The 72,089-nt window shown below is 30.7% G+C and overlaps 3 protein-coding genes and 1 pseudogene across 3 annotated transcripts; 1 reads left to right on the plus strand and 3 right to left on the minus strand.

Annotated features, from left to right (window-relative positions):
• Positions 1-13,517: 13,517 nt before the first annotated feature.
• Positions 13,518-15,424, minus strand: LOC139900526 (zinc finger protein WIP6). The gene is made up of 2 exons (XM_071883293.1): positions 15,011-15,424; positions 13,518-14,000 (listed from the first exon to the last, which is right to left on the minus strand). The coding sequence occupies exons 1-2, from the start codon at positions 15,422-15,424 to the stop codon at positions 13,518-13,520; spliced, it is 897 nt and encodes a 298-aa protein (XP_071739394.1).
• Positions 15,425-16,510: 1,086 nt separating this feature from the next.
• Positions 16,511-23,027, plus strand: LOC139900527 (uncharacterized; annotated as a pseudogene).
• A 7,928-nt stretch (positions 23,028-30,955) lies between these two features.
• Positions 30,956-35,964, minus strand: LOC139896932 (methionine aminopeptidase 1B, chloroplastic). Its single transcript, XM_071879564.1, has 10 exons — positions 35,796-35,964; positions 35,109-35,190; positions 34,747-34,984; positions 33,573-33,734; positions 33,428-33,469; positions 33,274-33,345; positions 32,329-32,408; positions 31,521-31,618; positions 31,384-31,431; positions 30,956-31,292 (listed from the first exon to the last, which is right to left on the minus strand). Exons 1-10 carry the CDS (start codon positions 35,911-35,913, stop codon positions 31,147-31,149), a joined length of 1,086 nt encoding a protein of 361 aa, XP_071735665.1. The 5' UTR covers positions 35,914-35,964; the 3' UTR covers positions 30,956-31,146.
• Positions 35,965-37,018: 1,054 nt separating this feature from the next.
• On the minus strand, positions 37,019-41,239 carry LOC139896933 (receptor-like protein 4). The gene is made up of 9 exons (XM_071879565.1): positions 40,944-41,239; positions 39,781-40,833; positions 39,183-39,333; positions 39,022-39,093; positions 38,863-38,931; positions 38,175-38,243; positions 37,858-37,935; positions 37,571-37,776; positions 37,019-37,476 (listed from the first exon to the last, which is right to left on the minus strand). Exons 1-9 carry the CDS (start codon positions 41,005-41,007, stop codon positions 37,370-37,372), a joined length of 1,869 nt encoding a protein of 622 aa, XP_071735666.1. The 5' UTR covers positions 41,008-41,239; the 3' UTR covers positions 37,019-37,369.
• Between the last annotated feature and the right edge of the window lie 30,850 nt (positions 41,240-72,089).

The following is a 72,089-nucleotide window of genomic DNA, read 5'->3' on the forward strand; positions in this document are numbered from 1 at the left end:
GTTTAGGGATAATAATTGGTCTATGATTATTATTTTTCCATGTGTTAATATAAGTTATGAAACTTGCCTAATACAACTTATTTGTCCATGTAACTGCTTTTATTTATAATTGTTTATTTATTTCTTGCTTTTTATTTTGTTACTTAATTCATTAATAACGTACCTTCAATTATCTCTTTCCTAAGAGATAATATTCAAAATCTAAAACAACAACCAAAAACCTAAATATATATTTCTAATTCTTTAATAAGAGTTAGACTAAATAATAAAACAACTTATAACGCATCTACACTCTCTTGGGACGATAACCTAAAATACTACATCTGACCGAGTTTTGTTGCTCGTTAGGGTGTTAAATTGAATTAAATAAAGGTTTTATAAATTTAAAAGTTGAAAGATAAGTTAAGCACTATTGCACACACTTTCCAACACATCAGGTTCGCTTAAGAGTTTAAGCATGATCAGCAGTAGTGCGAAGTTGTAGAAGGTTCTTTGAATCAATCTAACGTTCGGACTTGAGACGACCATTTTCACGTAAAAACATTTGTTTTCCAGCGATCTGTGAATGAAGATCCCGAATAATGTGAGCGAAAGTTTCAGCTATTTCATCATAAGACTTTGTTTGAATCTGTAAATCAGTTTGAAAAGTAGCCACTTTTCTTGTAAGATTTTCGTTCTCGTATTTGTTGTATGAAAGAAGTGAATCCAATTCTCTGATTTGAGCTTGCAACTTGTAAATGTCTGTCGAATATGTCTTTTGAAATCTCGGTTCATCTTCTTACAAATTTTCTCTTTTAATTCCAAATCATTTAATGCTATCTTTATATCGGAAGGTTGTTCTGGTATCAATTGAATTTGTGTTTAAAGCATACAATGATGGTTATTTTGTAGAAGAATACAATTTCAGCGTTTATCTTTGTTGTCTCACGAGCAACTATATTGATAATGATAAGATACATTTAAAGAAGACGGTTCTTATGGAATCATTAACAAAGCTATGGACTCGAGAGTTGTAGCTTGTGCTGCTTGCTCGTAACTAGTAAGTGCACACAATGTTGGAGTGTTGTACAACAAGACATCGCTTGTTTCGATGGTTGAATTGTTCAACAAAATATGGTTTCTGCGAAACAACGGAAGAAATACTCGACATTTGAAGTTGTTGTTGCGAGAATTGAACTTCTGAAAATTTCGTTAGAAATTTTAATGAAAATCGTTAATTTTTTTAACTTTGTTAGTCCTTTTCATTAAGAAGTTAACTGAAATAGTTAACACTGTTAACTTTTTGTTTAAGAGCTGTTAGCAATTGTTGGATTGATTTGTAAAGTGAGGGAAAGAACTAGTCTAGATACACAAAGAAGTGGTATTCATACTAAGCTAGACAAGACTAAACATGACAAATTATATCAATATATTTTGACCCTAACAATGTGAATCAAAACAACAAACAAACAACCACTAATATAACAAAAAACACTAGCAACAATCAAGAACATAAACAACAAAATTACTACTACATAAGAACGAGTTAATCGACTTTAGACTGACGATTCTTGTTTCTTTTGTCCAGTCTAGAAGTCATCCAAATGCATCATTATTTTAGTTGTTAACTTTGATAATTATGAAGATAAAGATAAATCATTACTTCCTAAACCAACTTTCGACAAGTGCTATTTTTTTGACTTGTTAATCTAAAAGGTAAATCGTTACTCATTTTTAAAATTAACATTAAAGTTTTATTTACACTCTTGTAATTTCATAGGGCTATAACGGAATATAGAATATTTGATAAGGGGCTTAGAGTACAAAGTTGTGGTTAAGTCTAATATTGTGATGTGTATTATATTGTTTCCAAGTGATGTAAAGGTGATGGTGTGAAAACATAGATACCATCACATCCCTTAGTTTATTAAGCCTTTACTCACAATTTACACGCAAAGTGTGTGTTCATCCTTTCCTCTCTTCCAAAACTCCCTCACACTTGTAAATCTAATATTGGAACCTAGTTAAATAACAATTGTATCTTCATAATCATCCTATCATCTACATCATAACATCAGCACCTAACAGATTCATATACACAATACACATACATACACATCATATACATTCATATACGAATACACAGTGGCAGATCTTGAACTCATATTCTGGTGGGGCCAATTATATAAACTTTAAAAATGTTTTCAATTGCTTTACTGAAAATTAAAAGTGTTTCGGATTGGTTTTTATTGAAAATTAAAAGTACTTCGAATTGCTTGACAAAATTGTTTTGAAGTTTATTATGGTGGGTAATGATCGGTGGTTGATTCATATAATTTGGAGGTGGTAAACAATTAAAATAATAAAAGATATTGATGTGATACTTAAACTCAGGTCTCTAATGAAACAAATTACCAACTTGACCACTTATCCAAATACACACATATGTTATACCTATTATATGGCTACTATATAAATAATTTTTTGAGAGGGCCATAACTCACCCATACCCTCTCAAAGATCCGCCCATGTGCACACATTGTATCATCACACATACAAGAAAATCAAACACTATTGAACCAATTATATGATTACCACTTGGTATTAAAGCGTAATTAAGTGAATCGTAAACGATCCAGATCGAATTCATGTTCATATTCAGTGAATAATCAAGTGTTCTTCATCAAGTTGACCTTTTATAAAAAAGTAAATTGAGCTAGCTTCAGAGAACGATCTGTAAAGTTTTTGATCGATTGTTTGCTGTTATCAATTCCTGGTTATCAACTTGTGCTTTGACTACCTTCAAACGGAATTTATAACCACCAGTGATTACTAGATCTCGAGTCAAAGTTTTGGTCAACATTTGATCGAATCAAATTGGAACAAATTAGGTGTTGCTGGAATCATTAAGTGATCTTAAAGTGTTAATCAAATCATTTGGAGCATTTTTCATTCACAATTCATCAAATGAAAAATTCTAGATTTCGAGTTTAGAATTTTGAGTTCAAAAATGGCGATTCCTGCTATCTCAAAAATTGATGAATTAAGTTATGTTTTAGAGTGTGTATCTGATTCGATTTTGATCTATAAGTATGAGAAATCAAATGGAATCATTTTTCTACATTTCGAATAGTATCTGTGAAGTTGCAGGTGCTCCCCGGAGCTTGGCAGAAATTTGGCGCCGGAAAATTCATACCGTAACCAAAAACGTTTGTTAAGAAGCATACACATGCATTTGACTTCTTTCAATTTAAAATCACTTGATTAATACTCACGCTCTTCAGCTTTTCAGTTTCAATTATCACGCACTCAATAAATCATTAAATCAAGTGTTACATACGTGTTTGGTTTTAATCAACTTATCAAAAGACGTATCTGGATTAATTACCTACGAGTTTTGAAAAATCGGACATTATATCATTAACCCTTACGGGCGAGGAGACTAATTTAATATCGATTTTAAGGTTTAAGAGATTGGGCATGAGTGTCTTTTTTGAGAAGAAGAAGTTGTGTGGATTATTAATGAAACACATATAGAAGTTGATTTTCACTCTAACCCAATTCTTTTTTAAAAGGAAGTAACTAACATCAGGGCCCAATACTCAACTAAGGTTATAGTAGGTATAAGAAGCCCACTTACCTGAGCCCAACTATCTGCTGACTTAAATCTAACGGAAGGGATTAACAAAATCAAGAAATTTAACGATTCTCGTTGAAATTTCTAACGGAATTTTCAAAAGTTCATAGGTTTGTAATATATTAATTCTTGAAGAAATTCTAGTTCGATTCCATTCGATGACATTGAAGCAAAGTTTATCTTTGTCTGTTTCGACAACACCGATCTCGAAACAAAAACATGAGCATGATTTCGAAAATTCCAAGTTACGAACTCAAATTGAAGAATTGAGTTCTCTTCTTGCTCAAAGCAAATTTAAAGAAAATCGGTTGGAATCTGAAGTGTGTACACTACAAGATAAATTTCAACGACAAATCAAGACGTGCAAAGAACAATATGCATGTGTCACACTTATCATCAAAGGACTCAAGAATGAGAAAGCTGAATTTGTGTCTGAAATTTCAATGTTGTCAATTTCTATATCAACCTATGTTACATGATGATCTTGTTACACGCAATAATAATGAGGGGGAGAAATGATTCAACGGTTGATATACACCTACTACTAAAGCTTTTGTGTTAAATCAATTGAAGTAGTGAACATAACCAGTGCTTGAAGATTGGGGAGTGAAACAAAGATTCAAATGTCTAGGGGGAGAATGTACAAGTTAATCTAAGACATTTCTACAAGAATAATTTCTTAGTGTCAAAAAACAAAATAATTTTCAATGAACGTTGCTTGGAGAATCATTTTTACAAAGCAAAGAACTTGCAGTAAGCGTTGCTTGAAGAATTATTCATGCATATAAAGAAGCTTCCACAAGTAGCAGTTTCTACATGTTAAAATTTTCTTTTATGGTTATTCCAAGGGGGAGAGTTCAAGATTTTAAAGAGATCCTCGAGAGCTTAAAGACCAAATCAAACAACGCACATTAAAGGGGAGAATGTTAAGTCTAATATTGCAATGTGCATTGTACTATTTCCAAGTGATGTAAAGGTGATGGTGTGGATATATAAATACCATCACCTCCTTTAGTTTATTAAGCCTTTCCTCACAATTAACACACAAAGTGTGTGTTCATCCTTTCCCCTCTTCGTAAACTCCCTCATACTTGTAAACCTAATCTTTACACCTAATTGAATAACAATAGTATCTTCATAATCATCCTATCATCTACATCATAACGTATTCATATACACAATACACATCATATGCATTCATATACTCATACATATATTGTATACATATATTGTATCATCACACGTACAAGCAAATCAAACACAAATCATCAATTATATGATTATCAATTGTCAAAAACACTTATTGATAAAAGGAGGTTTTCTAATGACAACATTTAGGGTTGTCATCGAGAGTAAATTTGTGCATAAAAATGGTACAATTTGATAGTTGGTGATAGTTTTTATTAGGAGGTAGGTTGTTAATTTTGATGTACAAATAAATTAAGCATGCCATAATTTCTTAAAGACAATTTTTAAGATTGTCATTGAAAATTTTCAATAACTATAAAACCCGCCCACAACTTACATAAAATAAAGAGATATTTCTTCACCTACATCTTCAAATGGTCTCACTAAAGTTCAGTTAGATACTAGTATTAATTCCCATATATATATATATATATATATATATATATATATATATATATATATATATATATATATATATATATATATATATATATATATATATATATATATATATATATATATATATATATATATATATATTAAATCTCATCCCTTAATGAAATGATAATTTTTTTTTTATATATCAAGCTTTTTTTGTGTTTTATTTTTCTTTTGTTCTCCTTCTTTTGAATACAGTTATAGTTGATTCACTTTATGACAATAAAGTTTTTAGATATATTAATATATAAGATAATTGATATTTTAAATATAATATGGTAATGTTTTATTAAAATATATATGACAAATCAAATAAACTATAATTATATATTGCTCGATAACAATTAATGTGTCACTTTAAAAAGAAAAAAAAGTAGATAAAATTTTTGATCTTGAACTATAACTATGATCTATGAGATAGTCCATAGAACATACAAAATATTGTAATAGTAATCTTAAAGATCATGTTTTTTTGTTACCTTATGTAACATGTTATAGCATTACAAATATATCGCGATAATTTATGATAGTAACGTGTGTGCTTAATCTCATTAGTTAATTACACAAGTGTATTTAAAGGGGTTGAGCACCTTTCCACCTCATGCTAGCTCTGCATCTGAGCTTAGAGAGTATGAGAATTTATTCTCTAGTTGATATACGTTTGTCTTATTAAACTACGTATATTACTAAATACTAACTATACTAAAATTTAAACAACATGAACAGTGCCCATTTGGATGATTTTTGTGCTGACGTCATTATTCATCAACTTTTTTATTAAAACTTTTATCCCAACTGCAACGCGAGGGTTTTTTTTACTCGTTTAAACTATTAGAAGTTTCAGAAATTATAAGGATTTTAATTACTCGCTTTTTAATTTTACGTTGTCAGGTTGACTAAAACAAGGAGGTGGTCCACTGCGCGTTGCAGCGGCCACCGCTCCTATGTGTAAAGAAAGTTTTTTTAGTACATAACTATATATTTAAAAAAAAAAATTGTAACACTAATGGGTTTAACATAACCCAACAGACATAATATGTTTAAACATACCAAATACTCTGTATATCTTACAATTGTAGACAAAATGTACAACATTTTTATTTTTTATATTTTGATTATATACATTATATATATATATATATATATATATATATATATATATATATATATATATATAATGTGAGGTAAAGAAATTGTTTAACAAGTCATTGTAAAAAAAGTTGAGGAAAGAATTAGAAAATAAAAAAGGTTGGATGGTTTTAAACATACAATAAAAATGAGGTGAGAAGTGGGATGACTTAAACTTATAAAATTAGTGGAAAGGAGGGAATTGAAAATTGACGGGGGTTAAAAGGAACAAAGATTCAAGACGGTTCAAAGTATAATAATTGAAAATGGAAAAAACTGTAAACTTGGTGGGGGCTACCAATCAGACAAAAAAATATACAAAGTGAAAAGAGTAAATATTTTAGTATAAAAAGAAAAAGAAAAAAAAGTTAGAAGTGAATAGTCAAACCAAGCCTAATGACTAATTCGGAGTTACCACCTCAGCCACAAGCCTAGTTCCAACCCACTCCTATTTAATTATATGTAATATTTAATATGCCGATTAACTAACTACATATATACGTGTTTATATTTTTTCTAGAGTGTTTATTTAAATTTAAATTAAATCACTAATTGATACTGGTCGATCATAGACATGCCACGGTCTAGCCCGACCCATTGGTATTTAGTTGATTTTATATATATATATATATATATATATATATATATATATATATATATATATGTGTGTGTGTGTATACATATATATATACATATATACATATATATATATACATATATATATATACATATATATATATATATATATATATATATATATATACACTTCAATTGGAGAAGGCAAAGATGGAGGTACGGGATCACATCTTGAGGCTGGATTGGTCAATTTGCCTCGATTTACTATTCACTCTGGATCAAGCTTTTTCCTTCCAAATTTAAATTTACATTATGACCCCTTTCTAGTTTTCTTTTACGATTCCGGTCCTTGCAAACTTTTAATTAGCTCCTTCACATTTTCTTTTCAAATTTCAATCCTTACATTCTCACAACCCATTTTATTTTTTAACCTTAAACGCTATAACCTTTTCATTTTAAACTTTTTTCCATCAACCTTTTATAATACTTTTTAAAACAATTTTTTCCTTTTGTTTTTTCATTTATGTTAAGATCATTAACGTTAATATATACATCAACTGGAGAAGGCATGGATGAAGGTGGGACCACATCTTAGGCTCGGATTGGTCTGTTTGGCTCGGTTTTACTATTCATTCCAGACCAAGCTTGTTTTTTTTATTTAAATGTCAATTTATATTTAGACCCCTCTATAATTTTCATTTTCGATTTTAGTCTTGTAAACTTTCAATTTTCTCTTTTTCATTTTCTTTTTTAAATTTCAGTCCTCACATTCTCAACTCATTTTATTTGTTTACCTTTAACACTCCAACCTTTTCATTTTATAATTTTTCCATCAACCTTTTTTACTGTTAGGTCTAATATTATTGATATGATTTGCTCATTCTTTTAAACTAAACTCCCTATATCCCTAAATGGGTAAATGTAACAAGGTGGGTATGAGAAGTATACACACATTCCCTCACAATTAAGAGATAGACATTCACAGAAGCCTCTCATTAGTAACCAACACATCCACCTTCACCAACACACACAACCCTAAATCCTCTCAACCTTCAACCTATTGTGATTGAAACTCTCCTAATTGTAATTCATAGTTATCTTTCAGATTCATATAGCAGCAGTCTCTGATTCATACATTCATCTTCATAGCATTTATATATGGAACATATACATACACTGTACATTTGCAACCGAATCACAAGAACACGAATTCATCATAATCTAGTTATTTCAGTTAGTATCAGAGCGAAATAAGTCTATCCTAACTGACCCAGATCGAATTCGTGTTCTAAATCAGTGATTTATCAATTGTTCTTAGTGATATTGACTTTTTCTGAAAAGTCAACTTTTTGGTGAATTTAAGACCCAGAGGGAATTAGAGAAATCTAAAAATACAGAAATATTCCTCATCATCTAGTGATACTACGTGCCAAATTTCATGAATTAATTCGTTTGACCCAGCTTTGAGCAAATTTTTGATACGAAAATATTAGAAACAAAAAAAATCAATCTATATCTCGGATTTGGTTGTGTATTTGTGAAATCCATCAATGGTTTCATGTTGGTGATGATAGAACGCAGCCTCTTGCAAAATTTCATGAAGTTTGGTTGAGTTTTGATGCGTTTTCCATGAACACCGCCATGAACCGCCTTGCTCCACGACTATAGCTGCCGGATTACTGAAAAAGCTCAAAAACAGGTGAAACGCGCAGTTGGTACCACAAACATGTAATTGAACATTCGAATATTTAGTTAAGCAAGCTTAAACGTACGGTTAACTAGAAAAAATTTCGAATTTTGGAATGGGAATGGTGAAGCGTGCGTGTGGTTTGGAGTGAAGAAGATAACAGATTCAGGAAAAATCGGGTGGCATTTTCTGTAATTTTTGTGAAGTTTTACTGTGGGTTCAAGTGCTTGTCCCACTTGTCCCTTCTCTCCCCAAAAATAGATAATAGATTGTACCTGGATACATTTGTTAACCAGATTCATTTTGAACCTTGATGTTTTAACCTTTAAACCCCCTGAACCCTTTTAACCCCTGACCTCTATAAACAGATTTGAACCCTCACACAATCCTTAACCCTCTGTCACTTTAATCATTTTGAACCCCACGCTTGAACCTTTTTCACCTTTGAATGCTTTTTAAAGATTTTAAACCCTTGAACCCCTCATTTAGCTCCCTTTTAAAAGTTACGAATCAGCCCTCAAACTTCCAGAATTTTACAAGGAACTAACGGAGTGAACTATTCATTAATTTTCTCAGTCAGACTCTCTAACGAAGGACTAACCAAGACAAGAATTTTTAACGATTCTCGTTAAAATTTCTAACGAAATTTTTAGAAGCTTGGTTTCTCGCATCAACAAATTCAAATAACAAGCATTTCTTCCATTATACACCCGAAATCAAAGTTTGATGACGAGAATGCAGATTTATATAATCACTGTAATGAAAAAGATATACCTTTCTTAAAGAATTAGAATTGTTCTCAAAACAAGTCAACTCTCAAAATACGAAACTTTAGATGCTTAAAGCACACAATAAGAAGCTTCAACAAGAGAATGATCAGATCAAATCAGAAAATAATTTTTCAACTCAGACAATTCAGACTCTTCAAGCTGGAAATAGTCATCTCAAGTCCGAACGTGAGCTTGATTCAAAGACCATTCTACAACTTCGCACTGTTGCTGACCATGTTCAAACTCTTAACTGAACATTAACTCATTACTTTGAAAAACGTGTTTCTAATTTACAACATGAGTTAGATGTTTAATCGGCGCCAACTTCAAAACCAACAACGAGCCAAAGATTTCAGAATCAAAATGCCCTTTTCTTACGGTTGAAAAAAGGCTCCTTAAACAGAGATTCCCAAGGTTACTCAACCACACAAAGTTGTTTACCACGGACAACGAGTGTATTCTAATCACCAAACCAAAACAAATAAACAATTTTTGGAACCTACTTATGGCCAAAATGGAGAACTCATCGGATTTCGTGATCAATACGGATGGTTTCCTCATAAACCGAATCAATCAAGTTCAAAAAAATCATCTATCAACTTAAACAAGACACTGTTTATTAAAACACCTTCAAAACCAATTAAGTACTCATTCAAAGAGTTACTTTCCCTTAAGCCACGACCTGTGCTTCAGGCTAAACCAAAACCTTTTCAAACCAAGATCCAACCTCGATGGAATGCAAGATCAATTAACCACATCGATCGAACCTACAAATTGTACACCATAAACAATGACAAAGCTAACTAAAAAACCCACTACCCAAACTTCCGCACCAAATCTCTGACACAAACTCTTCCTAACAACACTTCTAACTCCCTATGTCCGATTGAAGGGGAGTAAGATGGTTTATCATTCAAGGGGGAGCTAAAGAAAATCTTCAACCAAGCTCTTTCCTATACCCCTCTCAATTCAATCAAGACATATTTGAACAACGCACACCAAGGGGGAGAAACAATGTCAAGACCAAAAGATGTTGTGCACTGTAATCAAACATATCAGACAATGGAGATTCTTCCAAAAGAATAAGATTCTTCATTTCAAGATAACAACTAAGCCTATTCCAAGGGGGGAGTTCAAGATTTCAAAGATAATTAAAGACATAAGATGGTCAACCGCAAATCATATCAAAGGGGGAGATTGTTAGGTCTAATATTATTGATATGATTTCCTCATGCATTTGAACTAAACTCCCTATATCCGTAAATGGCTAAATGTAACAAAGTGTGTATGAGAAGTATAAATACACACCTTCCCTCACAATTAAGAGGTAGACATTCACAAAAGCCTCTCATTAGTAACCAACACATTCACCTTCACCAACACACACAACCCTAAATCCTCTCAACCTTCAACCTATTGCAATTACAACTCTCCTAATTGTAATTCATAGTTATCTTTCAGATTCATACCGCAACAGTCTCTGATTCATACATTCATCTTCATAGCATTCATATACATAACATATACATATACACTGTACATTTGCACCCTAATCACAAGAACACGAATTCATCATAATCAATATGATATTGGAATGAATTTAGTTTATACTTGTATATATATTTGTTCAAGACGTATACTATCAAAAGGCATATAATAGGCATTTGCTACAAAAATGTTTAACATTCCCTTTTAATATTTAACCTTTTTAAAGAATATGGGTATATATATGCTTGACATAGCGCAATTTTAAATGCACATGCTTCATAGTATATTGACAGAATTATACAAATCGTCTATGTGGTTTGTAAGAAATTTGCATTTCGAGCCACTGAACTTTTTATGGCATCAGAGTCCTCATGGTTTCATATTTTTTGTACAGCTCCTCCATGTGGTTTGTATGAAATTACATTTCGAGCCACTGTTGTTTCATTTTTTTGGCACTTGGGTCCCTAAACTTAATGAAGAGAAGGATGAGCCGTGAAAATAAAAGCACGAAGACCGTAAGTGCCACTAAAAAAAGTTTGGAGACTCGGAGTTCATATTTATACAAACCAAAGGGATGAACTTTGTAATTTTGTCTAATATATTCTTCAAAAGTTTTAACTTCTTGAAGTACTATCAGTGTTGTAAAAAACGGAAAAAACGGGGGTGTAGACGGGGGTGTAGACGGATTTTGGAGTGCCCCGTCCCGTTTATACATAAAACGTTTGAAAAAACGGAAATCGGCCAAAAAACGGTCAAAAGACGGTCAAACACGGTCCGAGACGGGAAAAAACGGGTTTTTCTGATTTTTTTCAAGTTTTTTTTTTTTTTTTATAAAAAAAAAAAATTTAAACGTTGTGCTATTACTTAGGGTTTCTTTTTTTATGTTTGAAATGTTGAAGTATTTAAACATGTGTGAAATGCTTATGTTTGGAATAATGTAATGTACAATATATATATAATATATAACATTTTTATTTAAAAGTCAACGTTAGTCAACATCCGTCTAGACCTCCGTCTCGATCCCGTCTCGACCCTTTTAGGACCCGACCGTCTCGACCCCGTCTCGCGTCTTTTGCAACCTTGAGTACTATAGAAAGAGCTTGAACTTATATAAAATAATACTCCCTATATTTGTGTATTGTCTATTTATACAATATGTATTATCTAAGTATATGACATTCTTCCGTAAATACTTGTTAGTAATTAACTAAATGTACATTCTCACTAAAAATTTCCTAACACCTAAAAACTTAAGAAAACTCGAACGATCACATAGTAGCAGTGTTGTAAAAAACGAAAAAAACGGGGGTGTAGACGGGGGTGTAGACGGATTTTGGAGTGCCCCGTCCCGTTTATACATAAAACGTTTGAAAAAACGGAAATCGGCCAAAAAACGGTCAAAAGACGGTCAAACACGGTCCGAGACGGGAAAAAACGGGTTTTTCTGATTTTTTTCAAGTTTTTTTTTTTTTTTTATAAAAAAAAAAAATTTAAACGTTGTGCTATTACTTAGGGTTTCTTTTTTTATGTTTGAAATGTTGAAGTATTTAAACATGTGTGAAATGCTTATGTTTGGAATAATGTAATGTACAATATATATATATATATATATATATATATATATATATATATATATATATATATATATATATATATATATATATATATATATATATATATAATATATAACATTTTTATTTAAAAGTCAACGTTAGTCAACATCCGTCTAGACCTCCGTCTCGACCCCGTCTCGACCGTCTCGACCCTTTTAGGACCCGACCGTCTCGACCCCGTCTCGCGTCTTTTGCAACCTTGCATAGTAGTGTTATGAAATGAAGTCGTATTATAAGTTCATAGTCAATCTAAAGAAGAATCTTTTTAAAGGCAAATCCAGCTAAGATTTTAGTATTTCTGTTTCTACTATTTATCAAAAGAAAATAAAAAACTCGTTCTCACAACTTTAACTATTGTTTCAATTTTCATCTAGTTTGACAAACATAGTAACGGATATACTTGGGATTTTAAGTGACTCATAACACTAATATCCCGATATTTTTTAACCGTTATACTTAAATAAAAGTACATAATGAATAGGAAAATTCTCTTAACATATAGTGAATATATCGAAGAACAACACAAACAAAGGACATCGAATTCACACCCATTCATATATCGCCAACAAAACTTGAACCCTTAAGACCTCAATCACCTAGTTGATAAAAATGTTAAATGGTCCGATACAGTTAGTCCATGATTTATAAACTTGTTTAACGTGATATATACATTCTAAACTCTATACATGCATTACTCCGTATAATTTTTTTGGATTGTTTGGGTGTAATTATATATTTTGTGAAGCTAGAGAAGAAAAAGGGATCCAAACAAATGGCTACGGATTGAGGGCAAACATTGTGGGGACTAAGAAAAGGACAATGCGTCGTGGTAAGAATCTAGTCTTCTCCAGCTAACACCAAAACAAACGGATCCTTACAAAACCATTCCAAAATTGTCAAAACATGCATTTCTCAGTGCATATCCCATTTATTATACACCAATGCATGTGTGCATCTTAAGTACTTAAAAAAAAACAAATGGTCACTAAATCACTAATCAACAACACTTCATTTCAAATCATTAGAAAACTACCATCATGACCTCCATTACTACTAATCTTATCTTCTTCATCAAGATTTTCATCATCTTCATGATCATCAAGCTCGATTAATTCGTCCGACGTGTAATGAGGTGCATGCCCATTTCCAAATGCTTGAATATGATCTTTAAGAGACCTTTTATGCTTAAAATCTGACCCACAAATACAATACCATAACTTCCCACAATTTTTTTCATGAGTCCTCCAATCTCCTCTTACCGCAAATGGCTTCCCACATTTTCGACACCCGAATGGCTTCTCACCGTGCTTTCTTTTGTAGTGCGTTTGAAGCGTCCTGAAGTCTTTAAGTGGCTTCGATCTTGGGTGATCAATGTTGTTCTTGCAACCCTCAGCACAACAATAGCAAGGTAATCTTAGCATTGAAGAAGCTGGTTTTGTTCCTCTTAACGATTCTGGACCTTTTCGGTATTGTGATCCATGCCCCCACATATGCATCTATACAACAAATAAACAAAATAAAACATAAATTTATAAAAACGTTAAATTTTTCCTTGAAACTTAAATTTAAGTTGCATGTAACATAATGAGAAACATAGTAATTTTATATCATTAATGTCTCAATGAACTCAAGTTTTAATATTATTTATTTACTTTACTATAATAATAAAACCTTAAATTTTCTTCCATGGTTTATCGATCATGATAGTTGATGTGACCAAAATTAGTAAAAGTTAGTACATATATTCTCAAGAACTTGAAATAGGAAACAAACAAGAAAATTAATGTTGGTACTTGATAACACGTACAGTCGGGAAAAAAGTGCTTATATCAGCATAACCAGTTGATAACATAATCAAGCAAAATTATTTAGCAAAAAAACATAATTAAAATTAAAATAGATCAGCAGATCAAACAATATTTATATATATATTTTTTTTTTGCTAAAATAACAAATACTATTAAAAAAGAAAAAAATCTTAATTGAATGATGATGAAACTCTTAACCAATACAATGGATACAAAAAGAGAAAGGGTTCGAGAAAACTAAGCTTCACAGACCGAAACTAGCTCAAACCAAGCCTAATCGGAACCAAAAAACCAAACTAGCTCAAACCGAGTGTAATCGAAACCAAACAAGCAAACAAAACAGATAACATAAAACCCCTAACCAAATACAAACATTAAGAGCAAAGCACCTACGCAAACACGAACAACCAAACGAACTAACGATAAGAACTACAAGATCAAACATCTAGGTTAAAGAACTTAGGCACATTAATTTACGCCCTCTATATCTTTGAAAAAAAAAATAGCCAATATTTTTCCTCATTACCAATTACCAGTAATTTTGGTAATAGTGTTATGTAAGTAATTGTTCACTAACATCTTGTCCATGTGCAGCTACTATTAATGAATAAACAGTACATAGAAGGACAAATAAAATATACACTGCATAAATTTTTAATTAGTTAAAAAAATACAGGAGAAAAATAAATTCAATTCACCTGCATGTTATTGTAGCGGTTGAATGTTTTGTTGCATACAGTGCAAGAAAACTGTGTGGGGCCAACCATGATTTGTGCTGGTGATGGGATCCAATATTGCAAATTAGGGTTATAAGTAGAAGCTCCTTCTTCCACTATAGAATTAGGTGGCAGCTGACCTATATGAAGAGCCACTGTTACATCATCCTTGCAACTACTATCGATACTCGTATCGGGGCTAAGATTGAGATTAAGATTAAGATTAAGATTAAGATGAGTGTTAGGGTTTTGGTGAAAAGGGTAGTCTTTTTTAGATGATGAGATATGGAAATGGTGATGTGGTTGACCCGGTGGACTAAGAGATAGTAGAATAGAATCTTCATTATCTACTTCATCACCTTCTAAACACACTACATTACTCTCACTTGTTGACATGTTTGTAAAACTAGACATGTTTGATTTTTTGTTAAAAAAAGTTTTTAAGTGTTTGTGTTCATGTCAAATGAGATGTTTTTTCTTTGAGACCTAAAGGATATGAAAGAGATGTATGTGTGGAGAGAAAGAAGAATATATATAAGGTTATTGCAATGGTAGAAGGCTAATGAAGATGATAGTGGAGAATGGACAAAAATTGAAAAAAATCAAGAAATTAGGAGGAGATAGAAGAAGCAGTGTGCACGTGGAACAGGAATAGGGATGTAAAAATATAGAAGGCGATTGATTTGGCGTGTTTAGAAATGGGGGAGACAAAGACTTGGCACAACACAGATGAGTAAGAAAGAAACTCAAGTGCATAGAATAGTGCACCAATAATATTTACACCCAATTTTAATTTTTTTCATGATCACATGTATAATCTCATAACGCTTTTATATTGTTTCATGGCTTCTTATTATAAAGTGCATGTGTTTTGGTATGAGTTGTCTATAGGTCGAGGCATGATGTTTTAAGTTGCAGAGCTTAAGTCATACAGAAATAGGCTTAGACATTGATAATTCTATGTAGATCTCATAAACTTGCTTCAATGTTTGTTGGAGTGCGAAGTCATTTAAACAAGAAAATAGAATTTTGAAACAGTGGGAGCTCATGACCGTGAGGGTAGGGTAGCGATCACGAGAATCAAACTGACGAGTTCATTCACTATTAGGATTTCTAATTCGGTTTGGATTCTAACTAATTTAGCACTATAGAAATAATCCTATGTAACCTTGCCGTTAAAAAAAAAAAATAATAATAATAATAATCCTATGTAACTTGTAATTGCGTGCACAAAATTAATATAAGAAAATCTCTGGTTTGCGCCCGTGGACTAAACCATTCTCTGTGTTTGGAGTTGAGATACAGTCACGTTAAATCTTTGTGTCGTTTATCATTTATTAATCGTTTTATGCTTTAACTAAACCGTTTGTTGTTCGTTGGTATCACATGTATTGTTGAGGTCCCTACAATTTCTAGAAGCGGTATCAAAGCTTCAAAGTTTCAAGATCGGGCATGATGGCGGATTGAAAGCATGGTGAAAGAATGACGGGTTTAAGGTTTGTGCAACCTAAATGGAGATCAAAAGGCCTATTTAGGAGATCGCGAAGAACCCACAGGTATTTCTATGTACTCATGAGATAATCTATTGAAATTGATCTATGATTTATAATAGGTTATTGTGGTGGTTCGCGGTGGTAACGAAGCCCGTGGTCGGGATCGTTAGTTTTTGTTGTGAGAGAGATTTTCTAAATTCATAGGTTCTGGTTAAGTTGTGGTAGAAAATCATAGCAGGTTAGTTAATAGTTAGATCCTCTTGATATTATTACTCTATCTTCTAGACATGTACATCTAAATGCATACAAACTTTGATTGTGATTGGACCATTCAATTGGGATATAAGAGTTTTTGAAATTGATACACTCAGGAAAAATTTCGAGTTTGATTGCGTTGTTGTGAGAGAAAAAACATTGTCGATTGGTCTACCGTTGAATTGATTTGAAATTTGTACTGGAGGTGCTACACATATGTATCTACGTGAGGTAAAATTTGTTGATGATCAGACAGTTGGATTAACTTTTGAAAATATGGAAGAAAGTTAACGACACCCCTTTATTTTAATTAACTTTTGAAAACAGACTCCTTAATAGATTACCGAAAATAGGAAAACATACAAAATAGGTTACCTTTTTATGTAATTTGTCCATTTATGAGGAAAAGAGAAAATTGTGCGGTTAGTCCCTGTGGTTTACATAAAATGAAGTGGTTGGTCCCTGAATTTTATTTACAAGGTGGTTGGTCCCGATGATATTTAATATGTGTGGGTGGTCCCTCCATAAAGCGTACGTTAAATCGCGAAAACTTTATTTTATAAGAATGTAAAAGGACGAGATTACCCATCACATGTGTTGGGAGTTGACGGATGAATTAAACGTCGGTTTGATTGAGGGACCACCCACACGCGTATTGGATACCACATTGACCAACCACCTCGAAAATAAAGTTCAGGGACCAACCACTTCATTTCATGTAAACCACAGGGACCAACCGCACAATTTTCTCTAAAGAAAATTTGTATCAAAGTAATTAATGTTTGTATGAACAATTGGCGAGCGTAGTTATATTTCATTTATCGATATGTCTACTATAATTACAAATTATTCAAATTTATAATAGTTTTTTAATAATTTTGCTTTAAATGTTTTTTCACGGCAACGCACAAACTATCCCAATACCTAGCTTTTACTATTACTCAAGAAAATACATAGGGAAATACTTTGACAGGCACAAAGTATTTCCTTTATTACTTTTTAATAGTTCATTGTAATGCTGCTCGAATAATATCATATATATTCAAATACATTAGATCCTTGTTATGTTGGTTGGTTGTGATTAAAGGCATTTTGAAGGTTTTGCAGGTCGGATGACTCTAGCGTGACAATATTCTTTTTAGGAGTGTTATTGGTAATGTTAAGGAAAGTGTGGGAAAGTTTGAGGAGTGTGATAAATATGATTGAAAGTCACAAGGTAAAATGAAAAAAATAATATATGAATGTGACCTGCTTGCCCGCCAAGAGAACGATGAGGAGAAGCATTATTGTCGAAGACGATGCCCTATAAAGGAACATTGTTTATGGGTGTCGAGGGTTGTTTATGGGTGTCGTGGGCGTCGTTTATGTCAAATAAGATGATGGGCGTCGTTTCTTCACACGTTTTGTGCTCTCCTTTTTTGGGCAGAAAATAGTTATATAAAAACAAAAGTAAGTGAAAGATGAAATAACCCAAAATGAATCAAAGACAAGTTGAAAAAACGCAGGTAACCAAACAAGGGAGTAACAAAACAACACCGATAATACTAACCTATAAAACCAACTAAAGTAATTTGAACAGTAACACAACCTAACTGAAAGAAAAACAAATACAAACCACAGCTCAACCTACGAGTCAAAAACCCAAACTAGAAGCACAAAACTAAACCGAAACTAGAAGCACAAAAATAAACCAAAACAGCTAAAACTATGTACAACTAACACAACAAGTTTTTCCCTATAAGTGATAGTCATATAATAATAAGCAATTAATTGAAACATGTTAAATTATACGGAGTAATGTATATAGTCAAGATAAAGACAAGAATTTGTACACATTTGGACAGCAGAACTACATGAAGAACTACTGTTAAAATGAAAGGCGTGGGTTATTCTCTCTCACACACACACACTCACTTTTGTAGTTAACACGTAAAGGAGATGTTGAAAAGGCCTGCAAATACAATACAATGATGGAAGATGTTACACTACATAGTGCAAACCAAGGTTCCATCAAATATCACACAAACAAAAGTTAATTATTCATCTTCTTTTGCATATTGGTAGTCACATGAAAAGTCTAATTCACCAATATAATCATCATTTGACTTGACACCTTGTTAACAAAAGTATATATGGGTTGTTATCATAAAAATTGCAACTTTATCATAGTTTCTTGCTACTCATATATAATCAAGACATATATAAATATATTGTCGCTACAATAGCTTATACATGAAAAACTAACAGCAAGGATACAATAATTATCTTTTCAGGAAGCTTTAGCACATTATATGAAATATGATTGTTTTGCAAGTCGATTACTCACTACGACTCTCTACGAGGGCCTGTTCTCTCTACGAGGGCCTGTTCTGGTACCGGACTTTATGGACGATGACTAGGGATGACAATGGATCGGATATGGATTGGGTGATGTCGTATTCATATTCATATTCATTTAGTTTTTGTTCATTCATATCTATATCCATTTAAATTTAGTTCATCCATTTATATTAATATACACTAGATTAAGCAGGTTAATAGATATCCAATGGATGCTAAAAAAATGTTATAATATTTTCGAATATATGCGATGAAAAAAACGTAGTATAGTAAAAATAAATATAACATGACATAATTAAAATTTATCCACAAGAGTGTGTAATATCTGTCGAAGATATAACACAATTTGTTGACTTACTATTAAACGTAGATTATGAAAATTAAATATGTAATTTGATTGTTTATCTTGTTAGCTATACGTAATTTATTGTAATATATCATAGTTATTTCATTATAAATTTGAAAGCAAAACTTAAATCTAATGGTGATTGCATTTTTAATAGGAAATATGTAAGTATATATATGGCGACTTAACTGCCTCTTAGAGCCAAAATTAAAATTCTGGCAGCCCTTAAAGCCCATGGAAATTTGATTCTATCATTTCCATGGTGTCCATTCTTATTTTTATTTTTATTTATTTATCAAAAAAAAAATTGCCGGAGATCCTTTCGGAAGCAATCTCTCTACCATGTAGTAGAGAGGGGGATGACTTTCTTTTCATGTGAGTTGAGAATTTTTTTCTCGACTCGTGATTGGAGAAACGACTTCTCTTCTATTTTAGAGTAGACGAATGATAGTTTACATCTCATCTCTCCCTACCTCGCATATGCGAGATTGGGTATTGTTGTTGTTTTTGTATCTAAGCATATATATTTATATATATGTATTGTAGAAATGTGTTCATATGAGAACATTCTTATTTTATAATTTGGTGAGAACATATCTATGCCATCAATTTATTAGATCAACGGTTATGAACATTAAAAGTCTTTTTATTTTAAATATAATTAAAAAGGACATATAAGGAAAATTAGTCTCCTAAAATTTCTCGTTAATTTCTCATTTATGCCAATTGACTCCATTTGTAACAACCAGGCCCGGATATTGGGCTGTGCAGCCCGTTCCATCGCACAGGGCCCATATTCAGTTGGGGCCCAAATAAAAAAGTCCAATAAAGGGTATCTAGGTCGAGTTTCTATTTATTTTATTGAAGTTTTATAATCTAATATACAAAACCGCTCGTCTCCGTGTATATGCCGTAACTTATCAATTAAACCTAGGTCGATCAGTGACTAGTCGCCTGTCATCATCAATTCATTTGTTAAAGGTACTCCGTATTACACTTTTGACTTTTCTTGTCATATTTATATTTTATTTATATTTATCTTTATTTATATTTATTTATTGATATTGTGTATATTTAGTTTACTCCTTAATTCCGTATATAAATCTAATAATATTTGTTATATTACCATTAATTAACAATAATTAATTTGTGAATTATTGGTCTAACTGATGTAGCACTGTAGCAGTAGGTTTCAATGGTGTTTTGGTGTCTCATGTCTGGGTGTTTGAAATATTGTATTTTTTTTTTAGTTGTGGAGCATTAGTTTGTGAATTTGTTTTGTTTAGCTCACTCCCTGTGGACTATGCATGTTTGTTTCGTTTTGGGGATCAATGAATTTCTAGCCTTTCAAAAAAAAATAATAATAATAATAATAATTAATAATAATATTAGTTTATATGTATCATTAAGCATAAAGTCACATAATGTTAACTGTTAAAAAACATAAAGAAAAATTAATTTTATCTAATCATGTTGATATGTATTCTTTAAATTTTATCAATATTTTCAGAACTTATGGCTCCTAAACACGACTCTGGACATAAAAAACGTCAAAAAAGAAAAAGACTAGACGAATTTATAAAGTCTTAACATGGGGCTTTAGACAAGTTTGTTGAAAAGAAAACACACGTTTGTTCTGAGGAGCAACCTGGTGGTGATAATAATGTTGTTAGTGGTGACTTTGAAGACGTTAATCTTAATCATGAGTGTGTTGATCATGATAATGTTGAAATTGTGAGTGATGGTAACGGTGATGGTAATAGTAATAATCATGGTACTAGTGATAATGATAATGATGGCCTTGCCGATGGCGACAATAATGAAGATGGTGGTGATGATGAGTGTGATAGTGAGGATAACGTTGTTGATTCAAATGTCAATAACACAGGTGGTAATGTTGGTGTTCCTCATGTTGATATATTTGATCCGAGACATTTGGATGGGCTTACTTTTGATTTGATAAACGTTCTAATCGTAGAGGGTCCTAAGAGAGACAAATCTGTTTTAAAAGGTCCTAAAGACAAGCTTCGTAGACGATTCTGTGCTACTTTTTATACTCGAGTTCTACCAAATAACGAGAAGTGTGATAGAGAATGGCTAGTATATTCGGTAGACCTTGACAGAATTTTTTGTTTTTGTTGTAAAGTACTTCGAAAAGGGGCCGTGAGGGGTCAGTTAGTTAACGAGGGTTTTTCAGACTGGACACATTTTAGCGAAAGAATTAAAGAGCATGAAGTCACTTGAAGAGTTGAAGTCTCTTGATCTTGATATTGATGATTTACGCGGTCAGGGTTATAACAATGGATCAAACATGAAAGGAAAGCATAAAGGAGTACGAAGAAAGTTTTTAGATATAAATCCTAGATCGTTTTATACTCCATGTGGTTGTCATAGTCTTAATCTTGCATTGTGTGACATGGCGAACACTTCAAGTAAAGCTCGAGACTTTTTTGGAGTCATACAGCGCATTTACACAATATTTGCTAATTCTACTAAGAGGTGGCAAGTTTTAAAAGATAATGTCAAAGGATTAACTCTAAAGTCATTATCTAATACTCGTTGGGAGAGTCGTGTTGCTAGTGTAAAGGCTATACGATTTCAAACTTTGGATATAAGAGAAGCTCTACTTCAAGTCTCGGAAAATGACAATGATTCTAAAATTCAAAGTGAAGCTAAATCTTTAGCAACAAATGAACTTGGAGACTTTGAGTTTTTAGTATCAATAGTCATTTGGTATGAAATATTATTCACAATAAATTTGGTGAGCAAAAAGTTACAATCCAGTGATATGCTTCTCGATGTTGCAATTACAGAGGTTAAAGGCTTGATTACTTACTTTGAAGTGTATAGAGAAACAGGGTTAGATAAAGCAGTTGATGAGGCTAAGAAAATTGCAATTGAAATGGATATTGAACCTTCATTCCCTCAAAAGCGTGTAATTCGTAGAAGAAAACAATTTGATGAAGGTTCAAGTGATCAAGATCGGATACTCTCTTCCGAGGAATCATTCAAAGTTAATTATTTCTTATACATTGTTGACCAAGCAATTGTTTCGCTTAAAATAAGGTTTGAATAATACACCGAGTATGAGACAATTTTTGGTTTCTTGTTTACTTCTGAAAAGTTGAAGTTATTTGATGAAGACCATCTTAAGTCGCGTTGTTATGATCTTCAAGTCGCTCTCATGAATAAAGATAAAGAACACTCTGATATTGATGCAAATGAACTCTTCATGGAATTAAAGTTGCTTCGAAAGTTCTTGCCAAGTGAAATAATGAGACCTGTCGATATTTTAAACTATCTGAAACAGAAGGATTGTTTCCCTAATGCAACAATTGCATATAGGGTATTGTTGACGATTCCCGTTACAGTGGCATCCGCAGAAAGAAGTTTCTCAAAACTTAAGTTGTTGAAAAATTACTTACAGTCCACAATGACGCAAGAGCGACTTAATGGATTGGCATTGATATCTATTGAGAATGATTTGCTAGAGAGTGTTGATTATGAAGGGTTGACTAACCACTTTGCTTCAAAAAATGCAAAGAGAGCATCATTATTCATATAACATATGTATATAAATTTTTGATTTGATATTATGTTTTTTGCAACGGTTATTTTAATATATGCTAGAATTCATGAAGATTTTTAGTAATATTGGAATTGTTATTATATATGAAAGTTTATTATACAAAAGGCCTACTTTTATTTATTGGACAAAGCCACAGCCCCTCTTTGCTACTGAAAAACTCTGCGTTTAGCCTAAATAATAAGGGCCCATTTTTACGTCTCGAACAGGGCCTTCAAAATCAATGAGACGGCCCTGGTAACAACCGTCACCAACTATGGATTCCTATCAAGATTTCTCACCTGGAAACAATCACATACGAGTTTCTCAAATCAATTATATGTTTTTATTAGTCACCAAGATAAGTATTAACAAAAAGATTGGTATGTACGTACGAACATTCAAAAATGATAATCTAAGTTTGACGGGAACAATGCGGTTGTTTTAAAGGAAGAATTAACCTTCATCCAAATTTACTTTTTGACTTACTGTTGCATCCAGCATCATTGTCGGCCCGACCTTACGTGCATCTGTCATCATCGTGTCAAACTCTCAATCGCATCCAGACTCAAAATCACAGTTGCATCCGTGCTCTAAGGCAATAAATATGTTTTTGGATTGGAAATTGTACGTTTTGCATCCGTGCTCTAAGGCAATAAATATGTTTTTGGTTTGAAAATTGTACGTTTTGTATTTCGATTATAAAAGCTACAGTTTAGATTGTTGTTGGTTTCAAATTTTAAATAACCTTGCATTGAAAAATAAACTTGGGGTATTTTTATATCCATGCATCATGGTTTATGTTTTTGATGTTGGCAAGTGTATGTTTTTTACTCCATAATATGATTAGAGAAGCTACAGTACGTATACAAATTGTAGTTTTCATTAATTTTGCAGTCAATAATTAAACTTGGGTTGTTTTGTATCATCGCATCCTCGATTATCATGTCGTATGCTCCTTTTTAAAATACTATATATTGGTTGAGTATGTGGAAACATCCTTCCTAATAAATCGTATATATCTGTAGGTATAAGAAGCATCCATATTATTATTTTATGTATAATTTGCATTTTTGCATCCATTTCCACCAGTTTCAAGTTAGGGAAATGAAACAAAATATTCAGTGAACTGTTATAATATGAGTACAAAAAGTCATATGGATGATAAATTTTAGTCAACTTTGTATAGCTTGTATAGTAATATTTTACACTATAAATAAGGTCTCTATGTTAGCCTTCAAAAAATACACTTTGATATATATTTCATATATATAAACTCTCTCTCTTTTCTTACTTATATGTATAAGTCTCTACTTAGTAAATAAGCCAAAGGTAGTTATAAACTACTAAATTACAACACGTTATCAGCACGATGAGCTTAGTGTAATCAAAGGATATCTCAAACGATCACGAGTCACTAATCAAGGTATGAAATTATTAATAATTTTCAGACTTGAATATATCAAATTTTGGACTACTAACATTTTGAACCACTAATTTTTATTAAGTTCTTAGTGCATTTGTATTGTTCTTATTATATGGTTGGCTCTGCCACCTAAATTATATATGGTCGACACTGTCGCCTAACTATCATTTATGTTTTCTAACTATTATTAACTTCACTAACATTTATATTTATGTTATTTAAGTTATATATGGTCGGTTATACCACCTGAATTATATTTTCTGTAATCTAACTCTTATTAACTTCACTAACATTTATATTTATGTTATTTAAGTTATATATGGTCGGTTATACCGCCTGAATTATATTTTCTGTAATATAACTCTTATTAACTTCACTAACATTTATATTTATGTTATTTAAGTTATATATATGGTCGGTTATACCGCCTGAATTATATTTTCTGTAATCTAACTCTTATTAACTTCACTAACATTTATATTTATGTTAATAAGACCTCATGATTGTACGCAACACGTCATTTGACAACACGGTACTTTATGTACGCAATACGTCATTTGACAACACGGTACCATGGGTCGAGATTAATTCCGATCAATACGAATACGATGGGGTCTTTATATGTTATCTAACATTTATGATTACTTATGCAATTAATCATTATTTATTTCATGCATACTAATATTTATTCTTAAATTTATAATCTTAAAAGTTAAAATAAGAAAAATTAGTTTGTACTTTTATTAAAAGTAAATCTTAAAAGTTAAAATACAAAAAGTAGTTTGTACTTTTATTAAAAGTAAATCTTAAAAGTTAAAATACAAAAAGTAGTTTGTATTTTTATTAAAAGTAAATCTTAAAAGTTAAAATAAGAAAAAGTAGTTTGTACTTTTATTAAAAGTAAATCTTAAAAGTTAAAATACAAAAAGTAGTTTGTATTTTTATTAAAAGTAAATCTTAAAAGTTAAAATAAGAAAAAGTAGTTTGTACTTTTATTAAAAGTAAATCTTAAAAGTTAAAATACAAAAAGTAGTTTGTATTTTTATTAAAAGTAAATCTTAAAAGTTAAAATAAGAAAAAGTAGTTTGTATTTTTATTAAAAGTAAATCTTAAAAGTTAAAATCAGAAAAAAGTATTTTGTATTTTTATTAAAAGTAAATCTTAAAAGTTAAAATAAGAAAAAAAGGAATGGTAACATGGAGTAGCTTTTTATCAAAAATGAAGTATTGAAAATGAAGTGGTCTCCTTCTATAATTAAAAAAAAAAATACTTCCATCAAATGAATTTTTTTTGTGGCCGACAATTCCAAACACGAGTCAGTGTTTAGTTTATCAAGAATATCTCTTGCTTTGGTGAAAGGTCACGATCACGATATCGGGTGTTGTGAAAGAATTAAAAAATTGGTCAAGTGGCCTTTTAAAAACTAGAAAGTTTTTTTTTTTTTTTAAAACAAAAAGTTTTTTTATATATTTATAATTTACGGGTAACGTATAAAAAAAAGGAAGTTTTTTTTAAACAAAGAAAGTGTTTAAATGAGTTTTACAGAAAGGGGGAAAGCAAAGTAAAAAAAAAAAAAAAACTTTTTTCCAAACTTGTCAAATGTTTTGTTAAAAACGTGACCGTTGAAAAAAGGAGGTTGAATAATAAAACTTAAAAAAACAAATTATTTTTTTTAAGAGTGTGCATTAAAATGGCCCGTTTAATAATGGGGAGTTAAAAGGATAGTCAAATTGTTTCAACGAACAAGGGTTCAAATGGATGTTTCTTTAAAAAAAAAATCCGCGAGTACGGGTGATGGATCCAATGAATCCGCATCCACGACCCGCGGGTGCTATCCCTAATTGTGACAAGTACAAATCAACTAAAAGTCTAAAAGATAAATGCTCTTATAGGGACCAAATGTTCACAATAATTGCCTAAGCTAGATATGAAACAAATAGTTCATCAAGAGAAAAAAAAATGCATCTAAAGCTTCTACTGAAAATTAATGTGCAAGGTACAACATATAACTATATGGTCAAATTCATTTGAGTCTTCGAAGTCACAAGTATATGATGTATATATATTACTCAATTAACAAAATAGTAAATCGAAATTAATTCATATGAATAGTAAAACGAAATTAATTAATTTACTATTCACATAAAAAGCGCATATGATGAAGAGCGCGGCGCATATGATAAAAAGCGAATATGATGAAAAGCGCAGCGCATATGATGAAAAGCGCATATGATTAAAAGCGCATATGGTGAAAAACAAAGCGCATATGATTAAAAGCGCATATGGTGAAAAACACAGCGCATATGATTAAAAGCGTATATGGTGAAAAGGATATATAATGAAAAAGCACATATGGTGATTTATGAAAAAAAAAAAAAAACACACACATATGGTGATTAATGGAAAGCACATATAGTGATTAATGAAAAGTATATTGTGAAAAAGAATCACAAATGTTTCTTGAAAAAATTCAAGGTAAGATATATGAACCAATTCATCCATCATGTGAACCATTTTGATATTTCATGGTTCTAATAGACGCATCTAGCGGATGGTCTCATATTTGTATGTTATCAAGCCGTAATATGGCATTTGCAAAGTTTCTTGCACAAATTCTTAAATTAAGAACACATTATTCTGATTACACCATTAAAAGGATGAGACTTGATAATGCTGGTGAGTTAACATCTCAAGCATTTAATGATCATTATATATCTACAGGGATTGTTGTTGAACATCCAGTTGCTCATGTGCATACACAAAATTGGTTTAGCTGAATCAATAGATAAACGCTTGCAGCTAATAACTAGACAATTGATAATGAGTACAAAACTCTCAATATTTATATGTGGACATGTAAATTTACATGCTGCGATATTAATTCGCATTATACCATGTGGAAGTCATAAATATTTTCACTTACTACTTGATTTTGGCCAAGAGCCAAATATTTTCTACCTTAGAGCATTATTTGTGCAGTGTATGTTCCAATTATATCACCACAGCACAATAAAATGGTTTTTCAAAGAAAGATGGTAATATATTTTGGATATAAAACATCTTCAATCATAAGATATACTGAACCCATGATGGGTGATGTTTTTACAGCACGTTTTGCTGATTGTCATTTTAATAAAACATTGTTCCCTAGATTAGGGGGTGAAGTAAAAATAAATAAATAAATAAAATGATGCTTCATGATGTGAACATCAATTAAGGTATATTGAACTCGCACAAAAGAATGTGAAACGAAAGTTCAAAAATAATGCATATGCAAGAACTTGCAAATTAATTACTTTATGCATTTACATATATAAAAAAAGTGACTAAATCATATATACCAGCGATAAATGCTCCAACTCGAACTGAAATTCCAAAAGCTGGCAATAATGTCATTGTTGAGTCTTTGCTACGCATCAAACGTGGAAGATCAATTGGTTCCGAAGATAAAAATCCTCGAAAAAGAAAATCAGCTGATAATGAGGTAAAAGAAAGTGTTCAAGAAGAACCACAAATCAATATTCCTTCTGCAGAGGATATTGATAAATGTAAATACATAAATTGCGATAAATTATGCAATATTATAGAACCGAAATGAAATGAAAAATCTTGATGAAATATTTTCATATAATATTACAATGACATCATGAATAAAGATGATGATCTAGAACCAAAATCTGTCATTGAATATCAAAATAGACATGATTGAGCTCAATGGAAAGGAGAAATACGAGCTGAATTAGAATCGCTCAATAAAAGAAAAGTTTTCGGATTAATCGTTATCACTTTTAAAGATGTGAAACGTATGGGATACAAATGAATTTTTATCCGAAAAAGAAATGTGCAAATGAAGTTACAAGGCAAAACTAGACTTGTAACTCAAAATTTCTCACAAAGACCGAAAATGAATTATGAGGAAAACATATCCTCCTGTAATGTATACAATTACTTATTAGATTCTTAATCAACCTGGTAGTTACTTAAATGCATCTCATGGATGTTGTAACTACTTATCTGTATGGATCACTTGATAGTGATATACATGAATATACCTGAAGGGTTTAAGGTATCATAAGCATCTAATGCAAAATCCAAGGGAATGTATTCTATTAAATCACAAAGATTTTTATATGGGTCTATACAATTGGGACGTATGTGGTATAACTGATTAAGTGATTACTTGATAAGAAAAGTGTATACATATAAACTTATTTGCACATGTGTTTTTATTATGAAAAACAATGATCGGATATATATCGTAGTTATTTATGTCAATGTTCTTAACATCATATGAACAAATAAAGAGATCTATGAAATCATTCAACTTCTAAAGAATTATTTTGAAATGAAAGATCTTGAAAAAACCAAGTATTACCTTGGAGTGCAAATTGAACATATGCCTAATGGTTAACTTGTACATTAAACAACTTATACCGAAAAATTTTAAAACATTTTTTTTTAAAAAAACAAACTCATTGTTGTTAGATCACTCAATATTGACACTGATCTATTTCATCCCTGCGAAGATCATGAAAATCTTAATAGATCGGAAGTTCCATATTTTAGTGCAATTGAGGTTCTTATGTATCTTATAAATTATACAAGACCTGACATTTCTCTTGCAGTTAATTTGTTGGCAAGATTCAGCTCAACTTCTACAAAAAAAAAAAAGGACATTGAAATGGGATCAAGCAGATATTTTGATACCCTTGAGGAACTGCTGATTTAAAATTATTTTATTCTAACGCTTAAAAACAAGATTTGGTTAATTATGTATATGCAGGTCATTCATTAAATCCTCATAAAGATAAATCTCAAACTCAGTATGTATTCCTAAATGGAGAATGCTATAAAAGACCAACAACTATCTTCACCAACAACTGTATATGAAGATAATGCAGCTTGCATAATACAAATGAAAGAAGAGTATCAAAAGTGACAGAACAAAATATAAATGCTGACGAGGCGCCAAAGCCATAGACGGTCTAAACGGTCATAAGTTTGATGGAAACGAATGGTATGTTGGTAAGGCTCAGAAAAGACTAAAAGGGAATAGGAATTGAAATAAGGGTTTAAGCAAACCATGAAGGAGACTGTAGACAAGTCACAAGGGCTAAACTTGTACATAAAAGATTTAGATGATAAAGTTTCAGATGAAAACCTCATATTCTTCTCATATAAGACAACCAGATTAAAATGAGATACGTTCAATTAACAACTCTGCTGATCTTTATACCAAAGCACTGTCAACCGCTGTTTTCAGAACACACGTTCACAATATTGGCATGGAGCAAGTTCAAAATATGTGACGACTCAGCGATGTCTACTTGAGGGGGAGTCAACTCTTCACTGCACTCTTTTTCCCTTGACTAAAGTTTTTATCCCACTGGATTTTTCTTTAGCAAGGTTTTTAATGAGACAGTACTAGTTGCACTCTAATAAAATTGGTCATCCAAGGGGGAGTGTTATAATATGAGTACAAAAAGTCATATGGATGATAAATTTTAGTCAACTTTGTATAGCTTGTATAGTAATATTTTACACTATAAATAAGGCCTCTATGTCAGCCTTCAAAAAATACACTTTGATATATATTTCATATATATAAACTCTCTCTCTTTTCTTACTTATATGTATAAGTCTCTACTTAGTAAATAAGCCAAAGGTAGTTATAAACTACTAAATTACAACATGAACGGTGTTATATACAGAGTAATTGCATATACTGTTTGAAAGTTTAAATTAACATGGATGTGAAAGTCAAAGGAGTTGAGTACGGGAAGTGATAATTTGAGAAATCAACGCAAAAGGGAAAGTGGCAAAATTCCGAATCTACCCATGTTCTCATTTTATTCATTTTATTTATTTATGAGAACATTCTCATCGGAATAGCACCCATGTATTGTATATGTATTTCGAGTTGTAATAGATAAATCCATAGATAAAACTTTGTATCATGTCCATAGTTGTATCTATTTAAATTCATCCATATCCGTATTGATATTCATTTAGGTTCATCCATATCCATCATGACGCGAATGAATCGAATGAATATCCATTGGATCGGGTGACTTTGTCATCCCTAACGATGACCCATGGATTCTAGCATCGACACAACATCATAAATTTGTGTTGAACTTGAGCATTAACATAAGTAGTACCAACAATTTATTTATCTGAAGTTGCATAGACGCTTAGTAGTAACAATCTATATCCTTTTTCCCTGCCTAAGTTTCCTTCTAAATTGGGCGGATTTAAAATAATACATATACTTACACATATACTTATTTGTTCTGCCTTTTTTTTATTGCTTATTAGGATAGGATTAAAACTCTAAAGTATTACAGGAACATATAAGTTTTTCAAACGTATAGCATTTATACTACATTGTGGAGTGATTTAATCAGGCAAATTGTATGAACTTCTGCTAAATAACTAGAACGAGTAAAAGTAAATCTAAAAAGGAATAAGAGAGGTGTAATTAAATCTATCTCATACTACGTGTAAATTCGACTTAGTATTACTCATATATTGTTGTTATATATTTTTTTTAGTTGTGTAATGTTATTCTAACTGAATAGGTAATACGCTTCCTTTAACTTGGCACAATTGCTTGTTGTAAATCAGTAAATCTATACATAAATTACTAAATGGATTAAACATACTTGTATTTAAAAAGAAAATGTGTAAACTTCAACACTTTGTCAATATTTCAGCACCAGTTTTAGTGATCAAAATGGTGTGTTCAAACTGAGCAGCAGGACTACCATCCTTCGTTAACGTCGTCCAGTTATCTTCCCACGTAATACACTCAGTTGATCCAAGTGTAAGAATTGGTTCTGCACCAAATAAAAACATGTTTTACGTAACGCATCTAACAAATAAATAATCTTGCGGTTTTCAACGTTTCATTAAAGTTTGAGGACTCACCGATGGTGAACGTTTGACCTTCAACCATACTACCAGGCTTTTCATTACCTGTATGACAAATGAAACGAGAGTTTGAAAGCGTACACGTAAGCAAATATACGATTGCGCGATTGTCACAATTTGAAATTATAACATACGATGATGAAATATAAGCGGCTCTGAGTGGAACACGGTCCCCACACCGTGCCCCACAAAACGGTCCACGACGCCATAGCCAAACTTTTCCGCATGTTCACTGAGAAAATCAACAAATTATGACTGGTTAAATACTGCAAACAATTATTGTAATGTGTGCTTATCAAGGTTGCAAAACTCGCTATTCGATCGGAACTTTGAATGGAATAATCGGCAACTCGTGGATTAATCGGATTAGACTTTTTATACATTTTATAAATTCTAAAATTATATTTATAAAAATAAAAACAGAGGAAAACAATAAACGTAAACTTTAACATAAATTGTCTACAAACATAAACATAATCACTCATTTTTCAAAAACTCTAAAATTCTTGTTTAAATTCATTTTAAATGTTGATCAATTTTAACTTTGACCGACTTTGACCAATAAATCCGATTTTTAAACCATTAACTGACATTGAACAATTAATTAAACAAATTTTGTAAAAACAAATCGGCATGTTCTTAAAAAAGAGTAATTGGGGTTTTTTTAACACTGTTACAGAGGTACTTATGCAAGGAAAAAAGTAAATAATAAATGTGACATAAACCATAATTCATGCAAACTAATCTAACTCTTGATGTGAAGCAGGTTATGAAATAAATGTGACTTTAACAAGAAGATTCCAATTTAACATTTGAAAGAAGATAAAGTATTGTCGTTTTGATAACACAAATTTGTTTTGCATTATAAACATCCTGTTTGTCGCACTCTGTTTATAACTTTAATGTGTGCATCAATCAATAGTTTATTTAAGAGTAAAGTACCTAATCCTCTTCCCAATTTTTCTAAAAAGTGCTCCGTCTTTGCATACAGCAATACCTCTTTCCAAGCACTCTTCTGTAATCTGTAACCAATGAACAAAATGTTTTTACAGATTTGCAATAGAAAAAATCTTTTTTTTCTTTTTTTTTTTTTTTTTTTAACGAGGAACCCCACTATGGGCCAGAGCACATTGGCCCCCCCACCGCAGGTAAACCCTGGGTAAACGGCAAGCCAACCCTCCACCGCTACCGGGTAAAACATCCTCCAGCTTTGGTCATTAAATGCGGGCACCCCTTGGAGTTGAACCCGAGACCTCCACCTTCATGGGAAGTGTTGGTGGCCACCCAGGCTAGGCCTGGATGGTTAAAAAATAATGAAGGGGAATGTTTGAACACCAACATAATAGAAAAAATCTTGAAGAACATATATGTGCTAATCTAGGGTCAGTTTTGACTATATCAGATTTTTTATTTTTCAGGTTCTACTTATACATGCAAATCAAAAGGATGATGGAACAAAAGTGTGATAAAAGGAAAAAAACTGCAGGCAAAACCCAAAATGTTGAGAATAAAAAACACCGAAAATGATATACATAAAGGTGGCAAGATGGGCGGGTTGAAGGAGGTGAGTAACTGGATTAGGTTGAAACAGGGGATTTTTATGAGTCGAAGCGGTAAAGGTTGAGTTGGAGGTTAAGTAAACATATATAAAAAATGGGGACTTTCAAAATGTTCAACCTGTATGACCCATTACGTTTGTTGCTAAATTTCCAGTGTACTAGTTGGTAATAAAGGCAGCACAACCCAGATCGACCCATTCACAAGTACATAGGTCGCTATTGTCACCTCCAATGCGAACACGTTAAATCTAACTTTTTCAAGTACTAACAAGCAATAAATACATATGAATGGATGGTTTACAAGAAAATATGAAGGTGTATGGTGTACCTTGACAAGCCGTTTTGTAGCATCATCAACATTTCCACATAAAAATGTCTTTGACGTATCACCGTGATAACCCTAACAAAAAACGTGTCACAAAATAATAAAATATTATTTAATGAAACATAAACATGAAATTTGTTGGTATATATGGTCTTACATTTAAGTAAACTGTGACATCAATATTTATTATGTCTCCATCCTGCACAAGAGACAATATCGATAAGGGGATGCACTTTCTGATTTAAAAAAAAAAAAAAAAAAAAAAAAAAAACAAGCCTAATGATAGGAAACTAGGAAAGAACCTTCAGTTGACGAGAATCGGGTATACCGTGACACATACACTCGTTGACTGACGTACACACACTTTTCGGGAACCCACCATAACCAAGAGGTGAAGGATACGCACCAGCATCTATAATCATTTGGTGCACCGCTTTGTCGATTTCGTTTGTCGTCACTGATGGCTAACACAAAATAAAAAATCATTAATTTTCATAAACACTGTTGTAAAAATCCACGATTACTCCGTTTTAAGGACACGCTGATCCGATTTTCCAAAATCCTTTTAAATAATCTGTCAACGTCGGTTAATGGATCAAAATCGGATTTGTTGGTCAAAGTCAGATTTAGTCGGTCAACATCAATCAAAGTCAAATAGGTCAACATTTTACTATGAATTTAAACTAAATTTTAGAGTTTTTGAACAAATGGACGATTATGTTTATGTTACTAGGCGATTATGCTAAAGTTTATGTTTATGTTTATGTTTTATGGTTTTCATTTATATTTACACACATAAGAATTTTGAAATTTATTAGTTAAATGTATAAAAAGTTCAATCCCGATAATCCTCGAGTTGTCGATTACAAAGTCCCAACCGAGTACTCATCGAATAGCGAGTTTTGCAACATTGTTCATAAGCAAAACATTAATTTAAATGTATGTGTTGCCTAGAAATGAACTCATCCAAAAGATTCCAGTTAAAGCAGACTAAAATGTGGGCAAACCACAAACAATAAAATTCAATATTTTAAGGGTTAAAGCTATAAAATACCAGTGTAGGCTATATACTTTCAAAAAAGTGTGTTAATATTAACGCATTAAACTTGTTAACCGGATAAAACAAAAACGGGCGTACAAAACTGAAAGTATATAGCCTACATCAGAACACAAATGAAAGTATATAACCTATATGTAACCATAAAAAAATAAAAAATAAAATTGTTAAAAAAATGAGTTTAGCGGTTCAGCAGGTAACCGGTCACTAATAGCCTACATTAGAACACTTTTTGAAAGTATGTAACCTACATTGGTAATTCATTGGGTATATAGCCTACATTGGAACAAAAGTGAAAGTATATAGCGTATTTATAGCTTTAACCCAATTTTTAACCCATAGAATCGGTTTCTTAAGAATTTGTGAGATCAAAGCGCAGTTATCGTGAGTAACCCTTGCAGATAAGTTGAAGTTCTTACCCTAACTAAAGTACCCGCATGCTCCAAAACTCTAGCCGCCAGCTCACACGCAGCCCTCATACGAGCAATGCCTTCTTCGTCATGAATTTGAAACTCGGTTGCAATTTCTGGTAACAATTTTGTGCTTACGTAAGGAGGCTTCGTTATGTGATCAGGCACAGGAAGACGTGGTGATACCTTTAAACGCCTCAATGGTGTCCTACGTTTAATTGATACTGAACTGTTCTGCTCACGTTCCCTGTTATATGTTCATAAATGATTAATCAAGAAAGTTAATTGGTACCAAGCATCCAATTAAGTTTGTTTATACATAATCCCGGGGTTATTTCGGCATACATGAAGGGCAGTTTAGTCCAACATACCGTCTTATTCTCATGGCCTCTTCTAGGCCGGATAATCTCTTAGCCAAAACGATGAACTGTTTTCTATGATTGTAATCATTACCTAAAACACAAACAATCACGTAAATCATAAATTAGATAATGCTAAATGGTTGGACCTTTTTTAAATGATAAAAACTCGAAAGAAGATTTAGCACGCGCATTCATCCCAGGACAACTAGTAGTGGCACGCAAAAAGTGTGACTATTTACAAAAAAAATTGAAATACCCCAAATAAAAGGCCAACAATTTGAATATCATCAAGTTATAGCTAATGAAAAAAAATAGACTAAAGTAGCATATACAGTCTGTTTTTTTATGTGTCTTTGTACAGCAGTCTAAATTTATTACTATCACTACTTTGAAACTAACTTACTAACTCCTAAAGTAAATACATAAAAATGAACAAGAGATTAAACCTAAAGGAACCCTAACAATAAAATTAGGTACAATTTGATGCATAACACATATGTAAAATACCCAATATCTCCACAAAATTAAAAGATACATCAATAAAGCATATGAATAAAATTCACTAAAATAGAATCCCAGAAACATAAATTAGTCTCAGATTCAAGAAAATCAGAAACAGGCACACATATATAGACACAGCAAAACTGTGGAACACATATGCAATTGTGATTGTGGGATGTTGTTGTGTAAGTTTACCTGAGACGTGTGTGAAGAAAGTGAGTGTATTTCTGGAGAAAAGGGACGAACTTGAAGCAGATAAATTTAGATTCTCTCCATGAAAACAAGATGAAATTGAAGTAGCAAAAGAAGCCATTGCAGCTTCTTTTTGCACTTGAAATTGGGAGGGGATAAAGTAATTTCAGATTATTATTTTAGATATACAAAGATTTAAACCCAAAAAATTGAAGGGCTATACAAAATATACATACTCGCAAAATATAGCCCAAGTCCACATGTTATGTTGGGCTGTTGGGCTGTTTGAATGTGATAATGGCAAGGTCCTGTTTATATTGGACTGCATTCATTAATCATTTTATTACTTTCGTACAAGACTAAATACACCAGATTTTAGAGTTTGTTATGCATTATTACTTCAATAAATATTTAAAGATATTAATCAATATTCATGATGATATTTTAATAATTCTATTAGTTACAATCTAAGTATATGACCACTTGTAGTGGTTGGGGGCGTAAGTTGATTTTTGATGACTAGGACGTGTGGGTTGTTTTTGTGGAGTAGTGGTGGTGTGAGTTTTTGGTGTGGGTTGGGAGTATTGTGATGATGTGTTAAAATATAATTGGGTTAAGTATTAAAAAGAGGTATAAAATAATATTTTAAAGTAATAAAAAATGACAAAAATTCAACCACGGGTGTTGCTTCTTCCGTTGGCAATGCACCCCCTCCCCTCTCTCCTCCCCCACGCACCGATACCCCACCCTTGGAGGCGTGGCCGGCTGCCACATCAGCTGAGACGCCGTGGCCATACCACCACTACAACAAGTCTAAGTAGTGACGCTATCTAAAAACCTTATTAAGATTTAATTCATAACCAAAGTATATAAATAATAAATAAATATTATTAATTAGAAGTATTTAGAAAGTTTCGGATATTCTATACTCCATATATTTTCAAATAACCTTTTCGATAGTTTGGCATATACTCACTGTTCTTGACACCAATAACAAAACACAAAATATTTTTATCTCTACTTGACAATACTAACTCAATATGAACACATCTAAAAATCTCTCTAATGAATGTCATATACTTGAAGCTTTCTCCAAGAGAGGTCAGGGGATCCAACAAAAACAAACTAAGCTTAATGTTAAACATTCAAAGTCTCTAAATATAAAACGTTGCAAGAAAAATAATGATGATATAACACTAAGCTTAATAATAACTAAGATCTACTTTTACAATTATTTGAATGTTATCATAATAAGTTACACACTTTGGACTCCAAATTAACGTAAGGGTCAGTATACCTGTATGGATTCGACACACTGAGTTTAACAAATCTACATTCATCAAATGCCGAAAATTGAGTGTATGATACATGAGTGGCATTTGGCAAATTGCCATTTATATATTACACTTGGAATAAATAATAAATAAAAACAAAGACAGATGGTACATTTTTCATTCTATCCACAATCGGTTTTAACTTCAACCCATCCCCAGATTCTGATACCAATTGTTGTCATGACGCTCATCATGTGTATATTTTTGTACCACCTCCTCTTCGACTCAAGTGCATTAATTAAGTTAATTTGAATTGTAACTTGGTATGAACCCTTTGGCATGTTGGCTCTCCATTTCGAGCGCCATTAATGATTTTTGTCTCTGATACTTGTTTCTCTTTGCAGCTAGAGCTGCAAACAATGTCATATATAAACAAAAACAACTGTCAGCTAAGTGAAGTTTACTTGTGTGGCAAAATTACATAGTACTAGAAATTGTACTTACACATTAACTCATGAGGTAGACCAAAGTCATAGTCATTACGCCGTCTCTTGATGCAAATAAATACTATAACCGACACTAATATAAAGACAATGCTGCATGATATCCCGACTGCAATTTTACCACCGTTTGAAAGGCCCCCGTTTTTCCAGAACATGGGACAATCTGGTAAAGATGGTACCCCACACAACCCTTTGTTACCAGAAAGGCTGCAAATTGATTATCAAACATGTTAGATAAATAATAAATTGAAAGCTAAATTTGAATAAAATATCAAAAATAGGACATACTCAATTGCTCCACCATGGACACCGACTGAGTAAAGCTGTTCGGGAACTTGTCCTTCAAGTTTATTACCATTTAAGAGCCTGAGAAAGTGAAATTTAAAAGGCGTAAATGGATCTATAATATAGGAGAGTGGCCTTGTATATTAATATTAATTAGGCTAATATCTTGACCAAATATCCAATAAAAGGAAGGGAAAGAAAAACATACTAATTCTGAGAAGATTTTCAAAGTAACATAATCGTAAAAAAATAAAAAATAAAATAAAATAAAATAAAAAAAATAAAAATAAAAAAATAAAAGTGGATGACATATGGCTTACACAAGTTGTAGGTTTGAAGAACTTAGACTATCTGGTATGGATCCAGAAATCATATTGTTTGACAAATCCCTGCATATTTATTTGAATTAAGAGTTGAAACATCATAAAGACAGTATGTAAGAATGAAATAACCATACAATGATGAGGTACTTATGAGTTATGACTAGAAATGTCTACAGAGCATAAAATTTTACTCCAAGTGATTCTTGAAGATACACAAAAATGTTCAATTAATGTTAATAACATTTATACGGGTAATATGTTTACCATTAACTCATAAATAGTCAGAATATCGTTGCCTTTTTGGAATCAAATATTTTTCATTTTATTTTAGTTCTGTTGTTATCATAACTATTCTTAGTACATTATATAAGATGTAATCCACAATGTACATTATTGATTAACTGAATGAAGGATCTAATAGCCTTATGGGTTGCTTCAAAGTTACTTCTTTCGACGTATGTGGATAAGGTGCGTATATAAGTATAAGCATGATTCATGATTCATGAAGCTAATTTTTAAGCAAAATGACACCATAATATGGATTTTGATATCCTGTTATCAGGTGTAAACAGAACAGCAGTTAACCAGGTCACTCAAAAAGTTTAAATATATGCAGTTGTATAAGAAAGCTGATAAGAATCTTCTTAATAAAAGTGAGAAAGCTCTTTCATAAGTGGATTCTTACACTTTCCTCAGAGAATTTTGGCCCAACCCAGCAGGTAGAGTACCTCCTAAGGAGTTAGAACTTAAGTTCCTGCAGTTTCAAGAAAGATACTTTTAATATATACGTATAAATCAGAAAATCTAACATACTATATAAGCGCAGAGTATTTGTGATACTTACAAGCTTACCAAGTTAGTCAAAAGAACAATTTTATCACTAATGTAGCCTTTCAAACCTTGGCTCCCAAGATCTCTGCAAACGTAATACAAGAATCTTTCTTAAATTACTATAAAAAAACGTCGAATCAAGATGTGTGAACGCATAAATCCATTAAAACCTACATCTGAAAGATTGCAAGAGCAGACTCATCCTTATTAAGATGACAAGTAACACCCTCCCACGTATCCCAATTAGTAGGAGCACACGGGTCACCATTCCAACCCATTCTTTCAGGAACACGTAATGACTCCTTTAACGCTTGCATAGCAATAACTAAAACAAGAACAAAAACTCATCATGCTTTTTGACATTCAATACCCTTTAATGCTTTCAAATTTCACACACTTTTTTATGGCGTCTCTGTTTATTTTATTTTATATTTTCTTATTTATTATTACTATTTTTATATATTTATTTATTTATCTCATGCTCTTTTTTTTTTTTTTTTTTCATCATTCTTCATGGGAGGAGGTCCCCTTGAAAGTAATCTCTTTACCCGTCGAATAGAGAGAGGGAGGACTTTCTCCGCTCTTGTGAGTGTTTAACTCGGGGTGGAGAAATGATTTCTCTTTATTTTAGGATAGAGGAAGGATTGTCTACATCCCACCTCCCCCATACCCCACTTACATGGGATTGGGTATACTTACATGGGATTGGGTATTGTTGTTGTTGTTGTTGTTTGCTTTCAAATTTCACACACATACAGAAGATATACATTACCTTGCTCAGGAAGAGTCATGAAATCAGCAGGAACAATCGCATAGTTCTCAAGCCCACAAATCAAAGGTGAACCAACAACAGGTGCAAGCTTCACACTCAACGTCGTACTACTCAAATTCTTAGCTACATAATGATAACTATAAGCAGCAAAACCGCCAACTTCATTAAATATATCAATTCTAGTAACATTTTCATCGTTTATAAAAACATCAAACACTCGTTTCCCTTTACTATTCACACTCACATCTATCTCAGCAAAATGAAGCCACACAAGGTAATCCAGTTTCGCATCAACCGGTAACTCATACTCCAAACTCCCTGTCCCAGTCAACGTTACAGCCGAATCATACAATTTCGCCGGAAAATAATTAGGGCTTGTTTCCGTATTAATCACACTCTTAACAGCTGTAACTGACTTAATTCCTACTGAATTTGAAGACCTAAATTTTAAATCAGACTGCCAAGCCCTACCAAACACATCACTATCATTACTAAAACCTGGCCCCCATTGATTCGAACCGCAACTCAACCGACCGTAATTCACTAAAATTGTCGAGTCATTACCGGTCGAAACCGGATCATATGAAGCTGGATCGATCTGAATCAGCTCAATTGAACCGATTACAGGCGGATCAGTAGCTATACTATAAAAACACACATCAGCTTCACCATCAGTAGTGTAAAATATAAGATCAGAATACGCGCCAAACCGACTTATATCTTCCTGCCATGGCGACCGCCATGAAAACACTAAAGTACCTTCAACCGATAAATCAAAACTCGGAGGATTCGATTTACCGTCGTAGTTATCGTAAACGGTAAAAGTCCTTAAGTAATATTTACCGGAAGGAATATTAGGGAAAATGTAACAGTTTTTTTTACCGGTTGAAATCGGAAAATAACGTAGTGTTTTTTCGTGGAATGATTGAAATAGAAGCGGTTCGGATACTAAACCGGTTGAACCGGCTGTGAAGTACCGGTCTGAAAGCCACGTTGTGTTAAACTTATCGGTTGTTGTAGTAGAGCTGCCGCAATCAATGTGATAGGCTGTATCTGTTCATTAGAAAATTAAATAGAAAAATTAATAATTAGCAGTAGATAATAGTTAGTTACGGATATATAGATATATAAGATGTGTATGTATGTATAGGATAGTTGATTACCGAATGGGAATGAGAAGGAATAATGGAAGAAGGATAGGATGAGGATTATGGTGGCCGGAGACATGGTGTGCGTTTGGGACGGGATAACAAGAATTTTATTTATTTTATTTTATTTTATTTAAATAAGAAAGTGAATTATTATATATAAAAGTAAACGGCGAGATTAATGGAACGGAAAGACAACTGAGATTACAAGTGAAAGCAGAGGTGGTGAAAGTGGTGGTGATTGGTGGCGGGACGTCGGAATATTTAAGACGGAGGTTGCTGAGTTGGCAGGTGGAGTGAGCTGGAGGTGGTGAATGGTGACTACTGATTTAACTGACATTATACTCTATAAAATCTAAATATATACCGGATTTTATATTTTTAGCATAAATTAGGCAAAAAGTATAGGTGATTTAACAGATTTTGGATATAAATATAAATATAATTAGACCACTCCATAGGGTTAGTTATCCGTCATTACCCGCTCATTACCCGTAATTACCCGTAATGATCCATAGGCACGGCTTAGTTACCCGCATTAGTTACCCGCCCTCACCATGGATTTAACGGATGTGTTTAGTTAGTTATAGGAATTGTGGGTCCCGGTGGCTTTTTATTGTTGGATTTGATGCTTTATTGCTTGTACGTTGTATATTAAGAGTAGTATTGTTTTAGCCATGATAGGGAGTGTTTAGTTATGAGTTAGTTATAGGATATTGATGTTGATATGGCGCTGATGTGAAAGGTTAAGAGGATGAATAGTTTAGTTACGATAGGGAGTGGACTTAGTAGACTAAAGTGCAATTGTACTTTGGTGTAACAACTAACAACCAATTAGATTATTAAATATTAAAATTTATGATTCAATTAATTTTTTTATTTAATTTATAATTTATTTTATTTAAATTCTATTTTTTTAATTTTAATTTTAATTTTAATTTTATATAAGTTCTAATTTTTTATCTATGTTATTGTTATTATACACTTAACTTAATTTGTATGAAGTAAAGAGCATATTCTATCTTTAAATGATTATATATAAATTTGTTAGAATAGTGAAAACTCACGGAGTTGTCGACGAACACATGTTTTTTTTTTTTTTTTTTTTTCTTTTCTAGCAAGGTCATTCCTATCTTGCTTAAAAAGCTAGTTTGGCATAAGGGTTAGTTTGGCATAAGAGTGCGTTTAATAAAACTGAATGATTTAGCGTTGAATTGTTCAGAATCTGAATGATTCAAAGCCTCTAAATAATGTTTGTTCTGAATGAAAATAAGCTGTTTGATAATCATTTAGAATGAACGATATGAACCGAATAAAATTAACTTATTAACGTGTAACATGAATAAATATTAAATATACTTGTTGGTTAAGTGTTCAGGATATGATTTGAGGAGAATATTACAAAAAATTTAGGCTCTTAAAGATTAAGAGAACATTTCAGCTCTGAATGGTTCAGCACTGAATTCTGGACTATTCAGCATCATATGTTATTCAGAGGTAAAAAAACAAACGCGTTGAATGCTGAATGGTTCAGCATTCAACGTTGAACCATTCAATTAAGAAGCAAACAAACACACCCTTAAGTTAACCTTTGACCGGGGCAGGCACCACCAAGTTAAACAAAGTTTTAGCTAGACCTTTGGCATTGGATGTCGTTTTGTAATGTGAGGGCTAATGTCTTTTTAATTGGTAAATTGTTTTTTATTTTTTTATTTTTTTTTTTTATTTTTTTTTTATTTTTTGAAAAGATAAAGTTTTATAACACCAAAAGTAGCAAAGGGCAATCAATACAAAGCAGCATAGACGCAAGCTGAGAATCAAAGACACCCAACTCCTACATGACCAAGATAACCCACCAAACCACAAAAAATTAAATAAAAAATATTACAGGGACTTCAAAACTCCTAACAAAACTCCAGGACCCGAATTACAGAATAGTAGCTAAGGGATTAGACTTCCAAATTTCTAAATCACCATCAAACCATTAGAACCTGTTCGAAAGCCAGAGATGGGTCATCACTTTGAGGTTGATCAATACATCTTCCTTCAAGATTGCTTGGTGCCTTTCCGATTTACAATGAACCACCTTGTTTCTCCACTTCCATATCAACCATAACAACACGGAACGGGAAGCGAGAGCAGCCATCTTGTGAATGGTGTTTGATAATTTGTATATTTATATTTGTAGGTTACGTTTGTGGATATTGTTTAGTAAAATGATAAAGTGTGTTTAGTAAAGAGAAAGTGAAAGGAAATGAATGGAGTTGGTGTTGATGTTGTAGTGACCCGAACTTTTCCATGATTATATATTATATGAGATTAATATTTACATGAATAAATATTTCCAACATGTTAAGCAATCAAACTTGTGAAGACTTGATTAAGTGAAACGGATTTTGTGTTAACGTTTGACCACCCAGTTTGTCCGATGATTCACGAACGTTATAACTCTTATATGACATGTTAATATAATATATATATATATATATATATATATATATATATATATATATATATATATATATATATATATATATATATATATATATATATATATATATATATATATATATATATATATATATATATGGACATATAGATATGTTTAACATGATGAAATGATATTTAAGTATCTAATTATATATATTAACAACAAACTATATACATAAAACAAGACTACTAACTTAAGGAATTCAAAACGATATCTATATGTAACGATTATCGTTGTAATAACATCTTACTATTTATATATCATATTAAGATATATTAATACATCATGTTATCATGATAATGTAACAATTTAACATCTCATTAAGTATTATAACAATGGATTAATTACATTTAACAAAATCGTTAACTTAAAGGTTTCAAAACAACACTTACATGTAACGACTAACGATGACTTATGTAGTGACCCGAACTTTTCCATGTTTATTTATATTAAATGAAATTGATATTTACATGATTAAGTGTTTCCAACATGTTAAGCAATCAAACTTGTTAAGACTTGATTAATTGAAATAGGTTTCATATAAACAATTGACCACCCAAGTTGACCGGTGATTCACGGACGTTAAAACTTGTAAAAACTATATGATGATGATATATATATATATATATATATATATATATATATATATATATATATATATATATATATATATATATATATATCATATAGTTTTTACAAGTTTTAACGTCCGTGAATCACCGGTCAACTTGGGTGGTCAATTGTTTATATGAAACCTATTTCAATTAATCAAGTCTTAACAAGTTTGATTGCTTAACAGTGAACTACATATGTAAAAACAAGACTACTAACTTAAGGATTTCAAAACGAGACATATATGTAACGATTATCGTTGTAACAATATTTAACTGTATATATATCATATTAAGATATATCAATACATCATATTATCATGATAATGTAATAATTTAACATCTCTTTAGATATAATAAACAATGGGTTAACAACATTTAACAAGATTGTTAACCTAAAGGTTTCAAAACAATATTTACATGTAACGACTAACGATGACTTAACGACTCAGTTAAAATGTATATACATGTAGTGTTTTAATATGTATTCATACACTTTTGAAAGACTTCAAGACACTTATCAAAATACTTCTACTTAACAAAAATGCTTACAATTACATCGTCGTTCAGTTTCATCAACAATTCTACTCGTATGCACCCGTATTCGTACTCGTACAATACACAGCTTTTAGATGTATGTACTATTGGTATATACACTCCAATGATCAGCTCTTAGCAGCCCATGTGAGTCACCTAACACATGTGGGAACCATCATTTGGCAACTAGTATGAAATATCTCATAAAATTACAAAAATATTAGTAATCATTCATGACTTATTTACATGTAAATAAAATTACACATCCTTTATATCTAATCCATATACTAACGACCAAAAACACCTACAAACACTTTCATTCTTTAATTTTCTTCATCTAATTGATCTCTCTCAAGTTCTATCTTCAAGTTCTAAGTGTTCTTCATAAATTCTATAAGTTCTAGTTTCATAAAATCAAGAATACTTCCAAGTTTGCTAGCTTACTTCCAATCTTGTAAAGTGATCATCTGTGACGATCGCTCCAAATCTATATGGACGAACACGTCATTCATCGATTTCATTGCGAGGTATTTGACCTCTATATGATACATTTTGTAAACATTGCATTCTTTTGAAAAGGCACACCATAAATGAATATTTAAATTAAAGGTTTCGACATCTGATGATTTCTACATATAGACAATCACCGTAAATAATAGTTTACAATAGTAATTCCGTTGACAATGCAGTCAAAATAAGATACATGGTGATGATTTGGTGAATGCAACGTTTCCTTGATAAATATGCCATGTAAGACTCCATGCACATAGCTTGTCTAACATATAAGCAAACAGCGGAAGACTTCTAGGGAACCTGAGAATAAACATGGTAACAAGTGTCAACACAAAGGTTGGTGAGTTCATAGTTTTAGTGTTTCGCATAATCTGTATATAAAGGTGGATCACAAGATTTCAGTTGTTTTATCCGAAACGTTTATCAAAATATTCTACGAAATTGAGCACCCTGGTAACTAAACTTAACGTATATATAATTTATACCCTTTGTATAATCATCTTAATAATACACGCAAACCAACGTGTACGCTTCTCAAATAGCATACGCCCGTTAAAAGGCTAGTGCTCTAGCTCAGATGGGGATATCAAGCCCTATGGATCCATATACTACTACTCGCGCCCACCAGTTCTTATAACCGGCAGTTACTAGTTACCAAAGCTAAGGGATTTTCGGTTCAAACTCGGTGTAGAATTTAGTATGTACTTGTATCCATTGTGTTTAAAATAAAGTGCATGTATTCTCAGCCCAAAAATATAGATTGCAAAAGCAATTAAAAAGAGAGCAAATGAAACTCACCTTAGCAGCACATAAGGTCATTCATCAAAAAGTGACCGTAACTCGGAATGCAAGATTAACCGCAGATCTCAACCTAGAGAACATATGTTGGTTAATACATGTCTAATAAACTAGGTTGGGTTATAGTGTATCACAATCCTTATGCTCGAGATCGACATACAAAAGTTATCAAAAGTCATTTCAAAAAGTCAATTTTGACAATTGTTCAACAAAACGAGACTTACCTTATATAAGGATTCATTTACTTGGCTAGTAGTATTTTATCAATCTCATAAACAGGTTGTTTAAATATTAATTGCAAATTCAAAAGCAATTCCAATTAACGTCAATTATAATTTAGTTGACCATATCTTTTGATTCGTTCATCGAAATTACGCGATTTCTAAATGAAAAGTTATTGATTTTTCGCCAGCTTTCCGAAAACATGTATATCATATACCTTTTACCAGTAATATATGTATTTAATTCGTGATTCATTATAAACTGTTTAACGACGAAATTTAGCATACAAGCATGTATAAATATATACTCGAGCACTAGACATGTATACACTATAAATATATAAAAGATAAGATATGAATGCTCACGTATCAATATTGAGATTCAAGATTGCAGGAAAGTACGTAGACGCAACAGAGATGATAAATACTAGGTTTGACTTGCGAACAATACCCATGAACATTACCCATAACCTCCATAGCTATAACCCATAATTTCCTTAGTTCTATCCCGTTTGAAGCTTGTTTTGAAAGTGACACGCTCATGATCTCGTCGTAATATTTTATGTATAATATTACTAAAAATATTAAGATTAATAATAATAATAATCTTAATAATATAATAATAATAATAATAATAATAATAATAATAATAATAATAATAATAATAATAATAATAATAATAAATAAATAAATACTTAGGAGTAATATGTGTAAAAAAACATGCGCAAGAAACCTGGTATTTATAGCCATAATTCCTGATTCTAATGCCCATGCGATCGCATGGGTTTTATACCTATTTCTCATGCGATCGCATGGCCGTCAGATCCAGCTCACATATTTTTTGTTTTCTTGTTTGTCGACATAATTAAATATAATATATATATATATAATATATATAATTTAAATAATTAATTATATATTATATTAAATTCATGTGCATAGTTGACTTGAAATTTTCGTTCCGATGACTCGTACGTTGTCACTCGACTTATGTCCCGGTTCCGGTTTCTCGAACGCATTTTTGTACGCTTAGAAAACTCGCAATTTACGTTTTGTGACTCGTACTTTTGTCAAAATATAGTCTTAAATTATCAATAAACTATATCATTCAAAGTGTATCTTAAACTTTCGAGTGTTTTGGTCATTTACTTCTATAAATCATTGTCTCGCTATTTGTTAATATATATATATATATATATATATATATATATATAATAACAAATCGTTTTATGACCAAGTTAATATATATTTTCAACATTCATAAACACGTTTTAAATATACGTCGTAAGTTATTCATACAATTAATATTCTAACTTATCATATATATTCAAATAAATATTTAAACCAATAAGTTTAATGTACGGTATCAAAAAAATTAATACATTGTTACGTTTTCAAGTTATAGTATATATATATGTATCTATATACATATAATTGTTCGCGAATCGTCGAGAACAACCGAAAGGTATTTGAATATATGAAAATAGTTCAAAAATTTTGAGATTCAGTTTTACAGACTTTGTTTATCGTGTCGAAAATGTTACTCATACAAAGATTAAGTTTAAATTTGGTCAGAAATTTTCGGGTCATCACAGTACCTACCCGTTAAAGAAATTTCGTCCCGAAATTTGAGTGAGGTCGTCATGACTAACAATAAAAATGTTTTCATGCCGTATATGTGTTGATAAATAAAGTTTTATCACCGTTGAATAATATGGATAAAACAATCCGATTATTCGAAGCGTATGAGAGAAGTTATCGTAAAAGAGTGAAATGGAGAATAGAGATTCGTCTTAACTCTTGACGTATTAACGATTGATTTCCGTAATTTAAGGAATAGAAAATCTTCATAATCTAAATAAGATTTGATTCTTCGGAATTTAAGGAAATTAAGATTTCTTTTGATTAAATGCGTAATTTGCCTCGATTGCTATGTTTGATATTTCGCTATAAATTAACCTCTTCCGTTTCATTATTTTCATCACTCTTACATCTTCTTCCTCATTTCCTATTTTCAAAAGATTGTAAAAATGCTTCATCCCGTTCTGATTCTTGATATACTCCTAACTTTCATATCTGTCATTCTTCTTTTTCATCTACCACCGGAGGAAGTTATTTTCTTCTACCATTACCTTGGGGTTATAGTGTTTTTCATTCTCCCGTGTCTTTATATTGCTATACGCATTGATATACACGGTTTGTAATTTCTGGGTGGTTGTTGGGTTTTATATCTTCCCTTATATTTCGATGTCTCTGCTTCTGTCTTTTCATAATCATTGACATCTAAAGTTAATACTCTCTCCAATTTACTGTGATTTATATATACTCCCATTGATATTTTGAAGCTTCATGCTTTTGTTTTATCTTCCCGACTTTAAATCAAGCGAATAATGGTCCAGAATTCGTAGGTATGAATTTCAGAATGAACATAATTAATGTTCTAAAAAAAACGGTAATAGCACAATCTGACTTGTCAAATTACCAGAATACCTCGAAAAAGACCGAATCATTAAGAAAATATTTTCTTGATAGTTTAGAGGTTAAATAGAATGAAAGAGTTATGTAACATGGTTTATAATGAGGGTATGATCTGTGAACCTTTATCACGTTCCATTAGAAACTCAGCATGACTTACTGTAATATAATCACGTTGATCAAGTGTCATTATATTATACTAACTCATGCTTCAGTTCCCAACACCACTTTAAAAATATTCATATTTTAAACTCGAAGATTTCAGAATTTAGAAACTAAAATAGTTTCTTTTATGATGTTACACAGATATCGCAAGGAGAAAATTGATTTCCGATGAGAATGATTATGGAATTATCTCCAGAAATATGGAGGATATTTATAATGAAAGATATGATGATATCTTAGAATTTCTAATATCAGAGGATGATGAAGAATATTGTCCGCAAGGGTTTAGATTCGGAAGCAAGGTATTCGTTAATGGCTTTAGCAGATACTGAATAATTTAGATTCTTTGAAGGCAGGTTTAGTCTTTGTGATTTATCCACAGCCTCCTTCATACTTTGCTCAATCCGTTTTCCAGTTCCAAACCTTCTCTTTTTCTGAGCTTTGCCAACACACTATTCTTTATCATCAAACTTTTGGCTGTTAAGGTCGTTTACAGTTTTTGCTGCTTCATCAGCATTCAAAGTTATCATAACCGAATCGTTGGTTATCAATCTGAGGTGTTTTCAAAAGTTTGAAGGGTTTGCATGAAGATTGTAATTGTCAAGATACATATGATGTTCTAGAATTTTGAACGATACAATTTTTTTTTCTTTTTTTTTTCTGGGTTTATGAATAGAAGTGATGTTCTAGCACAGTTTTGAAGTCAAAGTATAGCATTTGAAAGATGTAAGAATCTAAGAGTGATGTTTTCTGTTAAATCTTGGCTTGGATTCTGATTTTTCAAAATTAGAATATGTAATTGAATTTGTATGGAAACGATTGTATATCGCTGTGAGCATAGTTAATAATTTTTGAATCAAAGTTGAAGAATGTACAGTATAACATATTAATTGTGAACTTATATATTTCCCGAGTATTACCTACCCGTTAAAGATTTCACAATTAATACTTTGTACAAAAGAATTTTTTTTATTACCGTCTTTATGAAAATATATGTATGTATATTTTCTTCAGATGTAATACAGATTTGATGAGTTAATATCATATTAAGCTCATTTGATTTTTGAATTGAATGAATAATCTCTAAAACATTAAGGATTACATAATCTTCGCGGAGTATTTCACTAATGAAATCAATACTTCATTATTTATTCTTATTCCTCGGTGAAGGATGTTGATGCTCGTGGAATTCTTATGAACTTCATAAGATATAAATGATGTTTTCTAGAAAGTTTCGAGTACATCGAAGATAAAAGTCTAAAATCAAACATATAATTGATTAATACACTAAGTTCATTATGAAATGGAATTCATTGAGTTGAAACAGATATTTGTAGTTAACGATGGTTAAGTTGTTAACGAAGGATGTACATCATAGCATATTAGTAATATGAATTAACCGAGTAGTATCTACCCCTTAAAATTCACACGTAATAGCTTAGTACGAAAAGATTCATGATGGTTTTAAAATTTATATATATTAGATATACATATAAATTCTTTAGATGAATTGAGTTATTACTTCATAACTCATTGATACAATATACTCGTTGTTGACTCGTAATGATGTCCACGGTGCTTTCTTGAACTGACGGAGCTTGTGATGTTAGAGGTGCTGCTGATTCTGACGATGTTGACAGCACTGACTGTGCTGGTGAGGCTAAGGGTACTGTTGATGCTGTTGGTAAAACAAGTCTAGCTTGTATCTTACACCATTCGGATAAGGGTTTCTACTCTATCTGATTTAGGGTTAAGGCTAGAATAGATAATCTCTAAACTTTAGAAATTACATAATCGCCGTAGAATGTTTCTCCGATGAAGTTATGAAACCATACTTCATCGTTTGTCGTTGCTGGTACTTCTTGGTACCTATGGTGCGTATGATGTTGATATCCGAGGTACAAATTGTGATGTTGAGGCGTGTGATGCGGATGTGGTTGTTGGTGGTGGTAATGATCCTATTGGTGTGGATGATGGTGGTACCGGTTATGCTGCGGGTGCTGCTGCTGGTGTTCGTAACCCTTGCACCATATTCTCCAAAGCCACTACCCGAGCACGAAGCTCGTTGACTTCTTCAATTATACCGGGATGATCGGTGGTTCAGACGATCGAATAAATAAGATTTATAATATGGGATAGTATATAATCATGATGAGATACTCTGGAAATGAGAGAGAAAATAGTATTACGAATAGGTTCACCGGTAAGTGCTTCAGGTTCTTCGCCAAGAGGTGAATGTGGTGGATGGAAGGGATCACCTTCTTCTTGTCTCCAATGATTAAGTAGGCTACGAACCCATCTCCAATTCATCCAGAATAGGTGATGGCTGATTGGTTGATCCATTCTGGTTACACTTTCTTCAGAGTTCAGGTGAATATCCATATCGGAATAGCTGTCGGAATTTAAGGAATTTGAACTAGATATGGGATCCATCTTGTATAATTAGAGAGATAATTTTTGATATGAAATAGATTATAGAATTTGATTGGTACTCTTCAATACATAATTTACATATGTATATATAATACCAAAATCCCGTAAATTACGGAGAAATTTTCAGAAGATGGCAGTCAAAGTTTACTGTAATAGATATGCCAAGATATGAATTTTGTCTATACACTATCTATGCAATCAATGCAATAAGATGCGTTTAGACTTAAGATGATAGACAGGTAATTTCTGACAAGAAATGATAAGCAAAACTTTTGACATGCAGACACAGTCAAAGTCCAGACTTACTAATGCATCCTAACAACTATCAGTTAGACACACTTATGCAAGACCTGGTTCACTAGGACCAACGCTCTGATACCATCTATGACGATCGTTCCCAATCCATATGGACGAACACGTCATTCATCGATTTCATTGCGATGTATTTGACCTCTATATGATACGTTTTGTAAACATTGCATTCTTTTGAAAAGGCACACCATAAATGAATATTTAAATCAAAGGTTTTCGACATCTGATGATTTCTACATATAGATAATCACCGTAAATAATAGTTTACAATAGTAATTCTATTGACAATGCAGTTAAAATAAGATACATGGTGATGATTTGGTGAATGCAACATTTCCTTGATAAATATGCCATGTAAGACTCCATGCACATAGCTTGTCTAACATATAAGCAAACAGCGGAAGACTTCTAGGGAACCCGAGAATAAACATGGTAACACGTGTCAACACAAAGGTTGGTGAGTTCATAGTTTTAGTGTTTCGCATAATCTGTATATAAAGGTGGATCACAAGATTTCAGTTGTTTCATCCGAAACGTTTATCAAAATATTCTACGAAATTGAGCACCCTGGTAACTAAACTTAACGTATATATAATTTATACCCTTTGTATAATCATCTTAATAATACACGCAAACCAACGTGTACGCTTCTCAAATAGCATACGTCCGTTAAAAGGCTAGTGCTCTAGCTCAGACGGGGATATCAAGCCCTATGGATCCATATACTACTACTCGCGCCCACCAGTTCTTATAACCGGCAGTTACTAGTTACCAAAGCTAAGGGATTTTCGGTTCAAACTCGGTGTAGAATTTAGTATGTACTTGTATCCATTGCGTTTAAAATAAAGTGCATGTATTATCAGCCCAAAAATATAGATTGCGAAAGCAATTAAAAAGAGAGCAAATGAAACTCACCTTAGCAGCACATAAGGTCATTCATCAAAAAGTGACCGTAACTCGGAATGCAAGATTAACCGTAGATCTCAACCTAGAGAACATATGTTGGTCAATACATGTCTAATAAACTAGGTTGGGTTATAGTGTATCACAATCCTAATACTCGAGATCGACATACAAAAGTTATCAAAAGTCATTTCAAAAAGTCAATTTTGACAATTGTTCAACAAAACGAGATGTGCCTTATATAAGGATTCATTTACTTGGCTAGTAGTATTTTATCAATCTCATAAACAGGTTGTTTAAATATTAATTGCAAATTCAAAAGCAATTCCAATTAACGTCAATTATAATTCAGTTGACCATATCTTTTGATTCGTTCATCGAAATTACGCGATTTCTAAATGAAAAGTTATTGATTTTTCGCCAGCTTTCCGAAAACATGTATATCATATACCTTTTACCAGTAATATATGTATTTAATTCGTGATTCATTATAAACTGTTTAACGACGAAATTTAGCATACAAGCATGTATAAATATATACTCGAGCACTAGACATGTATACACTATAAATATATAAAAGATAAGATATGAATGCTCACGTATCAATATTGAGATTCAATATTGCAGGAAAGTACGTAGACGCAATAGAGATGATAAATACTAGGTTTGACTTGCGAACAATACCCATGAACATTACCCATAACCTCCATAGCTATAACCCATAATTTCCTTAGTTCTATCACGTTTGAAGCTTGTTTTGAAAGTGACACGCTCATGACCTCGTCGTAATATTTTATGTATAATATTACTAAAAATATTAAGATTTAAGATTAATAATAATAATAATCTTAATAATAATAATATAATAATAATAATAATAATAATAATAATAAATAAATAAATAAATAAATAAATAAATACTTAGGAGTAATATGTGTAAAAAAACATGCGCAAGAAACCTGGTATTTATAGCCATAATTCTTGATTCTGATGCCCATGCGATCACATGGGTTTTATGCCTATTTCTCATGCGATCGCATGGCCGTCAGATCCAGCTCACATATTTTTTGTTTTCTTGTTTGTCGACATAATTAAATATAATATATATAATATATATAATTTAAATAATTAATTATATATTATATTAAATTCATGTGCATAGTTGACTTGAAATTTTCGTTCCGATGACTCGTACATTGTCACTCGACTTATGTCCCGGTTCCGGTTTCTCGAAAGCATTTTCGTACGCTTAGAAAACTCGCAATTTACGTTTTGTGACTCGTACTTTTGTCAAAATATAGTCTTAAATTATCAATAAACTATATCATTCAAAGTGTATCTTAAACTTTCGAGTGTTTTGGTCATTTACTTCTATAAATCATTGTCTCGCTATTTGTTAATATATATATATATATATAATAACAAATCGTTTTATGACCAAGTTAATATATATTTTCAACATTCATAAACACGTTTTAAATATACGTCGTAAGTTATTCATACAATTAATATTCCAACTTATCATATATATTCAAATAAATATTTAAACCAATAAGTTTAATGTACGGTATCAAAAAAATTAATACATTGTTACGTTTTCAAGTTATAATATATATATATGTATCTATATACATATAATTGTTCGCGAATCATCGAGAACAACCGAAAGGTATTTGAATATATGAAAATAGTTCAAAAATTTTGAGATTCAGTTTTACAGACTTTGTTTATCGTGTCGAAAATGTTACTCATACAAAGATTAAGTTTAAATTTGGTCAGAAATTTTCGGGTCATCACATCATCCAACCTCAAGAAATCTTTCTTATTTACAGTAAGATATCTTTATAATACAAGGTAATACTCATATTCAAACTTTGATTCAATTTCTATAACTATAACAATCTTATTTCGAGTGGAAATCTTACTTGAACTTGTTTTCTTGTCATGATTCTGCTTCAAGAACTTTTAAGCCATCCAAGGATCCTTTGAAGCTAGATCTATTTTTCTCATTTCCAGTAGGTTTATCCACAAAACCTGAGGTATTAATGATGTTCATAACATCATTCGATTCATATATATAAAACTACCTTATTCGGAGTTTTAAACTTGAAATCACTATAACATAGTTTAGTTAATTCTAAACTTGTTCGCAAACAAAAGTTAATCCTTCTAACTTGACTTTTAAAATCAACTAAAAACATGTTCTATATCTATATAATATGCTAACTTAATGATTTAAAACCTGGAAACACGAAAAACACCGTAAAACCTGACATACGCCGTCGTAGTAACACCGCGGGCTGTTTTGGGTTTGATAATTAAAAACTATGATAAACTTTGATTTAAAAGTTGTTCTTCTGGAAAAATAATTTTTCTTATGAACATGAAACTATATCCAAAATTCATGGTTAAACTCAAAGTGGAAGTATGTTTTTCAAAATGGTCATCAAGACGTCGTTCTTTCGACCGAAATGACTACCTCTTACCAAAAAGACTTGTAACTTATATTTCTGACTATAAACCTATACTTTTTCTATTTGGATTCATAAAATAGAGTTCAATATGAAACCATAGCAATTTGATTCACTCAAAACGGATTTAAAACGAAGAAGTTATGGGTAAAACAAGATTGGATATTTTTTTATTGTTGTAGCTACGGGAAATATTGTAACAATTCTATCAAATCATATCCTAGCTAACTTATATTGTATTATACATGTATTCTAATATATTATGTAATCTTGGGATACCATAGACACGTATACAAATGTTTTGACATATCATATAGACCCATCTATATGTTGGGATTTAACAAGTTCCATAATGTTTAAAACCATTTAAGAATCAAATTAAAGCGGAAGCATCTAAATTACCATTTTGTAACTTGTATATCTTTAACCAATTAAAGTTAAATCCCAATTAGGATCAAGTTGTGAAATATACTTACAAACTACAAGCAAGAAAAGAGTTTATACCTACTCCAAGCTTGTTGGTAAGTGATGAAGATGATGATGATGATGAATAGAGCTCCAAAAGAATGAAACCTCAAGTTGTTATACCCCAAGCTAACCACCAACACCTTTTACTTTGGTTAGGATTTATAAACACTTGAATTATACTTGCAAAAACCAAACTTTGAACCCTCTTTTCTTCCCTAAAAGTCACGGCCTGGACAGCAGCAGTTGAGAGAGTTTGGTGCAGTTTTTTTTTTAAGTATATTGCATGTGTGTTGTTCTAAGAAGTCAAGGAACATGTATATGGATTAAAGGAAAAGTATGGCCAAAGAAATGGCATCTCTAGCATGTGTATGCACAACTCCAAGGCCACTACCAATTTTAAATAAAATGGTTTTATTTTATAAAATACATTTTATAAAACTTGCATTTAATTTATAAAGTACATTTTATAAAACTTCCATTTTATTTATTATGTTTACATCATTTATAAAACCTATTTTATAAAATGTAACATAATTAATTAATTATTTAACCTATAAATAATTAAATCCATATCATATAAATTATTCCATAATTTATATATATATATATACATCAAGTAATAATTTAAGAAAGCCATTTTCTTAAAGTTCAAGTGTCGCGTATTTAATCAATGATCCAATCGTTAAGATTAAATACATATAAGGTGTCGGTAAGCTTGTTATTGGGTATGACCCGACTTGGATCATAACACATTAGCCACATTAATTTAATATGTCTCTCGGGCATACGAAGAACCTTCACTATATATATTATTTGGAACAACTATAGACACTATATATGCAGTAATGTTGGAGTTAGCTATACAGGGTTGAGGTTGATTCCAAAAATATATATACTTTGAGTTGTGATCGACGTGTATACACTGGGTCGTGGATTGGGTCAAGATAATATATATCAATTTATTTCTGTACATCTAACTATGGACAACTAGTTGTAGGTTACTAACGAGGACAGCTGACTTAATAAACTTAAAATATTAAAACGTATTACAAATGTTTTAAATATATTTTGAACATACTTTGATATATATGTACATATTTGTTATGGGTTCATGAATCGACCAGTGGCCAAGTCTTACTTCCCGACGAAGTAAAAATCTGTGAAAGTGAGTTATAGTCCCACTTTTAAAATCTAATATTTTTGGGATGAGAATACATGCAGCTTTATAAATGTTTTACAAAATAGACACAAGTACATGAAACTACTTTCTATGGTTGAATGATCGAAGCCGAATATGCCCCTTTTTGCTTGGTAGCCTAAGAATTAGGGAACATCACTAATTTTGAGAATTAGTGCAAGCCTAATTGACGCGAATCCTAAAGATAGATCTATTGGGCCTAACGAACCCCATCCAAAGTACCGGATGCTTTAGTACTTCGAGTTTTATATCATGTCCGATGGATGTCCCGGAATGATGGGGATATTCTTATATGCATCTTGTTAATGTCGGTTACCAGGTGTTCACCATATGAATGCTTTTTATCTCTATGTATGGGATGTATATTGAAATATGAAATCTTGTGGTCTATTATTACGATTTGATAAATATATAGGTTAAACTCATAACTCACCAACATTTTTGTTGACATTTAAAGCATGTTTATTCTCAGGTGAATATTAAGAGCTTCCGCTGTTGCATGCTAATATATGGACAAGATTTGGAGTCAGCATGCTTGTATAATATTGTTTAAAACTGCATTCGAAATTTACTTTGTTGTAACATATTAATATTGTAAACTAATATGTATTGGTAGTGTGATATTTTTTAGATTATAATTTCTGATAATCTAGGTGGTGTCCTTTTAACCTTGTCGATAAAATAAAGGTTATGGTTTATTTTAAAAACGAATGCAGTCTTTGAAAAATGTCTCATATAGAGGTCAAAACCTCGCAAAGAAATCAATTAATATGGAAAGTTTATAATAAATATGAACGGGACATTTCAACTTAACGACTCAGTTAAAATGCATTTACATGTAGTGTATTAATATGTAATAATACACTTTTGAAAGACTTCATGACACATATCAAAGTACTTATACTTAACAAAAATGCTTACAATTACATTCTCATTCATTTTCATCAACAATTCTACTCGTATGCACCCGTATTCGTACTCGTACAATACACAGCTCATAGATGTATATACTATTGGTATATACACTTTAATTATCAACTCTTAGCAGCCTTAATGAGTCACCTAAACATGCGGAAACCATCATTTGGCAACTAGCATAAAATATCTCACAAAATTACAAACTAATGGAGCCTATATTGACTCCTCTAATTTACGTAAACTAGCACTCTTACAAACACATTCCCATTTCAATTTTCTTGCATCAAACACATCTCTATCAAGTTCTCTCTTGATGTTCTAAGTGTTCTTCATCATCTTCATCATAATCTACATCAATCTAGCTCATAAATCCATACATAAAACAACTTACAAAACAACTACTCAAGAACACATCAAGAACACTTTCAAGTTTACTAGATTACTTCCAAGCTTTCTAATCCATTCCAAGAAATCACCTAAGATCAAGAAACCTTTATTATTTATAGCAGTTTATCTTTCTTATTCAAGGTAATATTCATATTCAAACTTTGATTTAATTTCTATAACTATAACTATCTTAATTCGAGTAGTAATCATACTTGAAATTGTTTTCGTGTCATGATTCTACTTCAAGAACTTCCAAGCCATCCAAGATCCTTTGAAGCTAGATCATTTCTTGTCACTTCCAGTAGGTTTACCTACTATACTTGAGGTAGTGATGATGTTCATAACATCATTCGATTCATATATATAAAACTATCTTATTCGAAGATTTAAATTTGTAATCACTAGAACATAGTTTAGTTGATTCTAAACTTGTTCGCAAACAAAGTTAATCCTTCTAATTTAACTTTTAAAATCAACTAAACATATGTTCTATATCTATATGATATGCTAATTTAATGATTTAAAACTTGGAAACACGAAGAACACCGTAAAACCGGACATACGCCGTCGTAGTTAAACCGGGGGCTGTTTTGGGTTGGATAATTAAAAACTATGATAACCTTTGAATTAAAAGTTGTTCTTCTGGGAAAATGATATTTCTTATGAACAAGAAACTATATCCAAAAATCATGGTTAAACTCAAAGTGGAAGTATGTTTTTCAAAATGGTCATCAAGATGTCGTTCTTTCGACGAAAATGACTACCTCTTTCAAAAACAACTTGTAACCTGTATTTCTGACTATAAAACTATTCTTTTTCTTTTTAGTTTCATAAATTTCAGTTCATTATGAAACCATAGCAACTTGATTCACTCAAAATGGATTTATAACGAAGAAATTATGGGTAAAATAAAATTGGATAATTTTGCTTGTTTTAGCTACGTGAAATTTTGTAACAAATCTATACTAACCATAACTTAACTAACTTATATTGTATTATACATGTAGTCTAACATATATTATGTAATCTTGATAGACCATAGACACGTATACAATGTTTTGACATATCATATCGACGTCATCTATATATATTATTTGGAATAATCACAGACACTCTATATGTGGTAATGATCGAGTTAGCTATACAGGGTTGAGGTTGATTCTAAAATAATATATATACCTTGAGTTGTGATAGAGTCTGAGACTTGTATACACTGGGTCGTGGATTGATTCGAGATAATATATTGATTTATTTATGTATTACTAACTGTGGACTACTAATTGTGGACTACTAACGTTGGACTACTAACTTAATTACTTAAAACGTCAACATGTAATAAAAATGTTGTGAATATATTTCGATCATACTTTGATATATATGTATATATTTGTTATAGGTCCGTGAATCGACCCGTGGCCAAGTCTTATTTTTCGACGAAGTGAAAATACGTGAAAGTGAGTTATAGTCCCACTTTTTAAAATCTAATATTTTTGGGATGAGAATACATGCTGTTTTATAAATGTTTTACAAAATAGACAGAAGTACGTGAAACTACATTCTATGGCTGAATTATCGAAATCGAATATGCCCCTGTTAGCTTGGTAGACTAAGAATTAGGGAACTGGCCCCTAATTGATGCGAATCCTAAAGATAGATCTATGGGCGCTAACAAGCTCCAGTCAGAGAATTTGAACTGCTTTAGTACTTTGATTTTATCATGTCCGAAGGGAGTCCCGGAATGATGGGAATGTTCTATATGCATCTTGTTAATGTCGATTACCAGGTGTTCACCATATGAATGATTTTTATGCAGATTGCTATATGCATGCATGATGTTTATGAGAAATGGAAATATGAAATCTTGTGGTTTATTATTATTATTATTATGATATAGGTTAAACCAATAACTCACCAACACTTTCTGTTGACGTTTTAAGCATGTTATTCTCAAGTGATTATTAAAAGCTTCCGCTGTTGCATGCTAAATTAAGGACAAGAATTGGAGTTAGCATGCTTGATTTTATATTGTTTAAAAACTGCATTCGGAGATTTAAATCAATGTGTAATTTTATTGTAAACCATTATGTAATGGCCGTGTGAAAAATGTTATCTTTTAGATTATCATTACTTGATAATCTACGTTATGGTTTTAAAACCATTATCGATAAAATAAAGATTATGGATTATTTTAAAAATGAATGCAGTCTTTGAAAAACGTCTCATATAGAGGTCAATACCTCGCAACGAAATCAATTAATATGAAACGTTTATAATCGATATGAACGGGACATTTCAATTGGTATCCGAGCGTTGGTCTTAGAGAACCAGAAATTTGCATTAGTGTGTCTAACCGAGTTTGTTAGGATGCATTAGTGAGTCTGGACTTCGACCGTGTTTACTTTAAAAACGATTGCTTAACACTTTTGTTGGAAACTATAAATTTTTACATGTAAATATTATGTGCTATATTTGTGACGACCCGGAAATTTTTGACCAAATTTAAACTTGATCTTTATATGTTTCTGACACGATAAGCAAAGTCTATAATGTTGAGTCTCAAAAATTTTGAAACTATGTTTATGTATTCAATTACCTTCGACCAGTTTCGATGATTCACGAACAATTAATTGTAAATAGATATGTGTGTAAATAAATATAAACACATATATATATAAATATAAGTGTACATATCGCATTTTGAATTAATAAAAGTACACTTAATTAATTAGAATTAAAGATATAAAATAATAAATAGAATAATTAAGTTACTATTATATGAATATATATATATATATATATATATATATATATATATATATATATATATATATATATATATATATATATATATATATATATATATGATATTATTGATTTCTATAAATGATTATTATTATATTCTAAGGAATAAATAATAAATATTTAATATATGTTATTATATATATGTATTATATAATTATTAAATGTTACCTGATTAATAAATTGTAATATTAATATATTAAATTACAAGTTAAAATATAAATGTTATAGTAATATTAGTATATTTATTTTCATTATTAATATTACTATTACTATTAATATTAATATTAGTATATTACTATTTAATATAATATATGAAATTGATACATCTAATTTGTTATATCATTATAATTAGTAATAAGATTTTAATTTTAAGTTATGTTGATTATTTATTATTATTATTATTATTATTATTATCTTTATTATTATTATTATTATTATTATTATTATTATTATTATTATTATTATTATTATTATTATTATTATTATTATTATTATTATTAATAACATTAGTATTATTATATTATAGTTATTTTAAATAGAAAATAATACAATATATTATTATCATTAATAATATAATTATTACCATTTTTATTTTCATAATTATTAGTATCATTATTATATATAATTATTATTAATATAATAATTATTATTATTAATATATTTATTAATTATATAAATTATATAAAAATTGAATATCGTATAAACTGGTTACCTGTATCTATCTTTATGTATCTAATTTTGCCTCCTGCCTTTGATCTGATTACAAATCGAATCTAAACCCAGCTACATAACAAATTTAATTAGACTTTGTAATCAAACTTTATTTATTTTTCTTCCTTTTTTGTTCTGTTCGAACGACTCCTGTCTCCCATTCGTTAAACGTTGATTTCAAAACACATTACCACAATGGTGATCGTTTATAGCTGTCATATAACGTACTCAATCACTCTAGATAAAGTCTTCTTATGCACTTCAAGAATTAAAAACAGAAATTTTAAGAAAAAAAAACCCGTCCCATGTTATTAAACTATTTTAACTAAAACTCGAATTCTACTTCAATTTCAAAAATTAAAAATGTAACTCCTGTTGTGAATCCTGTGTTTAATCTATCTGCAAAGTTTAAAGTTCTAATTACTTTTATTGAAGTCGAATTTGGGAGTCAAAGGTACGGTTTAAAAAGTCAAACAATTTTTCAATGAGAAAATTTGAGTTTTCTGTTTTGATATAAGTTAACTTGATGATCCCTAAAGTTTTTAAGGTAGATTTTCAACCTATTTCATGTTGTATGTATAGTCTAAAAGTGTCTAAATCTTTGAATCAAGATTTAAGTTCTTATTTTTTTTTATCGAACAGTACTGCTGTTCTTGTGTTCTATTTATTTTTTTCGATTGATTAAAATCAATATGGTGTTAGCCTATTTCTCTGTAATTCGTAAACCTAAATCCAAAATTTATTTGTTTAATTTTTGACCTCTAGTCGATTTTAGTGGGGAAGAAGAAGAAGAAAACTAAACAGTTTAAAACGGGTTATAAACATTTCTAGGGTATATTATTCAGAAAAGAAAGACAGATCAGATGGTTGAGTGATGTGTTGGTTAGTGTGAGGTCTCATGTTCAATCCCCATCTCTGGCTTTTATTTTTTTTACAAAATGAAGGGAAGAAGGAGCTGCAACAAATACGGGTTATAAAAAAAATAAGTAATATATTAATACAGATAAAAAGGAATAGCTGAATGGTTCAGGGTGCTTTTGGGGTAGCGGGTGGTCACAGGTTCGAGTCCCGTCTGGAGCATTTTTTTTAGGGTATACACTTTTATTCCATTCCTAGTTCCATTAATATTATTATTATTATTATTATTATTATTATTATTATTATTATTATTATTATTATTATTATTATTATTATTATTATTATTATTATTATTATTATTATTATTATTATATTATTATTATTATTATTATTATTATTATTATTATTACAAAAATTATAATTATTATCATTATTATTGTTGTGATTTTAATTACTATTAGTATTATTGTTATCATTGTGATTATTATTGTTATTGTTATTATTATTATTGTTATTATTAGTATTAAGTATTAGTAATTATTATCAATAGCATTATTATTATCAAGTATTATGAATATTAACCTTATTATTATTACTACCATTTAGAACATAATTTTATCAATTATTTACTAGTATAGGTATTATTATTATCATGACTATGATTACTATCATTATTATTATCATTATTATTACTTTTGCCATTATTAGTATTATTACAACTATATTATTATCACTATCAATATCATTATTATAAAAACTAATATGACTACGAAAATAAAAGTTTTAAAGATGATGTTAAAATTATAAATATGAAAAATTATAAATACGAATACAAATGTTATTATGAAATTTATATGTAAGATTAAAATAGATTATTATTATTAATATTATTACTATCACTATATTTATTATTGTTATTATTACAAATATAAAACTTTATATAAAAACACATTACCATTACATTCATATTACTTAATATTATATTTTATCAATAAAATGTTAATAATTAAACTATATTAAAATTTAATATGATAAGTATTAATTATATACAATGTATGAATTAGATATATTAAATTTGTCTATATAACAAATATATTATTAGTAATAATAATATATAAATTTGTTCGATTACAAGTATATGTTTTAATATATATATATATGAATGATATAGGTTCGTGAATCCGAGGCCAACCCTGCATTGTTCAGTTTCTTCATATGTATTTTTACTACAAAATACAGTATCCTGAGTTTCATTTGCTCCCTTTTTAAATGCTTTTGCAATATATATTTTTGGGACTGAGAATACATGCGCTGCTTTTATAAATGCTTTACGAAATAGACACAAGTGATCGAAACTACATTCTATGGTTGAATTATCAAACCGAATATGCCCCTTTTTAGCTTGGTAGCCTAAGAATTGGTGTTTATTATAATTGCCACCAATTGACGCGAATCCTAAAGATAGATCTATGGGCACTAACAAGTCCCAGTCAGAGAATTTGAACTGCTTTAGTACTTCGATTTATCATGTCCGATGTGAGTCCCGGAATGATGGGGATATTCTATATGCATCCTGTTAAGGTCGGTTACCGGGTGTTCAATCCATATGAATGAATTTTAATTCGCGAGTTACGCATGTCAATATATGAAATCTTGTGGTCAATTGAAATGATGGAAATGAATGATTATGATAAACTAATGAACTCACCAACCTTTGGTTGACACTTAAAAGCATGTTTATTCTCAGGTTTGAAAGAAATCTTCCACTGTGCATTTGCTCATATTAGAGATATTACTTGGAGTCATTCATGACATATTTCAAAAGACGTTGCATTCGAGTCGTCAAGTTTATCAAGATTATTACTAAGTCAATTTATAGTTGGATATATTATGAAATGGTATGCATACCGTCAACTTTCGATATAATGAAAGTTTGTATTTTAAAAACGAATGCAATGTTTGTAAAATGTATCATATAGAGGTCAAGTACCTCTCGATGTAATTAACTATTGTGAATCGTTTATAATGTATATGAACGGGTCCCTTCAGTTGGTATCAGAGCAGTGGTCTTAGCGAACCAGGTCTTGCATTAGTGTGTCTAACTGATAGTTGTTTAGATGCATTACTGGGTCTGGACTTCGACCGTGTCTGCATGTCAAAAGTTTTGCTTATCATTTCGTGTCAAAAATTATTTTCTTATCATCCTTAAAGTCTAGACACGTCTTACTACCTCTATTGCATAGACAGTGTATAGATAAATTCATATCTTAGCATATTTGTTATTGTTATTGTTACCTTTGTCTGACAGCTTCCGTAGATTCCTCCGTAACTTATGGGATTTTAGTATTATATATGCATATGTAAATTATGTATTGCAGGGTACTAATCTACATCCTATAATCTATTTCTTATCGAAAATCCTTTATCTGATAGCATGAGATGAATCCCTCAACCAGTTCGAGTCCCTCAGATTCCGATAGCTATTCCGATAGTTATTCCGACAGCTATTCCAATATGGATATTCACCTAACCTCCGAAAGCAGTGTAAACGAAATGGATCAGCCAACTAGTCATCTTCAATTCTGGATAAATTGGGGATGGGTTCGTAGTCGACTTAACCGATGGAGACGAGAAGAAGGCGATCCTTTCCACCAACCAAACCTGCACTCTTGGCAAAGAACCTGAAGCACTTACCGGCGAACCTATTCGAAACACCATTCTCACCCTCATTTCCATGGTATCTCGTCAAGATTATATAATATTTCAGATTCTAAACCTTATTCACCCGCTCATTCCATCCGCCAATCATCCCGGAGTAACCGAAGAAGTCAACGAACTTCGCGCTCGAGTAATCAATTTGAAAAATATGGTGCAAAATATACCAGCTTCAACAACATCACTGGCACCAACAGTACCACCATCAGCAACATTAACAGTACCATCACCACCACTAACAGCAACATTCGCATCCCACACCTCAACATCACAATCTGTCCCACGAACATCAACATCATACGTACCATAGATACCAAGGAGTACCAACAACAATGAACGATGAAGTATTGATCCATAACTTCATTGAAGAAATATTCTGCGCAGAATATGTGATTTCTAAAAGTTTTAGAAATTACTTATTTTAGCTCAACCCGAAAAGCAAATGAGATTAATATCATATTAACTCATTACATCCATGATTACATCCGAAGAAAATATATATATATATATATATATTTTTTCATAAAGATTGTAATTAAAAGTTCTTTTGTACAAAATGTTAATGGTGAAAATATTTTAACGGGTAGGTAATACCCGAGGAATATTTAAATTTCACATTAGTAAGTTACACTGTACATTCTTCGAATCTGATTCAACGGTCAATTACTATCCTACTTACATCCACAGATATACGAATCCGTTCACCACAGAATAATCATTTTCATTCAATTTCATATTTGGATTTTGACCAATCAGAATCCAATAAGTGGCATAATGAAGAAAACATTGGACAAATAAAATTTGTTAGAAACAAACAAATTAACTATGAGAAATGCTGTTAAGAATCCACTCTAACAAAATCCTAGCTAACTGTTCCTAGCTAACTGTTAATTCCTATTTACATTTATTTATCGCAATTTATTTATCGCAATTTTAATTCTCGCAATTTTATTTATCGTCATTTAATTTCTGTTATTTATTTTTATGTACTTTAAATATCGGGACACGTATACAATGTTTTGACATATCATATCGACGTCATCTATATATATTATTTGGAATAACCATAGACACTCTATATGCAGTAATGATCGAGTTCTCTATACATGGTTGAGGTTGATTTTAAAATAATATATATACCTTGAGTTGTGATCGAGTCTGAGACATGTATATAATGGGTCACGACATGTATTAATTAATTCGAATAAAATATATTAAACTATATATGAATTGTTGAATTACTAACTGTAGACAACTAATTGTGGACTACTAAAATTGGACAATTAAAATGAATTAAAATATTGATTATAACATATGAAACTAAACATTTCTTCAAGTTTGCCACTTGATTTCATCTTAAACATCATTTGTATCTTGACGATTACAATCTGCGTTCAAACGTTTCATGATTCTTGAAAACACCTCAATCGAGAGGATGAACCAACCGTACTTCATCTACGGAAGGAAAGATTTATGCATATAGTTATCCACCTGAAAAACTCTCAGAACCTGAGTAAACGTTTAACACGTATCTGTACTAGCTCCTTTGGCGTTTTTATTACCGAAAATAACTTTACAATTCCTTTCCAAAATAGCCAATTTTGTCACAGCTCCATCAGATCAACTTCAATTCTTCATTCAAATAAGCCTTATTATAACAATTACCCTTTCGTCATCATTACCGGAGAACCTATTATGTTTCACCATATTAGCAGTAAATGTACCGGTAACCTTAGTATCCTTGGCTTAAATCTCTCCGACAAATCACTATATTTACCTATTAAAGTCATATCATGAACTCATCCACACCTTGTAACGAGAATTGCCATATCAATTACTGGGAATCAGCAATCAGTATTTTGAATCTCGCAGTGTTTCTACATCAACAGTTATATGTATACATATAACATTTATCTCCTAGATTTATGATCTTCCATTCTGAAATTTTGAAACGCACCCAGTCTACGAATCAATACTCTGAATTCTGAAAAAGCTGAATGAAGCAGCAAAAACTGTACACGACCTTAACAGTCGAAGGTATAAAGATAAAGAATAGTATGTTGGCAAAGCTCAGAAAAGTTAAAACCAGAAAACGGATTGAGCAAATCATGAAGGAAACCGTGGACAAACCACAAAGACTAAATCTGCCTTCAAAGAATCCAAATAATTCAGCATCTGCTGGAGTCATTAACGAATACCTTGCTCCTGACTCTAAATCTTTACGGACAAATCTTCATCATCATCCATCGATATTAGAAATTCTAAGATATTATAGTATCTTTCATTATAAATATCCTCAATATTTCTGAAGATATCTTCATAAATATTCTTGTCTGATATTAATTATCTCTCCGCGCTATCTGTGTTATATCATAAAAGAAAACTGTTTTAGTTTCTAAATCTCTGAAAACGTAAAGTTTGAATTATGAATGTTTTGAAGTAGTGTTGGAAATTGATGCATGAGTTAGTATAATATAATGACACTTGATCAACGTGATTATATTAATGTAAGTCAAGTCGAGTTTCTAATGGAACGTGATGATTCACAGACTATAACGTTATCATGTGCCATGTTATACGACTCTTGTATTCTATTTAACCTCTAAAAATATCAAGAAAATATTTTCTTGATGATTCGATCTTTTCTGGATATTCTGGTAATTTGACAAATCAAATCGTGCTACTACCTTTCCTTTCTACTTTGTATATTATGATAATTCGAAACTCCATACCTACAAATTCTGGACCATTACTTGCGAAAAGAAAACAAAAGCATGAAGTTCCGAAATAGAAAGGGGTATAAATCGCTGCAAACAGAAAAGATTATTAACCGTAGATGTCAATGATTATGGAAAAATGGGAGCAGGGACGCCGAGAAATAAGGAAAGATATAAGGCCCGACAACAATACATAAATTACAAACCGTGGATATTAATATGAATAACAATATAAAGACACGGTATAATTAAGAATAGTATCACCCCAAGGTAATAGTAGCAGTAAACAGATTTTTCTGGTGGAAGATTGAAAAGAAGGATGACAGAAATGATAATTAGAAAAATATCAAGGATTAGAACTGGATTAAGCATTTTCAAAATCTTTTGGATGTATGAACTAAGAAAGAAAGTATAGGAATGGTGAGAATAATGGAACGGGAGAGTTTAATTTATAATGGAAATGTCAGACAGAGTAATCAAGGCAGATCACGGTATTTAATTATAGAGATCTTAATTTCCTTATTCGCCGAAGAATCAAATATTTTAGATTTCGAAGATTTTCTTTAAATCCCTTGAATTCCGGAATTCAACCAAGACAACGTCAAAAGTTGAGACACACCTTATTTTCTGAATTCAACCGTTACCACGTCAAAAGTTTAGACGAATCTTTGATACCTAATTTCACTCTTTGGTGATAGCTTCATTCGTACTCTTCGAATAATCGAATTATTTTATCCTTATTACTCAATGGTGATAAAACTCTAAATTCCAACTCGTATGAGTCATGAAAACATATTTATTGTTAGCAATGACCATCCCAATCAAATTTCGGGACGAAATTTCTTTAACGGGTAGGTACTGTGACGACCCGGAAATTTTCGACCAAATTTAAACTTGATCTTTATATGTTTCCGACACGATAAGCAAAGTCTATAATGTTGAGTCTCGAAAATTTTGGAACTATGTTTATGTATTCAATTACCTTCGACCAGTTTCGACGATTGACGAATAATTAATTGTAAATAGATATGTGTGTAAATAAATATAAACATATATATATATAAATATAAGTGTACATATCGCATTTTGAATTAATAAAAGTACACTTAATTAATTGGAATTAAAGATATAAAATAATAAATAGAATAATTAAGTTACTATTATATGAATATATATATATATATATATATATATATATATATATATATATATATATATATATATATATATATATATATGATATTATTGATTTCTATAAATGATTATTATTATATTGTAAGGAATAAATAATAAATATTTAATATATGTTATTATTTATGTATTATATAATTATTAAATGTTACCTGATTAATAAATTGTAATATTCATATATTTAATTACAAGTTAAAATATAAATTTTATAGTAATATTAGTATATTTATTTTCATTATTAATATTAGTATTAATATTAATATTAATATTAATATTAGTATATTACGATTTAATATAATATATGAAATTGATACATCTAATTTGTTATATCATTATAATTAGTAATAAGATTTTAATTTTAAGTTATGTTGATTATTTATTATTATATTTATTAATATTATTATTATTATTAATAACATTAGTATTATTATAGTTATATTAAATAGAAAATAATACAATATATTATTATCATTAATAATATAATTATTACCATTTTTATTTTTATGATTATTAGTATCATTATTATATATAATTATTATTAATATAATTATTATTATTAATATATTTATTAATTATATAAATTATATAAAAATTAAATATCGTACAAATTGGTTACCTGTATCTATCTTTCTGTATCTAATTTTGTCTCCTACCTTTGATCTGATTACAAATCGAATCTAAACCCAACTACACAACAAATTTAATTAGACTTTGTAATCAAACTTTATTTTTTTTCTTCCTTTTCTGTTCTGTTCGAACGACTCCTGTCTCCCATTCGTTAAACGTCGATTTCAAAACACATTACCACAATGGTGATCGTTTATTAATGTCATATAACATACTCAATCACTCTAGATAAAGTCTTCTTATGCACTTCAAGAATTAAAAACAGAAATTTTAAGAAAAACAAACCCGTCCCCTGTTATTAAACTATTTTAACCAAAACTCGAATTCTATTTCAATTTCAAAAATTAAAAATGTAACTCTGTTAGGAATCCTGTGTTTATTCTATCTGCAAAGTTTAAAGTTTTAATTCCTTTTATTGAAGTCGAATTTGGGAGTCAAAGGTACGGTTTAAAAAGTCAAACAATTTTTCAATGAGAAAATTTGAGTTTTCTGTTTTGATATAAGTTAAATTGATGGTCCCTAAAGTTTTTAAGGTAGATTTCCAACCTATTTCATGTTGTATGTATAGTCTAAAAGTGTCTAAATCTTTGAATCAAGATTTAAGTTCTTATTTTTTTTTATCGAACAGTACTGCTGTTCTTGTGTTCTTTTTATTTTTTTCGACTGATTAAAATCAATATGGTGTTAGCCTGTTTCTCTGTAATTCGTAAACCTAAATCCAAAATTTATTTGTTTAATTTTTGACCTCTGGTCGATTTTAGTGGGGAAGAAGAAGAAGAAAACTAAACAGTTTAAAACGGGTTATAAACATTTCTGGGGTATATTATTCAGAAAAGAAAGACAGATCAGATGGTTGAGTGATGTGTTGGTTAGTGTGAGGTCTCGTGTTCAATCCCCATCTCTGGCTTTTATTTTTTTTTTTATAAAATAAAGGGAAGAAGGAGCTGCAACAAATACGGGTTATAAAAAACATAAGTAATATATTAATACAGATAAAAAGGAATAGCTGAATGGTTCAGGGTGCTTTTGGGGTAGCGGGTGGTCACAGGTTCGAGTCCCGTCTGGAGCATTTTTTTTAGGGTATACACTTTTATTCCATTCCTAGTTCCATTATTATTATTATTATTATTATTATTATTATTATTATTATTATTATTATTATTATTATTATTATTATTATTATTATTATTATTATTATTATTATTATTATTACAAAAACTATAATTATTATCATTATTATTGTTGTGATTTTAATTACTATTAGTATTATTGTTATCATTGTGATTATTATTGTTATTATTGTTATTATTAGTATTAAGTATTAGTAATTATTATCAATAGCATTATTATTATCAAGTATTATGAATATTAACCTTATTATTATTACCATTTAGAACATAATTTTATCAATTATTTACTAGTATAAGTATTATTATTATCATGACTATGATTACTATCATTATTATTATCATTATTATTACTTTTACCATTATTAGTATTATTACAACTATATTATTATCACTATCAATATCATTATTATAAAAACTAATATGACTACGAAAATAGAAGTTTTAAAGATGATGTTAAAATTATAAATATGAAAAATTATAAATACGAATACAAATGTTATTATGAAATTTATATGTAAGATTAAAATAGATTATTATTATTAATATTATTACTATCACTATATTTATTATTGTTATTATTACAAATATAAAACTTTATATAAAAACACATTACCATTACATTCATATTACTTAATACTATATTTTATCAATAAAATGTTAATAATTAAACTATATTAAAATTTAATATGATAAGTATTAATTATATACAATGTATGAATTAGATATATTAAATTTGTCTATATAACAAATATATTATTAGTAATAATAATATATAAATTTTTTCGATTACAAGTATATGTTTTAATATATATATATATATATATATATATATATATATATATATATATATATATATATATATATATATATATATATATATATATAAATGATATAGGTTCGTGAATCCGAGGCCAACCCTGCATTGTTCAGTTTTGTCATATGTATTTTTACTACAAAATACACTATCGTGAGTTTCATTTGCTCCCTTTTTAAATGCTTTTGTAATATATATTTTTGGGACTGAGAATATGAAATTTTCCGTTCTTATTGATTAAAAACGTTCCATATTAATTGATTTCGTTGCGAGGTTTTGACCTCTATATGAGACGTTTTTCAAAGACTGCATTCATTTTAAAACAAACCATAACCTTTATTTCATCAATAAAGGTTTAAAAAGCTTTACGTAGATTATCAAATAATGATAATCTAAAATATCCTGTTTACACACGACCATTACATAATGGTTTACAATACAAATATGTTACAACAAAATAAGTTTCTTGAATGCAGTTTTTACACAATATCATACAAACATGGACTCCAAATCTCGTCCTTATTTAAGTATGCGACAGCGGAAGCTCTTAATAATCACCTGAGAATAAACATGCTTAAAACGTCAACAAAAATGTTGGTGAGTTATAGGTTTAACCTATATATATCAAATCGTAACAATAGACCACAAGATTTCATATTTCAATACACATCCCATACATAGAGATAAAAATTCAT

The sequence above is a fragment of the Rutidosis leptorrhynchoides genome, chromosome 3, assembly GCF_046630445.1.
Source record: "Rutidosis leptorrhynchoides isolate AG116_Rl617_1_P2 chromosome 3, CSIRO_AGI_Rlap_v1, whole genome shotgun sequence".
NCBI classification, from domain to species: domain Eukaryota; kingdom Viridiplantae; phylum Streptophyta; class Magnoliopsida; order Asterales; family Asteraceae; genus Rutidosis; species Rutidosis leptorrhynchoides.

Bases quoted from the DNA above. Each gene is read 5' to 3' on its own strand.
- LOC139896933 (XM_071879565.1), bottom strand. From the start codon at position 41,007: ATGTCTCCGGCCACCATAATCCTCATCCTATCCTTCTTCCATTATTCC. The intron at 40,834-40,943 runs GTAATCAACTAT...TCTAATGAACAG, and splicing joins TTCCTTCTCATTCCCATTCG to ATACAGCCTATCACATTGAT. The intron at 39,334-39,780 runs GTAATGTATATC...TTCTTGTTTTAG, and splicing joins CATGACTCTTCCTGAGCAAG to TTATTGCTATGCAAGCGTTA.
- LOC139896932 (XM_071879564.1), bottom strand. From the start codon at position 35,913: ATGGCTTCTTTTGCTACTTCAATTTCATCTTGTTTTCATGGAGAGAAT. The intron at 35,191-35,795 runs GTAAACTTACAC...TTTGTGTTTTAG, and splicing joins TTTCTTCACACACGTCTCAG to GTAATGATTACAATCATAGA. The intron at 33,346-33,427 runs GTAAGACCATAT...GTTTTTTGTTAG, and splicing joins ATGTCACAGTTTACTTAAAT to GGTTATCACGGTGATACGTC.
- LOC139900526 (XM_071883293.1), bottom strand. From the start codon at position 15,424: ATGTCAACAAGTGAGAGTAATGTAGTGTGTTTAGAAGGTGATGAAGTA. The intron at 14,001-15,010 runs GTGAATTGAATT...TTTGTTGTATAG, and splicing joins ACCGCTACAATAACATGCAG to ATGCATATGTGGGGGCATGG.